The sequence below is a fragment of the Cuculus canorus genome, chromosome 6 (assembly GCF_017976375.1).
Source record: "Cuculus canorus isolate bCucCan1 chromosome 6, bCucCan1.pri, whole genome shotgun sequence".
Classification (NCBI taxonomy): domain Eukaryota; kingdom Metazoa; phylum Chordata; class Aves; order Cuculiformes; family Cuculidae; genus Cuculus; species Cuculus canorus.
In genome coordinates, this window is record NC_071406.1 from 33,591,603 (window position 1) to 33,661,699 (window position 70,097).

General features: G+C 43.8%; 1 protein-coding gene and 1 long non-coding RNA gene across 2 annotated transcripts; both read right to left on the minus strand.

Annotated features, from left to right (window-relative positions):
- Positions 1-20,083: 20,083 nt before the first annotated feature.
- On the minus strand, positions 20,084-29,341 carry NABP1 (nucleic acid binding protein 1). The gene is made up of 6 exons (XM_054069354.1): positions 29,034-29,341; positions 28,761-28,899; positions 25,666-25,737; positions 24,228-24,300; positions 23,896-23,962; positions 20,084-22,441 (listed from the first exon to the last, which is right to left on the minus strand). The coding sequence occupies exons 1-6, from the start codon at positions 29,122-29,124 to the stop codon at positions 22,257-22,259; spliced, it is 627 nt and encodes a 208-aa protein (XP_053925329.1). The 5' UTR covers positions 29,125-29,341; the 3' UTR covers positions 20,084-22,256.
- Positions 29,342-29,481: 140 nt separating this feature from the next.
- Positions 29,482-54,697, minus strand: LOC128852597 (uncharacterized). The gene is made up of 3 exons (XR_008450575.1): positions 54,452-54,697; positions 52,764-54,360; positions 29,482-29,787 (listed from the first exon to the last, which is right to left on the minus strand). It is a non-coding gene; the product is annotated as an uncharacterized LOC128852597 (long non-coding RNA).
- Positions 54,698-70,097: the final 15,400 nt, after the last annotated feature.

Here is a 70,097-nt window from a genome sequence, read left to right on the forward strand (position 1 = left end):
ACTATGTCTGCTTATTTTCAAGCCAGTTGTGTCACACAGTGTAGCACCCTCGTGCTTTCAGGCCAATTTTATTTAACAAAAGCAGGCTGATTACAAGACTGGGAGCTTGAGCCCTAAGGAGAATAGCAACTACCATGAGACTCCCTAGTAAAAGAACTGAACTATGAAGTGCAGGGGTCTTTAAACATGGACGTTGTATTTCATATATTTGCCATTTACCTGTCTGTGCAGGAAGCTTTTGCCTGGTTTCTTCCCTCAGGTGGCAGGCAGTTGAGCTTTCTATCTGAGAACTGAATTTGCAGTTTCCAGGTGTATTTCAAAAGGAATTTGAAAGGTCCTCTGCTTGTCTGCAGGTATTTCAATCCCATCACTCAGTCAGGAACTGAACAGCTGCTACATTAAAGGGAAAGCCCACGTGTCAGAAGCAGAAAAGATGAAGATGTTACGAGCAGACCGGAGCAAAAGGCAGCATATGATTAAGTTATGAGAATGCAATTAGGGGTGTAAGAGCATTGGAATGCCCTAGCAGATACTTTCTTTTGAGGCTTCCACCTTGGGAAGGCAAGAGGCTCTGCTGCAAACACGTGCAGGATCTATATCAGCTCTTCTTTGTCACAGATCCTTGCTAACTTCCAGGGCTTGTGCAAGGAGATGGGCTAAAGCAGGACATGTTGAAGGAAACTGGTGCTACTGTGCTTGTGTCAAATTAAATCTGAAGCACAATTAAGTAATAGGCAGGACTGACTTTTACAGCACTTGGTGAAAGGTATTGAGTCTGTGGTAGCCCATCCCGATGCATTCTGGTCTACTGTTAAATTGCCCCAGTTACACCTTCCCAGGTGAGGATTTTTAGCTTGCAGTAGGACTGCAGACAGGCAGGAGAAATGGGATGCACAAAAGCACTTAAGGCAAGAGTGGAAAGAAGGGATAAGGCAGCAACTGATGGACCAAGGAAATGCTGCTGGACTGTGGGATGCAAGAATGTGAATGTGGGCAGAACAAAAGAACATTATTTCAAAAAGAAGGGAAGGACAGGAGCAGCAGAGCCAGAGATAACAGGAGTCAGCAGGGGAAAGAGCTCAGGGCAGGCAGGAGCAGGACACTGCCACTGAAAAGTTTAATTGACAAAGAGTGATGCTGGGTGTTAGCAAATGTGGGAAAAGATGGTGAAGTCAAAGCCTCTCTCTCGAGGCTGTTCTGAGGAAGGTCAGGGTTTGTTTTGTGAATTTGGTGTGGGCGCAGGGATAAGAAATACTTTTTAAAATCCTTGAGCTGCTTCGAGGTCTTTTGAGTTAACTCTGGTTGACTTAATTCATTATTTGCATGTAATTAGTTTTTTCTGCTAGGCGGTCATATTTGCCATTTTGAGTCTAATTAATCATTAAGGCACCTGGAGCCTTTGTACCGACATTTGGGAAATTCCATATATAAAGGCAAGTTTGCTTTGGTTTGTGTCTTTGTTGAAAACAGGCTTGCTAGCCAGGGACAGAGCCAACACCGCCTTAACGCTGCATGCTTATAACAGTCAAACTTTGACTATCAGGAATAATAAGCATTTCAAAAAAATTAAAAAGTAAGCATTTCAAGCATGTAGTTCTAAGTCAAACTCTACATTCAGAATATCTTTCACTGCAATAACTGAGCTATTTGGTGTAGAAACAGATTTTTCAAAGCCAAATACACACAAAGGGTGTAAGGAAGGGAGTAAAAATACTTCCCTCTCTTATTCCCTCTCTTATGTGCTTAACCAAGGACCAAAGTTAGGTGCCTACTCAGCCAGTTGTAGCCAGTGAGATTCAGCATCATCAGGGTCAACTGTCCTAACATTTAGGACAGCAAACAGACCCTGGGGAATGCCACAGCTCCAGGGCTGATGGCAGGGTAGAAAACCTGGGGCTACAGGTTCAGTTCTGCCATTTTTACAGGGAGCAAAATGTAATATCTGCTAAAACCAGGTGTTCCCAAGGGGCCGGGATGGAGAGGGCATAAAGTGAAGGAGGAGGAGGTGCTTTGAACCCAGCTGGACTCAGCCCATCAGAGACCTTGAGGAGAGACCTCGAGGAAAGACCTCACAATGCCCTTCCTGAACTCTTGGCAATTCATGAAGTGTTTTGAATAAATATGCATTGGACATCTGGGCAGCCAACAGGAATGAAAAGGGTAACATTGATAACAGAAAGGTCTGTGAATTTCAACTCACAATAAAAACCTAAACCCTTCCTGAGTGAATCAGATGGAGGGAATGAGGTACATTTCTCCCTAACAGTGATTTACTAGAGCTACACGTCGTATTTTTGCCTTAACCATTAAAGTAATGGTTTTGATTGACAGGAGCTCACTTTTAATTAGCCAGATCACCAAGGCACAACATCAGCATTTTTTAAAGCATCTGAAAAAGCAGCCTACTTCTGCAAGAAAAGCTTATTTCCATTTGAAGATTAAAGGTTCCAGACAGCAGCAATATGTTTCTATCTGCCATTTCAAAAGGAAGACTTGAAAACATCAGTCTGTACTGCATGAGAGATTAAAAGATACACAGAGATAACTCACAACCAGTCCTGCTTCTCATCGGTCTTTCTTCCTTAATACTGTCCAGCAACAGCCTTTAACAACACCACAGCCACATTAATCAAGAATTATTAGCAAAAGTTGTTAATGCAGCATTTTCACCCATCCATCTCAAATGAGCTCTGCATTTCACTGGAGGCTGCCATCATCTCTGACTTCACCAGAGGGAGAATGGCATGCCATTAAGTGAGGTGACCCATCCTGTTTGACAGAGAGTGGAGCATGTCAGGTTGGAGCAGGATGGCGAGGTCTGCTCCTCCACTGCAGTGACCAGCGATCACCACAGCTTTTTCCTGCAGCTTGACTTAAACAGCAGCAGGAGAAAGCCATCACCCTGTTCAAAACTGCAGCGTGAGGAGAGGCAGCCAGGAAGGAGGGAGAATGAATGCAGAGATATGAGAGCATGATCTGCCTTAACTTTGCTCTTCCATCTTATCTGGCAAAGACCTTGATTAATCCACAAATGTAGTAAAGTGACAACATAGCAGAAAAGCTATCTGAACCCTGTTATCTCACCTACTTCTATCTCCAGAGGCATTCTTGTTGTTTGAGACATTTTTAACCAAGCAACATTTCCCTGAAGCATACTGCTTTTCCAGAAAATCTTTCAGCTTGAACATACACTGCGTTCAATTAAAGCTGCTTGGGAAGGTGTGCAGGGAGGCTGGACAAGGTGCTGGCAGGCGCATGCACACACCAGGGGTTTGCAGGTCAGTGCCACAGTGAACTGAGACAGGGACCTGAATACCCAATAATGGCACCTAATACCTTTACACATCAGGACAAGCAGAAGCAAAATGTGCACTGCATTGAGAAGACATATGCTATTTTTACACCCAAACTAGATGTTTTCATTTTGATGAAAATGATCCAAAATAATTTTTTTTAGTTTCAGTATGAAACAGACACAGTTAAAAACCTTGAAAGCTGCCGCAAAGAGAAATCATCATTCCCTGGACAGCTGTGAGCAGGATGACTGCCAGCTACAGGGCAAGGAAACAAACGCTTTCAGAAAATATTCCTGCAGATAGACTGCACCGCTTAGCGTTTCCCTTTCATAGACTTCGTAGTCTCTTTACATTAAACACTGAATGGCCTGAGCATGCTATTGGGTGGACCTGCAAGCAGCTATCCATAGGGATCTGTTTTGAAGAAAAAGCTAAACCAGATAGTACCATATGATACATTTAGGCTCCAAACCCCCACATTTAACCACTGCAAACACTAGAACACAGCTCTTCTGGCAGTGGAAGTCTCATACTCCTGCAAACAACTCCGCCTTTCTGATTTATACCAGATTTCCCAGATCTGAAACTTAACCATTTACAAACCTTTCAGGACACATTTACAGTCTGATAGTAAACTATGCAACTGCACATCCAGTGTGCAAGAACTTGTTAGACATCCAGCTTTGATTTAGATCCTTTTATAGTTTTTCCACCGTCATAGCAGCTTTAGCTGACACCAGGGCCTTTGTAACTTCTGCTCAACGTCAGCAAGGTTATCGTTTTCCATCACAATCACTTAATGCTTTGCAGAACATGGAGACTAACAGTCCAATTGCTTTGCTGTCCTCCCTGCTGCAGCCTTCTTCTCCAGGAACTCAATTTTCTGTTCATAAGGCCCACTCCTCTCAGCTGCAGTAGCCAGGTTGTGCGGCGAGGCAAGGGGGAGACCCCAGAGCAGACCAAGGGCTCCCACTAAGCCAGTCAATACCCTTGGGAGTTCACTGGTGTCTGGCCTGTTCCTCTGCTGCAAGACCTGTCTAAACGTCATCTAACAGGCACAACCCTGAGCACCTATGGAAGTAACACTCACAACATGACACTGCCTCTGCTCTTTTGGTACTGCCCAGGCTATTGAGAGTGGTTATATTTAAAATTCAGCTTTTCCTTACAGCTGGCAGAGTGTTCAGCTTTTCCTTCTCCAATCCCACTATCAGCCTAACGTGCATATTGCAATCCTTGAAAAAGGGCTCCAGCTTTCCAGAAACTGTAGCAAACTTGCACCACCTATCGACACGTCAGAGACAGTGGTTTAGGGCCAGAAACCCGAAACACCAATTCAGCTCACTCCTTAGCGTGGAAACTCATCATTGTACTTCCAGCATCTTACATTATAATATGCCTCAAAAAACAGTGTTTGATTTTAGCACCTGTTTGGCAGACACCAGGGTGCACCTGACCTGACTATCTTCTACCCTCCTACATGTCCACCCATCCCAGCATGATGGGTGAGGCTGGCTGGAGGCCCCGGGGTGGCTGAGGTGTGCTGCTGACCCTTCCTGAGTGACTGTGCTTTGCAGAGGAGGACCTGTGCCTCCTCACTTCTGGCTTGGGCATTTCTGGATTCCTTGTCACACAGAGCCCTGAACACAGAGAACTTTCTCGGCTTGAAATTATCTTTCTTTCTCTTTCCTGTGTGTTTCAAGAACTCAAAAGACAATGTCTTCTCCAATTTAATTTATTCTTTCCATACAGTTTATTCCTATCCCAAAGGAATGTCCATCGCTTGCATAGGTCACAGACTTCCCAGGCACTTCCACACCATTGAGCCTTTTCTGCACACTTCACAACGGGCACTCAGACATCAGTATAATCAGAAATACTATGTTATATAAAACTTTCTCCCAGCATCACCTGTCCCTTGTGTGCAGCAGAGAGCTATGGATACTTGGAGAGGCTGTCCCAGGTGGTGACTTCTTTGAATACCAGTTACAGCTGTGAGTGCTGAACATGATGGAGAATCAGCAAAACGCCTGCCAAAGACCAAAGAATGCTATTTCTTCCTCACCTTTGACTGCCACTCACTACCCTCAGGCCATGGTCTCCGCAGAGGAGGCATCTTGATGACCCTGAGGACACAACGGCCTCTCAAAGTGCAGAGCTGTTATGACCAAGATGTGTATCAGCCTTGCCCCTCACAAGGGTGCTGGGAAGCTCTTCTTTTGCTTTTCCCCAGAGCAGGAAAGGTGTCAAATGCTCTCAGACAAGAGCTCAAAAGGAATACAGAGTTTCTGATTAGGCTCTTCCCAGATGATTTAGCTGCTATTTAGCATGGCCCACACGTTTTGACCACAGAAATAGTGTATTAATTCCCCTGTAATGTGCTGAGCTTCCTGCTGTGGATATTGTGGATTTGCTTCATATTACAACAACTTTAACTTGCAGGCTTCAGCATTACCAGCACACATTACACTGCTACTCCTTCAAAGCTGTGTACTCACTGAGGAAAGCTGATTGTATTCCCACTTTCCCCGTTCTGCCTGGCCCATGCTCCACTTTCTACCTGCTCTGAATTTTTACCAAGACTCAAATCAAGGCAACGGTGTTAGCATTTTCAAACAAAGTCCAGGTGTTTGTGATCCTCAGGAATTCATGTAATTTTCTTGAGAAAGGGACACAGGGGAAAGCGCTGCCACCTGAACACCCAGGATTTGTACAGCACCTCCCCATTCCTTGTAAGGAACCTGTGTCTTAGACACACACATGAGGTTGCAACCCTCTCAAATTTTAAGTCAGATCGGTTCCACTGAAGATAAAGAAATAGAGCAAAGAACCACCAGGCAAGAATTTGCCAAAACAACTATAAAATACACAGTGCAGAGTGGAAAGACAAGCTGCTGGTTTTCCCTGTCGGTGGTGACCAACACTGTCCACCTTCTGCAGTTAACAGGGCTCTTTTCAGCCCTCACCAGGACTTATCCTTCTCTCCCACCCCTGCAGCATGAGTCTGCTTTGATCTCCTTCCCTACAACCCCTTCGGCTTCCAAGTCTTTTCTAACCTAATTAGCAGTATACTGAAACACACATAGCTGATGGAAGCTAAATACATACATGGGCACTGCTGCCATCAGCTCAGCCTGTGGGCTTACAGATGGAAGGACTCAGCTCAAAACCTCTGACTTGGAGAAAGCTCTGGTCACAGGTACCACATCTGGAGCCACTCCAGAAGTGATGGAGAAGGCGAGTGTCACAAGACATGCACAGCAAACCTCAGAGACAACCAGAGAGAGGCCCCGGGTTGGGTTCAGATGGGGAAACGTGGTGGTTCAGACTTGGAACATGATGGTGCTGTTTCAGAAATGCTTCAGTGGCTTCAACTGAGTTGCCTCAAGCTCAGAAATTCTACCTTTCAGGGTACTTTGATGCTTAGCAATTAGGTGGAGCTTCCTTCCCTAATCGAAATAACACACAAATCATTCTAGAGCAATCAACAGCTGGGGAAACAACATTGATTTGATAAAATTTAGGAGCTTGGAACTTAAAAGTTTAGCTTCAAATGATATTAAGGTGTAAAACTGCTTCAAGTGTGTATCAAATAGGAGGCAGTTTGCTTGAGAAAGCCCGAAGTACAATTCCATTCTACTCAGTGCAATGTCCAGCTGCTGATAATGGCCTTTAAGATAACAGAGACTATTTCAGTGTTTATGTTACATTGATGCATCACTTGCAGTGACAACACAAAGGATTAAAAATTTGGAAACTTTCTGGCAGTTTTCAAAGACAGGTGGGATAGGTCCACTTTCACAACAGAGCGTGTTCAAATAAATGGATAAATAAAACTCTATTTCAACCTTACTGGCCTAATCTACTATGATAGGAATCCATCAAATCTTTGAGGGACCCCAAGCAGCTTACTTGTATGTTATATGCTTTCACCCAGACTACTTTACTCAGAACTTGGAAGATAAATTGGTGGCATCCAGAGGCCAATTTATTTCTCTTTGCAAAGGATTCAGCTTCATACCAGCTTTGATGCTCAGTTTAACATAGCAGAGCACTGCCAAATGACAGCAATCTCCAAGCACAGGTAAGAATCCCATGCCAAGAAAATACAGCAGTTATTTCTTCAACAGTTTTTAACAAACACATCTTAGCTTTTCAGCTTATCTATTAATATTACCCAGTCAATTGCTCAATATAAGCTCTACAGCTTGAAAGGTCTCTCAGATTTGAGATATTTTAATCAATTTTCTTCCAACTCTTTTTTTGATATTTGGAAAAAAATACACTGTCTTTCTTCATATATTATATATCAGCAGTTAATTGCAGAATAACCTACTGTAGCCTAGAAAACAGTATTGTTGCTGTTGACTATTTCTAGAGTGTTCCTTGTCCAGGACACTCCCTGGACTGTGACAAAGCAAGCACCAGAGAACTGCAGTGATCCAGAAAGTGCTCACCAACTCACATGAGGGCCAGATTCTCATCTTTATTACAATATTATTTCTTTCCAAAAATTATGTATGAGACAAGTCTTTTGATATTCAATAACCTGTTTACGGGAAATGACTTTACACAAAACATCAAATGACTTGACAGCAAATTGAATTTAAAATATGATTTTTTAAAATGCTCATGAAATTCATATTGCTTTAAATATAAATTAGCAACAGTGCCAGAAGGGATGAACATATTTCACTGCTTGACTGCAGACAATTTAAATGTACAGTTCTACCTACGTTCCCTGTATTCATTGTACTTTTCTATGAAGGGCTGACAGAGCCTTCTTAGCTGCTCTGCTGCCCAGTTCACACGCGTTTCCTGGGAATGTCAGGAGGTGAAGGGGTGAAAGAAGCCTTTGGACAGGCACACTACTGTACCAGTGCCAAACCAAACCTGGCTATCCTGGATCTGCAGGATCCCAAAAGAAAACCAACAACTGCATGAGATGAGGGGTATCATTTTGCTTTCCCAGCCAGCTTGTCACCTTGGTACCAAGCACACTAGCTGCACTACTGAACATGCATGCATCCAGATTAAAAGAGAAAATACATCCTTACATCCTCTGATCAAGGTTCACGCTATAGTATTTTCCCTTACTGAAAGCCATCTTGTGCATCCTGGTTAAATTCCAGCTCTAATAATTACATTCTTCCCACAGAAATTCTTCCCACACCTTTAAATGGAGTCAATATTCTTTATTTTCTGCCAATAAGTCTTCTGTACTTTTAAATATTTGCTGCCTGCTACCCTGAAGTGAAGCTGAAGTGATACATGCAAATTAATTTGGAAAGTCAACTTCAGGATCTTTCCACAATTAATGAATTCGTATAGAAAACAATAATAATACAGATTTAATAGTTCATACTACTCAGATAGTCACCTTAATAATCACACTCCCACAGATGAACAGGCTTGCATGAAATTATATCTAAAATCTCACTTAAAATTTGAATTTAGCCTCTTACATAAGCAATAACTTTCCTTTTGCTTCCCATGTATGCAACTAAATGCCTCTGGACTTCCTATCTTTGCTGTGGAGGCAAACCACAAGGCCGCCAACACAACCAACCAAGATGCAACGACCAACATAACTCATCTCCACAGCTCAAACTCACATACTTGAGAAAGAGTCCTCAAAATCCCAGTATCTGCACCACTGTGTGCTACCTCTTGTTTCACCCAAACTACAAAATATTTAAAACCATGGTAAAGTGCCACAGATGTGCAAAGTTTAAGAGAGCTTCAACAGGGAGCAACAACTAAAATAAACCTCTCTGCATAAAATCAGCTCTGTGTATTTTTCCACCCTCTATTAAATTACAGCATTCTCAAATTATTTGAAGAGAAGCCCTGTCTAAAATGTGAGTTGCTGTATTTCTGTATTTCATCAGCTACCAGAGATGACTCAGGGTTGCAAGTACTGAAATAAAATGAACATCCTGTTCCAGTTTCTTTAACTAAATTCTCTCCCTCAAATAGCATCAACAAGTGACTCAGTACAATGTCATAACAAACAGTACTTTTGCTACAGCAATGTAGTTGGCAAACAGAAACTCTCACAAATAAATCAGTCTCTTTTTACTGTCACTGCTAATCAAAATATCTTCATTTTGTCTTGGGGGGGGGAGGAAATAAAGTATAATAACCAGATGGCAAGCAAACAATGTTATTTCCATAATAAGTGGGAAAACTATTTGTCTGCATTTGGATGAACCAAATAAATAATGTTTTGGACTATATATGGCTTCAAGTTGTCACACCAGTGCTATAGTGAGAGTGCATTGCTCTTTGATCTCACTGAGACCAGCAAAAGGGACATCCTTTTCTTTTTCAGATGTGGTTAAAATATCCTAACTACTAATGCCACTCGGATGAGGGAGAAGAGCATTTATGGCACAGCAGTACCAGCCTGCTCTAGAGTAGAATCATCTGTGCAGTCAATTAGCATCATTTGGGGGCTGGTCACAAACTGTACCTGTACACTGTTCTAGAAATTTTAATGCACTAGATAGCTACAGTGCATCTCTCCCAGTTGCCCAGTTCCAAGCAGTGACTTCATTGCCGCATCACTGCTACCAAAGCATCAATATCTCATCAATTGCAGTCTGTACTGCAATTTTCTTATGTTTGGAAATCCTATTGGAACACTCAAAGTCTCTTCTCAAATGGCACTCTCTACTCCTGAGCAGTTGACCAAGTTACCACACATTACGTTTCGCATTATACCTGGAAAAAAAAACCAAAACAAAACACAACCTACATCACTGCAATATCCAGTTCTTGGCAAATAATTCTGGATGAAAAGGTGTGCCATTTGGTGAACCTATTTATTTACATCAAACAAAACTCTCACAAAAATAAGGTCCTTCTCAGCTGTAGCTAACTCAATAATCAGGTGTGGCTAAATTAATTCATTATGAACTGGAAATTACATGGGATAATATCATGTTCTAATACAGAAAAATTATGTCCAGCTTTTTTTGTGGGTTTGTGGCAATTTCCTTAGAGGGGACCATGCTTTATAAAAACTATGGATTCAAACAAAATAGCAATTTTAATTCTTTACTGTGAGAGGCGAATATAAAAACAGTTCTCAGAAGCCCAGGAAACCAACCTTGCTGTTTCTTTGGCTGCTCTCTTCCAAACGTCATGTAGTTATTTTGGAGCTTGGATTTTCACTGAGTAGTAGTAGCCCCAGGAGCCATGTGCTGCCCAAGCCCAGCGAGGAGGGCAGCGACAGCCCTTCAGGAGAGCCCAGTACGTCCGCCAAGACAGGGCTTTACTAGCACAGAGGTGAGACATGGGCAACCAGCATTATGTGGCACAGTGTGGTCACAGGGCTATTTTCTCATCAGGAGCACCACTAGCAAGGTGGCACGGCTGTGGCTGGATCAGCAGAAGTGGAGGTTTCCCTTCTTGCTGCAGACTAGGAGAATCAAAACAATTAGCTTCTATTCCCCTTCTCTACAGCCCTTAATAACCTCCTTACGAACCCCACCACAGATCACCTTCAGCTATTGCCTATCAATTCAGTTCCAGATCTGCACAGTGTACTTATGTTATACATACAAAATTCAAGCAATACAGAAACCCTCCCATTATTTAAAACCTTGTTTCACCCTGACAAACAAAAGCAACATCTGTACCGGTTCCCCATTTGACCTGCTAGATTTTTCAACATTACAGTTTCACCACACGAGGCAGAATGCACAGCAGTCTCCCTCAAAAATTAAACAGGCAGCAGGCTGTTGCATTTCACTACAAAACAAAAATTAAAGTAATAGCAATGAAAACTGAGGGCAGATTTTGCAGAGAATGATGCCAGGTTTGCAGGTTTTGGTGAATGTGATTGCTTTCATTATTGTCAGTGGTGACCTATACTATGTGCCAGAAGGAAGCCCCAGAGATTCACAACATGTTTCTACACCTAGAGTCATGCGGTGGTGGTTCAGGCATTCCCATGGATAAGCATTTGGATTTCAACCCTCTCTTGTCAAGTTAAGAAACAAAGTTGTAGTCTTCCAAATAGTTTTACAGTTACTTCATATTTAACTTGCAGCCTAGCCAATCAGGATACTCTTGGTCATCTTTAATACACTTATTTATGTGGGGCAGATATGCCCATATCAAAGCAAAGGCAGTATTTGCAGAATGCCTTCTTAAATCACAAAAAAAGTTATTTGCTTTTAAAGTGATTTTAAAACATTTAGTAGAACCATAGAATCATAGAATAGTTAGGGTTGGAAGGGACCTTAAAGAACATCTAGTCCCAACCCCCCTGCCATGGCCAGGGACATCCCACTGGATCAGGCTGCCCAAAGCTCCATCCAACCTGGCTTTGAACACATCCAGGGATGGGGCAGCCACAACTTCCCTGGGCAACCTGTGCCAGTGTCTCACGAGTCTCATGGTGAAGAAATTCTTCCTAATGTCTAGTCTAAATCTGCTCCTCTCCAGTTTGTACCTGTTCCCTCTCATCCTATCACCACAAGCCTTTATGAATAATCCCTCTCTAGCTTTCTTGTAGGCCCCTTTCTACAATGATGCTACTGAAGTTAGGTGTTTTCCTAAGCGACTGTCAAAAGGCAGATGCATGGAAACATGTATTTTTACCTTGCAAGTGGAACCCCCATGAAGTGGGCTTCATGCTGCCAGGGCAGTTAGCAACTGGGATGTCACTCTCTCACCCAAGACTGCCACATCAAGTGCACAGTCCAGTGTTTCAATACTTCAAAGGTTTCAAGCTCTTCTAGAGTGGTATTTGAAGTCCTAAATGCTGCTGCCAGCCCAACATGCTATTTCTGACCACCCATCCAACTGCCCACACCTGGGGGAGCCCAGGAATGGCTCCCTACTCTGCTGAAGAGTCCTGCTTTTAATGGGTTTCTTCAACAGTCCCTTCTGTCACTGCTGAGTAGATTAAAAAAATAATAACAATAAAAAAGATCAAAGTAGGATTAATTACAGTTATAAATAACAGCTGACCTTCCAGCAGTTAGGCCAGACATCATGCCTTCTGAAAGAGCCAGTCCTGCAGGTGCTAGAGACAGTTATGATGCTGTAGCTCTTTTCCAATAAGTTACTCTTCCCCCATCTACCGGTGTGCAGTTTGACTTATTTTATGAATCACTGCCTCAAACAGAATCAAAACAACCCAAACCACTCTCGTTTTCCATTTGCAAGACTCAGTGCTTTTTTAGAAAGCAGAAAAACATTTGTTTTGGTGGTAGAGAGAGAGCAGACTTCATTTTCTCCAGTACTAATCCTACATCCTTGTATACAGAAATATAAATCTAGATACTAGAGGTAGCCAGAGAGCAAAACTTGCCCACTCTAATTTAATTGTTTTATAGCACAGATTAGAAAAAGATCTCTGTAAAATGGGTTGAGCTAGCCTGGAGTTAAAACAAGAGACTGACATCTCCATTTCCCAGCAGAGAGTCCTGGTCTCCTGGGCACAGTAGGGAGGAAGGACAGCAGGCAACGTGACCCACTGCCTCCACCCTGGCCACATGCTGCCTTCACTCCATGGGATTCACAGTAGGTACCATGCAAATATCCAGAACCCTCTAACTACTCGGCAGCAGAGCACTACATGGTTTTCTGGACAGAAACAGCCACTACTGTGAGCCACAAGTCCAGCAGCCACTTTTCCCCCCTTCACTTCTCCTCCCTCACTTCCCTTAAAAATTGGTGTAGCAATAGGTATTTCCAAGCCCAATCAGCCTGGCGAGACAGACTCTGAACTTTGGTATTTAGAAATACTCCAGTCTTGGATTGAGCAGGTACTTTTCTTCATCCACATCTTGGCATCTTGTTGAAATAGACTTCACTAGACACTTAGTAAAGTTGTAAAGAAATCAGCTGGTTAATTCCAGAGAGTGCAGTTTTTACAGTTTTCCTTTCTGGGATTTTCTGGAAACACACACACAAAAAAATTTAATGTGTATCATTTTGTCCTACCATACCATTAGTTTTATTTCCAAATCCATATTCTGAGAAGAAAACAAAGTCTCGGTATCTCTTCTGCATTAGACCACAAACCTTGCAGCACAGAGGGGCAAAAGGACCTACTACGTTACAAAAAGAAGTGTATCAGCAGCATTACAATCCCACTTGCAATCCAAAGCCACAAAGACATTACCATCTCTGCCAAGAGGACATTTTGTCACTAAAATGGCTGCTACTGTGGGTCCAGATTGACCACATGTCAATAGAGAACATATAACAGATGCCTATTTGGGTCTTAGCTGCAGTCTTGTAGCAGGGACAGTGACAGGCAGTGCCAAGAAGCTCCTGTGGGGCTGATGAGGGGGCAGATGATCTTAGGACTGGGCAAGGTGCTGAGCCCACAAAGCTGACACAGGACAGAAGGAAGAGAGACTTGAGATCTTGAAAGCCCTTGAAGGTGGCATTGTGACAGAGAGCAGACCCTCTGGAGCCACAGGAGTTTGGACAAGCCACAAAGCAAGTCTGGAGGACTTGCAAAGGAAGGTGAAATTCACCTATAATTTTATTTCAGTGGAAGACAGGAGAGCAAGATGATTTTGAAGGAAGAAAGGGAGGTACTGCTCTGTGGAAACAGTGCGTATGCATAAGCATAGTTATTTTAGTGTCCCCCTTTTAGTAGGATTAGGTACTGTTTAGACAGCCTGAACAGCAGACCCTTCCAAGGCCAAGGAGCCAACAACAAACACTTATGCTACCCTTGCCCCTCCAAAATACTCATTAAAGGGGTACTCCACACTTCTCCCTCAGTGTCCTGCACCCTACCTCCCAGTGCAAGGCATGATCGTGACATTCAAGACATCCAGTTCCACACAGGGCCTACCTGCCAGCTGTCAGAGACACAGAGCTACCCCAGCAAGTGTGCAGAGTTTAGCAAAGCAGTTTGCTAAATTATACAAAGGGAATAATTTGCAATGTAATGATGTGTTTGCATTCTGAATATCTGATTTCCTGTTCAACAAATAACCTAAACACTCCCAACCAAACGAATTGTAGACAAGACTTAAAACGTTTGGAGAAAAGCACTCATCCAGAAAATTAAGGTCAATACGGAACAGATGGTGCCTCTGAAAAATGCGGCTTACACATTTATCTTTATGTAAAATAAAAATCTTTTAAAAACCACCGGCTGTTTGGTGACAGTCCTACTTGAAATATTGAATCTCGCACTCCATGGATAATAAAGCAGCACTAAAAAATTACTTCAAAATACTAAATCTAAATAAAGTTCTCTCAACTACTGTGCAATAAGATTTTTGTGAGCATGTAAATACATATCAATAAAAGGTAGATTCAATCGCTTCCGTAACCACTATAAATATTGCAAGTGCTCTCCCCATTTCCATAAATATGACCCATGACTCCCAAGTGAAAAGCTTTTTCATTTGCAGCCGTCAGGAAAAAAATGATCCTTTCTTCTTTATCAAAGTCTTCTCAAAGGCTGAATTTGAAGCCCAGCCACAGGGAGTTGTGAACAACTTGTTACGATGATGCATGAAATGCCTTCTCCAGCCTCAGAGGATTTGATCAATTCAATTGCAGGAGAATTGCTGTTATCCTGGAGGGCAGGCAATGTCATATCCACTTGGGTAGGGCAACAGAGGCTCTAATTGGCCAGCAAATTACTTCGGTCATACAGAAATGAGCCAGAACAAGCAGAAATAATAAGAGACAGACCTGTCAAACACCTAATGAGTAATAACATGTCAGAGACAAAACAGAATTATATTAAAGAAGTTGAGTATTGGCATAAGCCATGGTGCAAGGTGAGAAACAGGCAGGGGAAGGCTTGGCAGGACAGCAGGTCAGCCCCCTCTATGGCTGCTAGTAAAGGCTTCCTAGAGCAGTTAAAAAGAGGGCAGTCAGAGAAAACACAGAGCAAGAAAACAGCAAGCAAGTTCAGGGCCAGAGTGAACCAAACACGTTTGGACGGAGAGGAAACATTTTGCAGTACGTAAACCTACAGTCCCAGGGAGAGCTCCTCCCATGCATCACCAGCAGAGCACCCTGCAGCCAGCCAGAGCCCTCTGACAGGGCATTACTTCTGATCACAGGCTATGCACATCACCCAAATCGCTGCACACATCAGCCTTAAGTTAATTCCTACGTGGCCACATTCATGCCTGGACTGAAGAAGTAGCCTGTGATAACAACTGTGGCTCACCAGCTTCAGACACCAAAACAGCCAGGGCCACAAAAGGATGTATTTGCTCATAACACCCAAAAAAATAAAAATTAGCCCAGTGAGAATAGACTGCTGAAGCACATCCACAAAAAAAGCAAGGTAATTACACACCTACTACCAGCTTTTGTCTGATGGCCACCAAAAATCCAATAAGAGCACCTTTTTTCCAATGTGGCTTCCAGGCATTTGCATCTACTAGAAAGTCCCATACTTATGTAACTCATTCCTTCAGCTACAACACTGATGGAAGTTGCACAGGCAGCTTCTGCAAATCCCAATTTGCCAAAAAAGCTGCAGGAAGCTTATTGCAGCAATTTTCCCAAGTTGATTCATCCTTTTTATTGGCTTCATGATACTGACTGACTGATGTTTCTGATCCAACTTCCTCTAGAAATTACTTATGATTCCCTGCACCACTGGGAAAAATAAGCTCAGCAAGAACATTTAGACTCACTGTCCCTAGCAATGGGCCTGACAGCAGTAAAGCACAGACAAAATGAAACTAGATTGTGTGTACTGGCAAAAGGCTTTCCAGAGTGGCTTTTGCATTGGGGTTTCTTGCTTCAAGGTCATCCCAAACCACATCACATCTGGTAAGCAGCAGTACAAGAAAAGCTCACCAGAGTCTTACAAATAGTAGAGAGTAGACCAAGTTCTTTTTCCCTCACTATCTAAGGCTTTTTAAAACTAAATTAATCTTTTGTATTTCTTTTAAGAGAAGATGGAGTTGATTTTTTTGGTCCTATTGCATAGTCAAGCACTACTGCTGCACATAGAAATGTCTATCTGCATCACGGCTCCACTCCCTATTTCTAAAAATAAAATATTAAATATATCATATTAATTTGTTCCTCTAGCACCTGGCATTTAAAGTTATTTCTTGGCAACTTCTGTTCTTGGCATTTAAATATTTTTCATATTCCGCTGAAGTCTATTGGTTATCCTTCTCTGCCTCGCTAATAATTTGGTTGATGGCACGCAGGTGGGGTTCTTATAATTAAAAATCCCATTTACAAAGTTTGCATTAGGTGATCTGAAAAATAGAGCACTCCATTCAAAGGTTAAATATAAGTAGGCTGCAGAGCTCCATGAAAATATTGCATAATTTAGAGATAAAAATAGTTTTGCTTTATTCAAGCTAGACAGGATAGGTAGATTTTTACTGCAATCAGCCTAAACCTCATCTCCAAGTTACGTGCTCAAGTTGATTACAGAAAATTAAATTTAGTATTAATCAACCTAGGAATGAGGAAATTACAAAAATTAAAATAATACATAAATCATGGAAAATAATGGTGGAAACAGCTACAGGAGATCATTTAATGCATTTTCCTACTTGTCTCACACCAGAATCAACTCCTGCCTCCCCAAGTCAATCCTGACAGGTATTTGTCCATCTGTTCTAAAAATTTAGCCACCACACAGGTACCAGAATGCATCAGCCAGAGCCCTCCAGGGCACCACCAGCCTTCTGCTACAGACCCTCTTCTGGCATCCTCCATTGATCCTGATTTGGATGTCCCTCTGCCCCTGCCCTCATGGGAACATGAGGCAGGATGTGACCAGAGCAGAAGCACCAGCCCCTAAGACCAGTAGCTGATGGCTGCACTTCCCACCCACCAAGATGTGTGGGTTTTGTTTTTCTTCGGTAAAAAAACCCCAAACAAACAAAAAACCTTCATCAAGCTTCACCTGCTGTCTGCAGAAGACCTGATCAAATCATGCCTGAATTCAGTGGTATCTCCTGGCCACCCCCACAGGGTGTACGGCAGAGCTGGGCAAGTGTGCTCCAAATTTCCCAAATAGTCCTCAAGTACTTTGCAAGACCATTTCACTCTCTGGCCATGAACCTGAAGAAAGCTTGGCAGAGGGCTCTGCTTATACACTACTACACTCCTGCAGAGTCTCAGTTAACGAGATTAAAAGCTGGTCTTTTGTATTCCAATTTATCTAACACATACCAGCTAGTCAGCCCTGCAGTGACTGCACTGTTTCAAGTTCTCCACTCCGCAAAGCAGATACTATCCCATTGAAACCTGTACAGTATGGAAGCATTTAGTTCTAAAGGTACATGTACAGCACAAGAATTTTCTTTACTGAGCTAAATACTGATGTTTTACTCCTTCTATAGTATTGCTTCCTGGGAAATGTAAGAATCCAGGCAGTCTTTATCAGCTGGGGGTGAGGGAGGACAGATGTAGATAAAGCTCTTGTATCTGCACTGCTTTCTTCCCAAGAAAAATCAGCAATTTAGAGAAATTAAAAAGCCAAATGAAGTCCTTAAGTCATCCCCTTAGTCACTTCCAAACTTTTTTAATCCCTTTGAACACCCTTTGTAGTTTAGTCAACAGCTTATTTTTTTCCATCCCAATTAAAAGATGCCACGTATGTTTATACGTGTTATACACACACACAAATGCCCATCACAGAATAGATTAAAAAGCATAATCCTTATAAAAAGCCATAACATTTTCCAATTCTGTGGAATCAAAAGTAAAGGAAGTAGTAGCATGGTTAAGGCTGAAGCCAGAAATTCATTTCTGAATGAATTCCTGAAAGGCTTTGCTGAAAAATTCAGTCTAAGTTCTCAGGCAACTGCCCCTGGTTGTGCCTTCCAGTGGGAACACAACAGCTTTGTTTTGTTAGCTTTAATTGAAGCCATGTCCCCTTTCAGTGGTTCCCCCTTCAGCCAGCTCCAGTCTTCCTAATTACGCAGGAGCAAAGAAAAGCACTCAGCAAAGAAGCTGTTAACTCAGCCAGGTAGAGAGGCTACAGCTAGTGGAGAACCCACGCTTGGGGAATACTCCAGGCCACTCTAAGCAGGGTGCACAGCCCAGGCTGGCCAGGGGTCCCCTGCGATGCAGACACTCCCTGGCAGCGAGGACCAAGTGCACCCATCACACAGTGTGGGGGGAGCATCCAGCTCAGGCACATCTATCGTTTGCTTTACTGCATTCCTTAGCAGAGCCAGGACAAGGAATCACAGCCCTGCAGCCTCCTCGGTAACAGGGGCTGGGCTAAGGGGAAAACTCCCCAAGTTTTCAAGAGCCAGCTCAAGAGCTACAGGGATAAAGCAGTTCTCCTACCTGGACACCCTCAAAAGCACAGCCAGTGACCGCACCAGGCAGTGCACGGTATCACTTGGATCAAGAGTAAACACTAGGTCTGAAAGGGCACATCTGTGGACATATGAAAGGAGCCCAGGAAACTTCCCCAGATACACGCAAAACCTCAGAGGTTTTATGAATTCCTAGTCCTAACAATGCACTTCGGGAGCTACTGAACACTGTTCTTACAGAACACAAAAAGACCCTTTGCTCTGGGGCTATGAACAGCAGACAACCATAGCATTGCCAGGTCATTAGAAAAACACTAGCATTAACATATTAAAAAAAACAAAAACAAAAAAACACACCAAAAAAACGCTCCATCAGGCTGCAGGGAACAGCATTTTCCTACTAAACATTCCCCTGTACCCAGAGAAGTGCACTCACTCAGAACATGGCCAACATGCACTCAACAATGCAGATATAGGAAAGTCTGCAGTAGCTCCACACATGCTGCAGAGCGCCTTTGTAGAAATCAGGTGATGCTGAAGAGCAGCAGTTTCAGGTTAAGGCCAAAGCTAATTAATTGAGTTGTGAAAGTAGGGATTATCTCATATGCTTTGGTCCAGCACTGGTTCTTGGGAAACCATCCCATTTTCATTATGGACACAAGTGCATGACTCTACCATACATTTCATGGTACAGGATTCTTGGGATCAAGGTGAAAGATAAATGCTGAAGATGAACATAAGGAAAAAATGGAGGGCTACAGCAGACATACAGCAAAACACTCTCTACTGCCACACTGCTAATCTGCCATCAGTCCTTTTGCCAGGGTGTGTGAGATGTGTTGTGGGGTGATGAAAGCTGGGTGTCTTGTGACTCAGTGTTACCAGGATTACTCAGGTGTACTTTAGCACCATGCAGTTTGTTTCTGGACACATGAATACCTTGCAGAGGTTTTTTTTTTCCTTTGGCAATCTGCATCACCCAGAATGAGACTGTCCTAGCAGCAGCCTTACCTTCTAATATCTTGGAAAGACACCTGTAAAGAGATTCCCTAATGACTTAAACCTCTGAGCACCCATGAATTGCCTTATAGTGTCAGAGTAACTCATGACAGTTGCTTATTTACATAGACAAATGCATCTCTGTCTCTGTACATCAAGGTGATAAACATCCAAACAGATGTAAGGCAGGCTCCCAGATTCCTCTGCAAGCTGAGAACTCACTATCTTGACACTGATACTTCTGAAGGAAACAACTTTCTTGCTTTAGGTTCACTGGAAGATCAGAAGACCTTGAAAAATTACTATGATTATATATTAAGTCCATGTGACTTTTCAGGGCACAGATTTTCCCCTGCAAAGAAGTAAAAATTCATTAATAAGCTGGAATAGAGTCACATAAGAACCAGGGAGACAGGAATGCTACTAACCTTGAAAACATGGAGACCAGCCTCTTGTATTTTTCTTCCCAACTGCAAATCAATCATCCATTTGACAGCAAGCTTTTCATCTTATACCACTTAGCAGTAATCATTTCACTTCTTATTTGGAGTTTGTGAACAAGTATTCCATTTATTAGCTTCATAAAATCTCAAATGCATAGAGCTACAAAAGTTAGGCACCTCAGCACACACTAACACAGGGTTCCCAACTATTTCAACCTTCTTTATGCTGTAGAGAAGCCAAGACCACCAGGATTTGAGACCCATGGTGGACATACCCCAATGAGTATATCCCCAGCATTCCATCACTTGCACTGTTCACTTGCTGCCTTTACAGCTTTTACTGAAAAGCACAGCCCCGGCACTATACCTGCATCTCATTTACCTCTGGAATATGTCACATGCTTCACAGGTTTAGAAGTCCTTTTGGCTTCCTTCTCAACAAGCCTATCAGATGCCTTAATGCAACACTGCACAACAGGTTGCCTATGCATCTAGACTATACATGACTTTAAATAACTAAGTGATTTTAAGTCCCTGAGTCATATACCACCTCCTTACACTAATTCTCCAAAGTCATCCCATGCTTTCTGGTTCACCAGTTAGTACTGTTCTTCCATAACAGCACCCATGGGTGATCTTGTGAGGCACACCACCCTCTTGTGTCCAAGATGAGTTTCACTAGTTCCACCTGGAAGCAGCTACTGGGGCAGCACTTGACCAGACCAGATGCAAACAGCCCTCAGGTGTCTGGACACAGGACTCTAAACCTCCTTTCAGAGGTCTGCTCTTGCTGTTCCTTGCATGTAAAAGAAAGCCCAGTATTTCAGACTAAGCATGGAACTCCTACCAATCAGAAGCAATTTTCAAAAAATCATCATGATGGGAGTACCAGAAGCTAAGTATCAAATGTAAATAACATGTAAACATTAGTGACACAGTAGTAGATTCAATTAACATGAACAACCACAAAAGACAACTCACAATTCGGAAATAGCCTTTTGTCATGTAGTCATTATGGCTTGACAGAAAGAAAAGTTAGATTTGTTTTTGAAATGGTTAGTGCAATTTTTTATTTGAGAGGTCAACTATAAGGAGAGTTAAACAGTTGAATCCAGTATGACACCTCAGCTTCCAAGCCGTTTTTGAACCTGATCTGAAATATGGCACTGGACTCTTATCTAGAGTCAAGGCATTTGTGATCTCAGAAATAAAACCACAACTGGTTTTCCCCCAAGAGATGGCCGTGAGGGGGTTTAAGTTTCTTATGGGATAATTCATATTTCACATAAAACAGAAGAAGGATAGCTTAGCAGCTTAACAGCATCAGAAGTGCAGGTATGTGCTTGGCCGGTACCTCTGCAATCCATACATACAGCTTCATCTAATATGTAATTCATTTGGAGAAGTGAATGAAGGAAGAAGTAGGCAGCCTCATTGAAGAGATGCATAATGCAGCATTTGAAAACAGCTCTTTCCTAGAAATCAGAGTCCCACAAAGTAACCTTGGGCTTTCACACAAGGAGTGGCTACAGTGTATTCCCCAATACTGTCTGAATTTAGATCTTCCTCTCCTGCTATTTCATGCAAAGCAAGAATGAACAGCCAAGCTTTTATCCAAATCTAAAATCACCATCACTTTCCTTGACAGTGATAATGGCATTTATGAAGAATTTAAGTAGTGTACACCTTTCTGGAATCAGAAGTCAAGCATCAAGACACTCACCATGTCTTCAACTTTTATCCAAGTTACCCATCTTCTGATATAGGAGAGACCACTAGGTGCTGACACCACCATTTCCTTATACTTATTGCTTTTACAAGCTATATTAATTCCTAGTTCATGACAGCATCTTTGCTCTTCCCCTTCATTTCTCTTCCAATACGAAGAACTCCCACTAACCACAATGGAAGTCAACGTATGTGCACACAGGACATAAATGACCTTTTAAGGCTATATGGTTGACCAACAGAAACAAATATACATACATGTAACTAAAATTTTCTTCCATTTAGCAACAGGTACCAAGTTTTGAGACTTCAACCTATTACACCTTCTCCTCCTACCCCCTTAGTTTATGGGGAAGACTCACTGTGCTTCCCTAAGCAAAACAAGAAATAGACCACATCAAGTTTGCTCCATAGACCAAAAGGTAAAAAAAACCACAATAAAGGACAAACTGGTTCACAGTTGACTATAAATAAAAGTGCAATAAGTGTTCAAGTAGAGTGTAGAGTTTAAGCAAGCTGTACAACCACATTTGGCATAGTCATCTTTTAAAGGCTCTGCGTGGGTCCCTCCCATTACTGACAACAGGAAGAGGCTGAACGCTACTAGCTGGTGCTGGATTTACAGGTCCTCGTCCATTGCCTCTCCCACTACCTGCATAAGAGTGGCCATGATTATATGTAAATGGAAGTCCACTTGATTCAGGTCCAGTTTGTAAACCATTTCCTGAAAAGACAGAAAAAAGGTTATCACAAATTCTAAAGATTGAAATCATTGCTCCCTTACATAAGTTTATCAAGGGGGAACACCTGGAGTTTGCAGCAATCAGCAAACCGTTGGTACCAGAAGTAAAAGCCCTCTGGCACTTCAAGGCCCCAGACCACAGCTTACCTTCCCCACCTCCAAGAAGAAACAAGCAGAAGAAAAGCAGGCTACACAAAGCTACTTGCATCACTCCCCACTATCAGACACACAGAACCAGAAAGCTGCCTTGTGAAGCCCACAGAAGCAACTCAGCTAGCACTAAGTTCTCATGAACTTGAGCCTCATAAGCATCACTGTTCGTGTTTTGCTAGTAGGAAGAGGGAAAGAGCTGAAAAGGCAGAATGACAACAGGAAGTATGGGGAGAGAAGAGACAAAAGGAAATCACTGCATTTAAAGACCATACAAGAAACAAAGAGAAAAAAGTTTCAGAAAATATGCACTAGTTCAGTGAAACCAAAGCTGTCCACCACCCAAAGCAGGGACACTTAGCAAGTATCTACACACTAACAGGGCTGAAAGCCCACTTAGCTCTGGCACTGAGGAAACACTGCCCTTGATGCACTGCCCTTCTTTGCTCAGAAGCATTTAATTTTTAAAGAACAGAAATAAGTGACATGAAAATCATGTTACTAAAGAGGAAGCAGACCACCACTGAATTGAAGCAACAGAGATTTAACAGCAAGTTACGGATCAGCATGCTGTCATCTACCAACACAGCTTAACTATACAAGAGCAGGTACTGAGTCTGAGCATCAGATAAGCAGGCCATAACTAAGGTTTCCTCCCAGCTTACACCCATTGAAGTCTTTAAATCATTTTCTTAAGTTTCCATGTTTAAATACACCACAAAATGATCCAGGCAGGTCAAATACTGGAATTCAGTACTACTGCTGCTGTTTTGGGGAGCTAGCAAGGCCAGGCTGGATGGGGCCTTGAGCAGCCTGGTCTAGTGGAAGGTGTCCCTGCCGATGGCAGGGGTGTTGGAACTGGAATTTAAAGTCCCTTCCAACCCAAACCATTCTACAATTCTAACCTGGCAGGAAAGCCAAAGTGACTGACAAGGTTAAAGTACATCATTTTGAAAATCACGGTCTCTGGCAGTTTAAGAAAAACAGAATTTCAAGTCATGTAAAAAAAAAAAAATCTCTGAATGCACCAAAACAACTCAGGATTATTCAAGTTCCTTTACATGATACAGGAACCTTGAATATTCTGATCTCTTCCACTTCTAGGGAAGCAAAACTGGAACTGTTATTCAGAAAGTGTTCATGCTTATGTGCTCACAGGTTCAGGCCCCAGTCTCAAAGACTCTTTACAGCACTTTTGCCCCAGAGTGGAGGGCCCTTAGCAAGATAAATTTCTTTTTTATTCCCATTAAGTATTTCTCACCCTTTCACAGAATGAAAGAACTTACCCAGTGGCCCAAAAGTACAAGAACCCATATTACTTGATGCAGAACTATTATTCTGTTCCCCCTGTGCCTTAATACAAAAAAAAAAAAAAAAGAAGAAAAGACATGGATCAGAGAGAGAAATTTAACATTTTTTACAGAAAGGGGCTTACTTTTTTCCCCATGTTCTTTATAGTGACTCAACACTGAATTTATCTGCTACTCCCATTATTAGCTTATTTTTATATATCACTTCAAGTCTTTTTCCAGAAGAATCACATCTGATGACAGCCTAGTATGAAGTATTCAGAACAAAGAGTACTTTATGCCAGAAGCCTCAGACAAGTTTAACATACCAGTTTGTTCTGCCCAATGTGTTCCGAGTTGGGCTCACTGAAGTTTGGCACTTCTGAGTATACCATGCAGAACCTGGGGAGAAATTATGATTATGAGGAAGTTCTACGGACATTTTTTAATAGAGTTCAACTCCACAACTTGAAGAATTTATGTTCTTATCATATGCCATCACCTAGAAATAACTAATCCAGACCCCATTGTACCCAAAGGTATTACAATGCTCTTTGATCCTTCTGATGAAGCCGTCACATCTTGCCAGCGAGGGCGTTTCAGTCAAGCAGAGACAAGTACACATTTATTCTATGAAGTAAAATGGCCTAAACAAAACAAAAGGTGATGAAACTTCTCCCTTTGCCTCTCTTCCAGCTGCACAATCTTGTCCAGCACCCACTCACAAGGTCACCTGAGGCACAGTCACCCAGCCTGCTCCCAGACTGTGACTGCATTGATCTCTAGGGAAGCCTTAAACACTCCTACACAATACCATTTTACAGAGTGGCCATTAACGTAATGGCATAGAGCAGTCCAAAACAGGGAATGAAATTCAAAACATCCTTTTCCACTCAAAAGGGCTAAGGAAGAATAGGCCCATAAACTCACCACATAGAAATTATGGCAGAGGGGAAGAAAGATTTAGACTTGCTAAGCAGAGTGGAGCTCCCACCTCCTGCTGGGACACACCATCTAGATGAGGACTTACTCTCCAGCATGGTGGAGAGTAAACCCCCAGATGACACTTCTGAGGCACCAAAGAATCTGCAGATCATCCCTCCAATTCCAGCTGAGCACTGGGCATTTTTTAACGATCCAGGAGAGGTGGCCATCCTACAGCCCCACTTCCCTGATGATTACAAGGTCCCCCACTGTACATCGTGCAACAGCGGAAATACCATTTTGGTTAGAAAATGCTGCTGTTTTTCCTGTTCTTTGTCAGGTATGTTACTCACACTTGTTCTTAGCCAGAGGGAGTTGCCGCCTCAGTTTGTGGGCAGTTAAAAGAAGGTTTAATGACGCTTGCTTCTGTTTAGATGATTCATTGCAACTACCTTCATCTTCCTTCCTTGCACTGCTTGTCTCTCAAGCACAATACACACGAGGCTTCCACCAAAATAAAGTGGTTATTCAAGCTGAGGCCTAGATAAGCTATGCTTGTCATTTACACAAATCTGTCCCCTGTCCCAAGTAAAACCCAAAGCTGTGCCACGAGGAGGCCAATTTTCCTCAATATGCCTAGAATCCAGAGAGGATCAGAGCTCATTACCACGACAGCACATAAAACACCCACACCAGTTGCCTGTACTGCACCTATCCATGACCAATCAACAGGCTTTTGCTGCCCTAGCTTCTATTTACTAAGAGCCACCTCATCTTATACTTACCATGGCTCCCCACTAAGAACACGACATAACACTGCAAGTATAAACACACAATACTTACTCCCCAATTTTATGCAGCTCGCCTCCTCGTCCTGTGTAAAGCGTCAGGCATCCTTTCCACAGGGATGCATACCTGCCAAAAGGAAAAAGCAAAGTGTCTCTTAACAAATGAGAAATACCATTGTTGAAAAAGAAAGCAGAAACATGCTATCTTCCACGACTGAATATATATTATATATCAACATGAATGGACTAAAAAAGTTTCCAGGGACCCCAACTTTACCATGCTAAAGTTTTATAGAGGCACATTTTACTTCTAGCAAAAGCTAATGGAAGCTCACCTGACTCCTTTCACAATTCCAGGAAAGCAAACAATTATTTTGAGATTGGATGCTCTTGCTCTGGCTGGAGCAGCCCTTATGACTGTTCCTACAGATGAAAGGCACCTTGCCAGAAGTAGTATCTGTGATATCATTCACTGACAACTCTCAGGTCTTCTTTCAGCAGGAGCCAAGAAGAGTTACCTTTGTTCACTGGAGAATGTAAATGCTGCTACTGAATATGTATCATAGAAAATGCTTTGCTTCTTTAGCATAGATCCTTACCAGATATGTTTAAAGACACAAGTCTGGCCATCACGTTCCAAGTGGCATACAGAAATGCAATGTAATCACTTCTTGATTGCAGAAACATTCACTTACAAGATGGCGTGAGTGCACTCTGGTCTTTATGGTGGCACTTGACTTCAAGCACTGGAATCTGAGTTATGCAAAATTTCCTGTATAATTGTTCCTTTCAGTGAGGGACATCATTTACATGATGAAAATAATGAAAATACAGACCAGAAACCCAGGTGCAGCACAAGAGGGTTAACGAGAACATGTGTGTCATCTATTAAAGGAACAGGGAGTCCCAGCAACTGCACTCTTGGGAGTGAGAGGTATCGGGACAAGTCACCACTTCCTTATGCTCGGGGTCTGTATCAGGAACACAGGTAACAGACCTTCCTCTTGTCCTCTGCCTTATCTGCTGAGACAGGGAGCCATCCAGCCACAAACAGCGCCTCAAAGGCGCCAGGGAGGAGTCAGATTGGCAGGACAGGACCATAACCCCAATGTAACAATAACCTGTACTTCAGGATCAGCAGTAAAGCACAGTACCTACAGTTACAGAGCGAGCCTCAGGAGTCTTCCATCCAGAAGCAGGACTAATGTTCCTCACTTCATAATGCTACCTTTCACTTGAAAGGCTCCCTCCATGCTTCACCTTTAATAACCAGCTAGTTGGACAGTCTTGGGGCAGAGCATGAATGAAAAGAGTTACCAAATAATTTAAATCAAGCATATATTCACTAGGACAAGACCCAGCAAATCATAGGACCGATAAAACCCAGCATGAAGTTATTCCAGGCATGCAAACAAATATTTGTCTAAGAAAGAGCGAGCTATAAAGCACTAAATTCCAGAATGAACTTCCAATTTAGAAATATTAACTGTAGCAGCTTCCCATAAACAGGTTAATCAGCACATCTGTTTTTGCAGAGGAATGCACCTACAGCTTGAAATTCAGCAGAAAAAGGGGACATTTAAATGTGGGATCTAGCTAAGCTCTTCTGCTTTTAAAGGTGAGCATTCTGCACTGAAAAGTCAGATTAGCCTACAGAGCTTAAATTTACCTGCCTTGCAATGGCTCACACTCTCAAATTAATCCTGTTTGAGTGAGGTATAAAATTGTGTTTGGAGAACCTTGTATGCCAGCACGAGGGTGTTTTTCTTAAGATGAGAGTCAAACCAGAATGTATTCAGCTTTTGCCATTTCACCCTGTAAGCAGTCCCAAGTGAGCACACAATTCATGTAAACGAAGGCATGACTTAGCCACCCACCAGGAATAGTGACGTCAACTCGTAAATGTAATTCATACAAGCTAACTCCCTTTCTGACATGAAGGGATGCAATGACCCCTCCCATTTGTTGCACTGAAACATCAGAGCAGCTACAGTAAGCCAGTCACAGAGCAGAGTACAGTAATAGCGCTAAACAGTATCACTATTAATTTATTTCAATGTCATTTGCACAGAGGGCTTTGTACTGGCCCAGAGCCATGGTTTAGTTCCACCCACCTCAGCATCCCAGCACTCCGCGTGCTCTCCAAGCAAGCAGGCTTCCCCAGAATCACCTCTGCCGAGAGGCAGTCCATTTCATATGTAAAGGACATTTGCATAGGAGGAAGCAGCTGCAGTTTTGGTGGCAAGAGTCATTGGATTTCACTCTAAACCCAAGAATTACATTCAAATGAGCAACTTAGAAGCAGCTCAGTCAGCAGCTCCACCAAGTAACCTTTTGCATACTTTTTCATAAAAACAACTTTAAAAGGACCCTATATCCGCTGTAGTTCCACCATCTCCTGAAATATGATAGGCCAAAGAATCAATGCAATGCGTTTCTAAGTGTAACCTAACGGGCACCAAGAACTCAAATGAAAGTGACTTATCACTTTGCTACTGACAATTTAAGTAAAATGGAAAAGGATTTTTAACTTGAAACTAGTTATTCATTCTAATAGCAAGTGTAGAGGGCCTTTTAAAAAAAAAATTATACTGGTTCTGAGATAAAATAACTGTATCTAAGCACACTAACATGCTCTACACTGTAGTCCTAATATGAATTTTTATAGTGAATTTGAAGCTTCTCCTCTGCCTGTCATTTCTGTTAAACCCACTTCAATGAAAAGCAACTTTTCTGCATGAAACGCATTAATCATTCCCTCCTTCCATTAAGGATCTGACTACTAGAGTCAAGAACTAGCTGTAAAAAATAACATGCTTTTGACTTCTCTGCTTGACTTACAGACCAGGACTGACTACTACATTCCCCCTCCCACGTGGCCCAAACCAATTTTTCTAATTTTCCTAAGAAGCCTTTTTTAAAGCCAAACAAGACTCCTGCCCACCACCTCCTCATTAAAAACGCAAGTCCTTCCTAGCTATCTATGAGACTACGCTCCTGCCAGGCACGTTCTGGGCCGGGAAAGGTGGTTAAATTACGCAGCAGATCTGAGGTGCTGCTTCAGCAGCAGGGAGGCAGCGCACAGGCGGCCCGCGGTGTCCTCCTCGCGCCTCCACCTGGGTGACAAAGGGCTCGCGGCCCCGTACGCACCCTTTGGTCAGGCGGATGATGTCCCCCGGCTGGATGAGGCCGCCGATCTCGTCCCACACGGAGATGGTGATGCTGCCCGTCTTGTCGGCCACCTTGCAGGACCTCACCTCGTGCCCGTCCTTCGTCTTGGTGACGCGGCCTGCAGGGAGAAGCGCAGCTCAGAGGGGAGGGAAAGGAAGAGGGGGGGGGACACGGCCCCGCCACTCCCCACCCCCCCCCGGGACACGCGTGGGCGGCCCGGCGGCGGGGCGTGCTGTGCCGGGCGCCACTTACCGATCTCCAGCACAATAAAGATGACATTTAAGTTTTTCAGTCCAGGTTTTATGTCTTTTATGAGGTGGTACGTGTCGCTCGCCGCGCTCATGCTGCGGGGGGTAGGGCTGGCGGGGCGGGCCGAGCCCGCATCCCGCGGGGAAGCGGCAGCAGCGCGGGGCCCGGCGGGGGGAGGGGGGCACTGTCAGCCCTCACAAGGGACTGGGGACACGAGCACCGAGGGGCTGCGCGACGTCCGTGCAGCTCTCCCAACCCCTACCGCCCCGTCTCCCCACCTACAACCACCAGCCCACGCCCCCCTCTTCTGCGCCGGCTGGCACTGAGGAACACATGTGCGCCGCGCTCCGATTTATAGCAACCGGGGGGGGGGGGGGGAAAGCGGGGAGGCGGTACCGAATGGAACCGTCCGGAGTACACGCGGAGCGCCGGGACTGGGCAAGAGGCGGGCGCGAGCCGTGGCCGTGCGCTGATTGGGCCGCGTCGCCGCCATCTTCTCCCCCCAAGGGCGCGGCCAGGTCGGGCCGGGCGTGCTTGTTTCGGGGATGCCCCACCGGGTGACCAGCATCGCCCGGGGTTGCTCAGTCGTTCTGTTTCACCCGTAGAAGCAGGCCTGCAGCGGCCCGAGCGTGGCCAGCGGGACAGAGGGGCGTTAGGAAGCGATTCACCTCGTCCCCGCGCCATCTTAAATCCCGGTCGGGGTCCCGTCATAGAGATTTCCTGGAAAGCGATTCGCCAGCAGCTCCGGCCTCCTTTTCTGAGGGGAGAAAACCCACACATATAGGAGAACTATGCATGCGTTGGGACACCAGCTGGGGAGGACTGCGGGGCTGCCCGGGGGAAGCCCAATTGTGGCTGGCACCAGGCAGAAATTGGACTCATAATGAGACCAAAAATGTCAGCAAATGGAACTCTCAGACTCGTTTTGGAGTTTTAGAAAGCGAGCATCCTTTCTCAGCCTGGGCAACACTTTCTCCATTGATCGTGTGCAGCGAGAAAAGCGATGATTACAGAATGTATTGCCCACTTGCAGGCATATGGGTAGATTCTTGCAGAAATCTTAGGCATATTCTGTTACTTTCCAAGGACTGATTTTAATGTTATGAAACTTAATAACAGTCAAAACTTGGGCTGGTTTGGAGCAGCTCCAGCGCTCTGCTTGACCTTGCCTTTGAGATAGGAAGAAAACTCCAAACAGAGGTAATCACAGAAGAAGACATTTGTTCAGCACAGATCATACTGAACGCAAGATGTTATCGTCTTCATAGCATGAGCAGTGTCTGGAAAAACACCACTTTAAAGAAAATATGCTATCAGAGGGACATTGTGTCTGACTTTCAAAGAACACAATTACCTAGATGAAATTTTACTCTAGCTTAATTCAAAATAGTCCACTTCTGGTAATAGTAACTACTTCTTGTATGGATAGAATCATAGTATCATTTGGGCTGGATGAGACCTTAAAAATCATCAGTTCCAACACCCCTGCCATGGGCAGGGACACTTCCCACCATACCAAGCTGCCCAAGGGCCCATCCAGGATGGCATTGAACACCTCCAGGGATGGGGCAGCCATATCTTCCGCAGGCAACCAGTGCCTCACCACCACCATGGCTGGTGTGGGGCTGAAGGGAGGAGCAGGAGGCAGAGGTAGATGCTGCATGGCACCCCCTGGCTCTGCAGGGCTGCACCACATCATCAGGCTCCTGAAACCAACTGTTAAGTGGACATAGGGAAAGTCTAGGGTTATGTAATACCAGACTTTGAAACTAAAAAGGCCATCAAAGCACCCTAAACTGCCAGGAGCCACCTGCAGAACAACAGGAGAAGGGCAGCTTTGAGGGGAAAGACAGCCTTTTCTGAGGTGGTGGACCAACAAACAACAAGTGCCTTGTGACATTTTTGGTTGGAAGGTTCTGAGGAAAGAGCTCCCTGCCACAGAACAGCCCCAAGACATGCAGATGGTGCTGTACATGCAGATGGTGCTGTACATGCAGATGGTGCTGTAATTCAGCTTTCCCCCTCAGGAAAGGTAGCAGAGCAGTGTATGTGCACTTTGCTTCTCTTTTTCAGATCCAGATGTAGCTGGCTGGGCTTTTCTATTTCTGTAAGCAGAAATCCATGGATGAAAGCAGTTGTGAAATCCTTGGCTGTGCATTCTGCCACACTGGAGCTCTGGTCCAACAAATGTTGTGCAATGCTTATCTGTAGGCAGTGGAGCAGCCCTGCTAGGTGCAACTTGGTGTTTGTAATAAAACATGCTGGTTGCAGGAATCTCAGAGGAAAGCAACATGAGCCACAGGAGAATTTGCTTAAAGCCCCAAAAAGCTCAAATCCTCCAATTGGTGCAGCTGGTGAGGGAGGTCAGGGGTAGGAGTGACAGACCCACTCAGTGGTCTCATTCCTGACAGGCTCTGTAACTTTAATTTGGTAACACTGAAACCTTCAGAGTGACCAACTGTACCTCTGTTAAATGGCTTTAATGTGGTCACTTGGGACAGAGTTAAAACTCCAGGAATGACTGTGTGCCTGGCAAAAGCTGGACAAAAATGCTTTTATCTATAAAACTGGTAATGATGGGGCTTTTCTGCCTTCCTCTCCACCTTTAGTCTGCCTCACTTCTTTAGAGCATTTGAGAAGGAGTAATTTTGTATCCTGTGTTTTTAGTACTAAGCAGAGTACTACCCTGTCCTGGCTCCTTCATTGGGCGCTACCAAAAGAGAACATGACTGGGTACTGAAGCATCTGGAACAGGACTGCCAAAGGCATTATGCTGCTCTGCCTCATGAACAACAACTCTATGGAAAATCTCCACAATCAGTCCCAGCTCTCTGACTTGGTAGGAGAGAAAAAAAGAGAAGGTGGATCATACTGCAAATCCCATTGGAGAGCTGAGGAGAATCCTTCATTTTGCAAGAAAAAAACAGTTAAAAGGAGTATACATAGCAAGTCTTGGGCAGTGAAATCATGAAGGTGATTAGCTCAAAAGCAGAAAACAGTGAGAAGCACTTCACCAATGATATGCTTCTAATTGTGTGTCACTGGTAAGAAAGTTTAAAGCAAACATCTGTCTAGGAAGGCATGTGTCAGTGTAATACAGCAGCTGGGAAAGGTGCAAAGGATCCTAGATCTGGGCTACCAAGCCACCTTGCTGTCATAGCCAGTATACTTGCAAATAGGCGGTAAGTCTACCTTTGCGTCAGCGAGTATGACTTCTCTGCAACACATCATGCCCAGGCTGCCTGATGCTCATTGGCTAGCATCGAGCCACCAGCAGGGAGTGCAACGACCAGTAGTGAGCACAGAAGGAGGTGGATTTATTTTACACTAAGGTTAAGTTTAAAGCTGGTAGGAGGGGGTTTACACTAGAAGTGACAACACAGCAGGGCCCAAGCAGACCAGGAGAGTTCAAGAACACATTGATGACAATTCCCTGGCACAGATGATGGAGGAGCTAAGGGAAGGGTGCTCTCCTGGACCTCATACTTACAAAGAAGGAAGAACTTTTTGGGGACGTGAAGACAGGGTTAGCACTGGGTGCAATGATTGTGAGATGGTGGAGTTCGGGATCCTAAGAGAGGAGTGTGGGGCAAAATGCAGGGCCAAAACTCTGATTTTGAAGAGTAGACTTTGGCTTCTTCAGAGATCTGCTTGCAATATGATCCTGGAGATGAGGCGTCCAGAAGATCTGGCTGGCTTTCAGAGATCACCTCCTCCTAGCTCGGGGAAGGTTCATCCCAACAAGTAAGAAATCAAGCAACGGTGGTGAGAGGAAAGCAAACTGTTTTCAGGAGTTCTGACTGACAGGATAAGAGGCACAAACTGAAACACATCAGATTGCATCTGAACGCAAGGAAGTTTTTTTTTTGTCTTGTGAGGGTGCTCAAAAACTGGAGGAAGTTGTCCAGAGAGGTAAGTGAAGTCTTCTTCCTTGGAGATATTTGAAACCCAGCTGAACACCATCCTTGGCAAACTGCTCTAGCTCACCCTGCTTGATGGAGGTTGGACTAGGTGATCACAAGAGGTCCTAGCCAACTTCATCGATTCCATGATTGTGTGAAATATTTCATATTTGCCATCTCAAATGCAAAAAGAGACACAGAGCTCCAGAAAGATTGATGTGTGGAGTAGGAAGGCAAAGTCACAAACACCCTTTGTATCCATGAGGGGCTAGGACTGTGCTGGGAAGACAGAGCTGGTCATCCTCTCTGTTACTATTGGAGAGATACACGTTCCAGATTTATTTTAAGACAGTATGTACAGTGTCTGTTCTGCCACTGATGAACAATTTTGCTCTGCTTTGCAGAGACATTTAAAATCTTGCTCATATTTTTTTTAATTTTCATTCCAATTTCCGTCCCCTGAGAGTGCCCTTAGTATTATCCAGCAGTGACTGAAAGATGCCTATTGGCTGTGAAGGTGACCTGAAAAGCAAAGCAGTTTTTGTCTCCCCTACCTTTTTCTAATGTATAAAGAAATTAGAATTATAATTCATTTTTTTTTTTCTACTTCAGAATCATAAGGCTATCAAGTCACAGGTGTGGGTGATAGAACCACCAGCTTTCTGACCTCCTAACTGGAGGCATAGTCAGTCTTCCACAACCAGGAGGAGCCCAGAAGTCTGATGCAGGTGTATCTTCAGCCACAAGAGCTTCCAGAAACCAACAAACACCCTGCCTGTAACAACAGATAGGCAGATAGGCCTAAAAAGAAACCTGAAAGACGTGACAGCAATATGCAATGGAAAAAGAGAGGAGGGAGATGCATTGTCAGTGTTTAGGGTTCCTGCAATAACCTGTTCTTAAAATATATTATTGAGCACTAACTGCATGAGTAGGTCACGCTGAGGGATAGCACCAAAACTTTGCTTGTGCAGTTCACAGAAGTGACAGGGAGCGTGTCAGATAAACATGTGACTGCAGCCAAAGCAGGAGCCTTCCTATCACTAAGGGAGTTAGATGTCTGTGTGCCACTCGCTCAGTGTCTTACTACACCAGCCAAATTTAGCCTGCATTGAATGTCTACAGCAGGGGTTCCAGTGATGAAGTTAAATCTGTTTCCAAGCTCATTTGCTTGCTGCAGAATATTTTTCTTCTGTGTGCAAGGTATAAGTGTTTGTACGCTGAGACTCATGTGGAGGTTTCAGTCCAAAGAAAATCAGGGTCGAGTTGTTAAAAGAGTTCTCAGCAGTCGCAAGCTGGCAAAAATCCCATGCATCTCAGCAGGGATTTCACACTCTGGCTGTAATGGAGTTACGCCAGAAGAGACATTGGTCCAAACTACCCTTTTTCTGTCAGTTGCTCAATATTCAGTGCTACTGGTTTCACAGAGTAGACCTTACTGGAAGAAATCTGCTGGCAAGAGCAAGAACTGATGTTTAATATTGTACACAGAGATTAAAAAGGTACAGAAGTCTGCAAATGCCACCTTTAACTAAGCCTTACCCCAGGCCATTGCCATACATCTGACAAGGTCCTAAATTAAGCTACAGGTTCAGTCATTTTGTTTTGGTTTTTTTTAACATTGATGATGCTTATCTCCCTGATGACACTTCAGTGCCCATATAACAAGCTGGCAGCCAGTCTGGCATTCTGGAGACCCCAGGAAACAGTGAGTTGGTGCTTTCAGCCTCCCAAGCACACCATATTCAGCCATTGGGGTCAGGATTTCCCAAAAGAAATAATTAATGACTCCAGAGGAAGCCACACAGGCTTCAGAGGAACTTCAGCCACCAAAAGTCAGTGGGACAGATGCAGTGGGGAATCCTCACTCGATTGGACTTCAGGGTAGTTCCATGTGTTTGGTCCTGCTCCTTGCTTAGGAACACAGATTTGAGCTAGTTTCTGCCCCCTTGCCTCAGTGTACCTGCATGAGTCCTGAAGCAGGAAAGACAGTCAGGTGTCCGATGCCAGGATTTCAGGCAGCTTTCTCTGCCTACCTGCGAGACGCAGTGCCAGGGCACTGTAATGTACCATAGGGAAGAAAAATTGCATAGTAAACATTCCGAATTTGCAGCATAGTTTCCAAAGGAGCTCCATGGATGTCTTGCAGCACTAACATAGCCTTTTCTTCTTGGGCTCCATACATTTTAGCAGATATTTTCATGTGGGGACTCAGTCTTGCGAGGTGTTTATGGAACTTCTTTACTTCCCTCTTTCAATTAATCCCACACACATCAGTAGATGACTCAACTGAAGTTCCTGATGTGGGACAATTCTAGGGCATGGAGCTCTGCATTGCCTTTCCCCCAATGAGTAGAGTCACTTGTTTCACATACAGTGGGTCAGCGCAGGACAGTCAGCACTGGAGGTTGTCTGAAGTGGCTCAGAAACCCTTAAAATACCAGCAAGGCAAGCCCTTCCCTATCAGTTTTAGACACACGGGAGGCAGCATTTCAAAAGGCTTTGCAAATACCTTCTCCTCTTGCCAGCCCCATCTCTGCCAGAGCTGATTCCTATAGGCTAGTCCTTGGGTTTGTCCAATGACACTCTCCATGGCAGCAACACAAGCTCTTAAAGATAATGAGGATCTTTTAACTCTTCCCACACCAGAAAGGGTTTTTCTTCTCACCTCTTCTCCAGTGCCTGGAGGAGGTATGCAGATAGACCACATCAGTCTGTCTGCCATCTGGCTCCACAGAGGCTGGTGGGCTGGGTGTTCAGTGTTGGTCTTGCATCATCTAATGCTGACCTTCAAAATGAAAATAGGGGATTTATGTCCATGAAGGAGGTGTTGAATTTGGTTTGGATTTATTTTCTTTATAACGAGGATTTGGATTTCTTTTCTATGTTCTTTTTTTTTTTTCTTTTCTGTAGCAGCATCTGCTTTTTCCAGGAAGTTTGTTGGTGGAATATGGACTTCTTAAACAATATGGACTTCTATCTTTCTCACATTTTAATAAGCAACAGGATGTGTTAAAGACAGCAAACACCTGGTCATCCTGCAGGTCTGTTCCCTATGCATAGGATCCCTATGCATAGTTTAGTTCACACTGCCACAGGGCTGGATGAAGATGTGACGACCCCCACCCTGCCCCAGGTAGTCATCACCCCTCCTCCCTGCCCTCCCAGCACTTTGCCATGGGTGACCCCTGCATTCTTGTTAGACAGACACAGTTCTTTAACAAGTCAGAAGTGGCTGCAACACCTGGTGGAAGAAGGGAGGTGCGGTACTGGGATGAGTAACTGTGGGAATATTAGCCCTACCCTCCGTGCTGTGCAAACAATGCAGCCGTGTTGCTGGTGATGTGGCTTATAGCTGGTATCTGCAGAAGAGTATGTAGACACAGTCTCAGTTGTTTAGCTCTGTGTTAACAGTGGAAAAAACAAAGCCTAGAAGGACTAAACAAATCTCATTGTGGCAAAGTGCTTCATAAATTACTAATTCAGCCTCCTGCAGACTAATAGGGAATCAGGCTGTTTACCTCAGAGTACGACAGATTTTTCTTTTTTGCCTTCTCCCTGTGGCACCTGTAGATATATTCTGATATACAAAGCTTTGTCAGTGACTAATGAGTACCAACAGTTGGTGCAGTTTTCCATAGGCTGCAAATTGTCACTGCTATTTTCGACATTGGGAAAAGACCTAAGAACCATCCAACTGGGCCAGAAAGGGTCAGCAGATAAAAAAAATGTTCTTTCAGAACATCAAGCTTGCTGCTGTAACACATTTCAAGTGCTACTGGCAATATGAAGAGGTTTTATATCACAGCTTTTGCCTTTCTACATCCATTTTCTGACCATATTTAAAAAATCTACATTCCTGTCCAGAAGGGATAGTGAAGGAAACTGTTCCTTCTGAAAGCCACTGATGTATGTGAAATCAAGTGAGTGCTCCAAGTGGTCCTTTCTGATTAATATCTCTCAGGAGATGCTACTTGAAACAAACCAGGCTATAGTTTGGGATGTTTTAAAACAGAAAAAGAAAAAAAAAAAAAAGAAAGCCAAACTCATAGTGATAATGTGTTTGTAGGAACCATTTTACTACATTGTTGCCCAGTGTTGTGTGTGGGAGAGAATGGAAAAACAGAGTACAGTGGCGACTTAGTAGAGCTTCCGATCTCTTAGACTGACATGTCATGCAGGAACACAGGTTCCTGGATATTCCTGAATAATCCAGACAGGGCAGCTCACAATACGACCGTCCACACTGCGAGTTTCTTGGAAATAGGTGTTGCACTTTGAATTCAGACTCAACTTAGAGACATGCACAACAGAGCACATGCTCTGGCATTACACAAGCAGAGACACCAACGTCGACAGAGATGTCTAGCTCCTTATGATCCCACAGAAACCCCAGGCATGAAAGCTGTGCAACAAGCTATCGGGTTACCAGTCACATCATCAGCGCAAACCAGCCGGTGATCATTCCCTCCTGGCATCTCACGCCTACCAGCAGGTTAACCTTTAGAGGCCTGATTTAGTTCTCACTGCAGTCCCTGGGAGCTCCTCCAGGAAGGCAATGGCAGTGAAGCAGGCACCAGGTAGTCAAAGGGGATTTTACCCTCACTTAACCCCAAACTTACCAGCTGTCTCAGTGAATGCAGCTTAACTTTAGGAAAGAAGAGATTCATTCCTTACTGACACTGCTGGGGAGATGGTTATCCCAAGGCATCAGATGCCTCCTCTACTTATTTAAGGAAGTTTGAAACTTGTTTCTCTTTTTCTCTCACATCTCTGGAATGATTAGACTAACTGTGGAGCAAGTGTTGTCAATGACAACAGTGAAAAAAAGGGATGTTCCTGAAGTGACAACCACCTGAAGGCAACTCATAAAGACTCCAGGTGGTGGTTAACTGGCAGAGCCTTGCTGGGCAGATGGCTGTGAGCCTAGAGTATGGTTCTTGCTATGTTGATTTACTTCATGTGATGAAGGCTTTAGTGTAATCAAGGTCTTTCATCTCTTAGGCTTGTCTATACCTTCAGTGTGAAAGATTAAAGCCAATACAGGTTTATTATCAAAGTTTCATCATACTGCTTCTACAGCAGTATTTTAGATCTTGCTGGCTTCTCTGACTTTTCCTGTATCAGGAGGAAATTTTTCTATTTCATATACTGTTAAAATATTTTTGGCTAACCTAAAAGAAAATCCTACAAAAACAACCCACTTATCTGATACCTGTGTGATATTTCCCATTGGATAGAATCCAGGCATACTATCTGTGGTATATTAACTTAACCTCTTGAACTGATTGTAAAATAGTGGATATTATATTTGTCTAACTGATGAGAGATACTAAGAAAGGTGTGCACCTTCTCAGCTTGGGACGTGCTGTATTAGGAAGCAGAACCTGTATTTCCACAGTTGTATTGCAGTGTTTGCCATTTCTTTCCAAAGGAAGCAAACAGCAAACTATCAAAATGATGTCACCATTGACTTAAGTAGCAGCAGTACTTCATTCGCTGGTGCAAAGTATTTCCTTGTGGTATCCTTGAAGCATTTTACAGGTCTGGATAAGGTCTCAGCTTCTCCTTTCCATATGGGCTTACACTTGGAGAGTCTGACTGAGAAGGTACTTACTGGGACATCCATTTGTCCACAAGGTGCCTTACATTGTGTCCAGTTTGTTTACCTTCTGTAGGATCATTAAGAGACACATCATCCACTTGTTGTCTATCCCGTCGTCGTTTACTCATCTGTCCCTTCTGACTGAGCTTTGGCTGCTGTGGTTCAGAGTTGAGACATACGAACACCTCAATAACATGGTTCAATAATTCCCTAATTAAGTTAGATCTTGATTGTCATCAGATGCTACATAAAAGATACGTAAACACAGACGTGAATATTTTGGGGTTCGGATTTCCCATATTCAGGCTTATTTTTATCTTGTGATACCATGAATTCTTAAAACATTCATATAAGCTGGGCTTTAACCAGACGTTAATTTCAGAAGCTTGATGGCACCTTTCTGGTTTTGAAGGCCAGCCCTATATTAGACTACAACAAAACTCTGCAACGCACACATGCTATTTTAAGAAAAACTTCTTGTGACATTTATTAGCCTAGCTACCAAGGTCAAATCACAGCCAGTCCAGCATACTAGAGAGATGTGTGCCTTATAGTCCCAGCCCATCTGCAATGCCCAGGGACCATTAAGCAATGCCAAGGATACATTGCTGAGATCAAGGGGTTTTAGCCTGTGAGAAACCTTTCAGCAGAGCCTCTGCCATGGCTGCCCAACCGCAGGAAATTCAGGAAACTCGAGTGAATAGAGCCATTCCTGCAGTTCCCCCCAGCCTCTCAAAACCTGCAGAGCAAGGGAGCTCCCTCTTCTGATGGCCTTTCTGCAAGCCTGCAGAACCACCTTGTCGTCTCCCTGCTGTTTATTTTTCCAAAATGCATCTGTGCCAACATGACTGGCCTTGTTTTCTGGCCAGATAAGAAGAAATGGCTTTTCCTACCACAATGTGTTCACTTTCCTAGAGTTACTACTGTGACAGCTACATACATTTATCCCAACCAATATTGCCATATTTCCGAACAGGAGTATCTGTTAATTCTGAGGAAGAGAAAAAAAGAAAAATCCTGCTATTAAACATTCCAGGTTCTTTCTCTTTATTAAAATTTTTATCATCCACGTTCACTGAATTTGATGGTCACTACCCTACATACATCTCAGCTTCGCTGAGCTCCCAAATTAGAAGGTAGTGGAGCAACACATAATTAGCAATAGGTGTCACCTGTTTTCAGCCAAATGATGTGCCAGGAAAGGGTGCAGATAGTTCATGTGGAGCATATGTCACAAAAGCCACTCCGTGCTGGCACAATGGCTACAAAGGCTCATTTCTGGGAGAGCTCATCAGGCACAGTTTACCCAACACCTCAGCAGAGAAGTGGAAGAATGATGCAGGGACACCATTTCAATAGCCCCCTGCTGATTTCATGGAGTTGATTTGGCATGGAAGTATCTGGTGTGCAAATTGGAGACCAGGTTAAGGGCTTTGTAAATAGCCCAGGCTTTCTATCAAGCATCGTTCCCTTCATCCCAATAGCAAGAGGTATAACAGTGGCAGGAACCCCATTGCTAAAGGTGCACCAAGCAACTGGAATCAGCAGTGGTGGCTAGTGTGAAATACTTGCTTTCTTTCATGTCAAGACCTAGGAGTGGGAAATACTCATTTATACCAAAGCATGAGTAGAATTACAGCAAACCAGTTTCAGGTCTGTGTGAGTTTACTCAAACTGCTTCCGTTTGTCAAATGGAATTTAAAAAAAAAACCAACACAACAGCTGATTATCGTTTAGCTTGGCCTTATCAGGTATCTATCCAGAGTACATCACAGGAACTACAGTTAAATTGCCCCCATTCTTCTAACATGGACCACATTCCCGCATTTAAATTTCCATCCCACTGTCTCAGCTCGTCAATAACAGGGACTTATGGTTTTCCTGGCTAGGACACAGCACAGGAGATGCTACCCTGCTGGAAATCTGAGCCACGAAGAAGAATCAAGAACATGGAACATCCAAGCCATGGTTCCCATTGGCACTGCTACTGCTCAGGCAGGGGGCTTCTCTGCCAGGCTGACCTGGCAAACATGGCTTAGGTGTTCAGAGTCATGAGCCTTTTCAGAAAGGAAAATTACCATCATTGTCCCTCTCCTGGGGAAAAATAAGTATGAAATAACCGGAGTTCTCCGTGGGACAAAATTTTGGTCATCAGCTCTGTTGCCCCAAGCCCAGAGCTCCTGGCCCTGCCTGGAAGTCATCAGGGTGCAAAGGCTGCCCTGCATGCACCCTGCCAGAACTGAAAGGGACAGGCATCAGCAAAAAGTGGGGTAAAACCAAAAATGCAAAACACAGTCTGACACTGAATGTCAGAACACCAACGGTGAAGCTTCCCCACGCTTCCTTATCAAGACTGACAATTTTACATGAACACATGAACACTGTGGGTGCTCAGCCCCACAGCTCCCCTGGGACTGCCTCCCTCCACCCTGCACACAGCTGTGCTAGGTGGCCAAGCACACAGCTGAGGCCAACTCCCAAAGGTTTAATTCTACTCAAGGAAGTGTCATTCATTTGAAGAAACAGTCACTAGACACGAGGTAGTTTCCACAGCCAGTAATTTGGACATCGAAAGGGCACTTCTCTTGCCAAGATGCAGCAGCTCCTGACAGACAGAGCTCCCAGCTCTCCTGCATCCCACCGTTGCCATGGCAGCATGGAGGATGTGCACCTTAGTGCTTATTAGGCTCCAAGAAGCATTTCCCATGAGAATCAGGCTGCGCAGTCACAGGCACAGAACTGTTAAACTGTCACAGTATAAAAATTAGCAGTAGCCTCAATTACACAGAACTCAAAAAGCTGGGAAAGTGCTCATTGTCATTGTGCATGAGCTGTCCCTATTTAAGACCTTATCGCCTGACTTTTAAAACACTCCAGTAAGCAGTGTCTGCTATGTGGCAACATCAGGTAAACAGACATCCTTTGACACTGGATTTGACAAAGAAGCCCTCTTCCCTTTCCACCCCTGTTGCAGAAATTCCTTTAATATTTACCCCACACATAGTGTTTATTCTGCAGTCAGAAAGGAAATTAATCTGCTGTGCCTGTGCTAGTGATCCCCTGGAATTGCCAGCAGCAAATATAAACTCCAACGTGACCTCCTGGATCCATAAAGCCCATTGCCCTGGATCACACTCTGCTGTTTTAGTTTTTTAGCATTCCACAGATACCAAAAGTAATCTTCATTTACATTAAAGACAGGCAGGTCAAAGACACTCCACCAAAGCCAAGTGCACTACTTGCATGAGTAGGGCCTACTCACAGGAAAAGGATTAGGGGTAGAAATAGGGATTAAAAGATTGAAGCCTTTGGGCTGCAAGCATTGTCAGGCTTTGAATATGTAAACTGGTCACTGAAGCTGTAAGGCTCCCAGAATGATATTGCCCAGAGATCACAGCCCCTCCTAAGTTCCCCCAAGGTTACCCTGTGGGGTTTTGAAGTTTCCACCGTTCTGAAGAACACCCAAACCTAATTACAGCAGGGACTCAGTGCTGCCACAAGCACAGAATCTTCTGAAAATGTCTTCATGCTCTAATATTGCAGAAGCGTCTCAGTGAAGCTGAGCAGCAAGTGCAGGCTCTGGCTTCCAGCAGAGCAGTGTATTGAGGAGCAAGGTGGTGACAGGAAGTGGTAAAGCACCCACGGCAGTGACCCTTTGAGGGCTGTCACAACACCCTGCACTAGAACAGAGTGTGCACCAGCTGGCTGGCATCTGGGTCTTCCAAAGCACAGGAGGAGTGCAAACTTTGACAAGGTCAGTTACAGGTTTAGGGTGTCACTATGTTAATTCAAGATGTCTGGAGCAGAGGAGGAACCCTGCGAGGTTGTGGCATGTCACACAGCCATTGCTTTGGGCCAGTGACTTGACTACAGCCCTGCATTCCACTTGTTATCTGTGGCACAGGGAAGAGGGATTTTGCCCAGATTGTGGCCCAAGAGTGTGAGACAAAGGGGCTCTGGTATCTCTCTTTCCTACTTTAAACTAAAAGCAAGTCTGCCTTTTACAATGCACCCTTGATCAGTGAACTCAGCAGTCCTCTGTGATGGCTCCAGCTCCGTCACATGCTCTGTAGTGGTCAGCATCACAGTACTGACATCTTTGGATACTAGGGGCTAGCTCTGGTTAGGGCTTCCCTGCATACATCACCTTGGGACCAGTTTCTTTCTAATCATACACAATGCACAGCTAGGGAGGATGACTAGTAGTCTGGTAACAACCACTGTGCAGACAGGAGTGGAATCTGTGGGGTGGGTAGGAGTGATGAGGAGAACATCATCACAGGGACAAAGCGGAGTCTTTTCCTAGCAGCCTCCAGTATTTCAAACCCCCACATATGTGCAAGCTGGTATTTCAATGCCTTCAGGTTGCTATGGACAACCAAAGATTTCTGAACTGTCTTAGAGAGCAGAGCCCTGTCACACCCTACACAGGAACAACACTTGGCATTTTTATTGCCAAGATGTCTATATCAGAAGGTAAGAAGTACTGTTATCTGCAACTGAAGATACTGAAGGTATGAGCAGTTCTAAATAAAAAACAGCCCCTCAGATAAATGCCACCCATTTAAATGCTCTATACCTGAAATCACCTCATCAAACATACAGCTCCTTCAGACAACCCACACAGCATCTGGGGCTGAAGCACAGGCAAACAATATGGAAGCAAGTCACTGAGATAGAACAGGCTCTAGAAAATGACAAGGGGATTATGGGAAGAAAGGTCCCTGGAGTGAAGTTTCCCAATGCTTGTAATGGCTGCAGCAAAACCGCACATTTATTTACAGAGCAGCCTGCTGAGCGAGTGTGATTTCCGAAGGTGTACACAGAGGAGAAAGACAGGGTGCAGAGCCACAATACCCCCTGTCCAGCCAGCTGGCACCTGCCCTGCACAGCACATCCTCTTCTTGCAAAGTTTCAGAAACCCAAATATTAAAAAAACCGCACGCCTGTAAGTTCTTTCTTTGGATCTTTCTTGTGAACATTAACATGGCATTATTAACGCTTGTGCCTTCTGGATGCAGGCAGTACTGTCACCTGCATTTCAGACAAGGGAAGCTAGGCAGACCAAAGTGATGTGACCTCTCCAACACCATGCAAGAGGGCCATGTTAGAGCTGCAGCAGACTTTGGTCTCCAGAGACAGCATTGCAGTTTCTTTCAGGACCAAGACAACTATGACATTTAGTAGCATAATCCTATTTTAAGCTGGTAAAAATATCTGGACAATCTGCAGTGTCACAGAAACTCACCCTCTCTAACCTGTTACCTTAGGCATAGAAATACACTTTCATTTGCTCTAAGATGAAAACTGTGATACGAAGTAATGCAGGATAGTTAATAAAATTAGTCTCTGAACCATTCTCTGGCTTCATACAGAGGATATGTCAAGGGAAAAGATCTAGGAGTAGATTTTACTCATCCTACTCCATCTATTCTCAGTGCATGCCCTCCTCTCCTTCAACAGATCTGCAAAGCAGCACCCAATTTATCTTCCCACCAACACAGACTCAGAGAGCACATCTCAATGAGTAATGGAGTTTTATACCCGAGGAGTTGGGTACATTTCTGCAGACAATGAGAAATCTGATTACCGCTAATATGGTAGTGACACAAATGTCAATGCTGTAAGGCAAGCAGTATTATTTTGAATCAAGGACGCCTTCCATCATTATTATTTTTGTTTGCTTCTTCCATTATAATAAGCTGTTGCTCTGTGTATTACCCAAATACTCCTGACTAAAACTATCTGGGGACAATTTAGTTTTTATGTAACACTTCATTAAGCAGGAGGCACCTTAAACAAAAAGGTGCTGTGTCTTCACATAGCCCTGTTATCATTTAAACACAATATTCCACATGAAAACTCTGATCAGCTGACTCCATTGCCTCAGTGATACCTATTCCATTGTTTTATCAAAGTCAAATAAAGTGGGAAGCAGGAATAATGGCTTTTTTTTTCTTTTTTACTCTGGAGAATTGCACCAGTCCAATCACCCCCATTGGCCAAAAGTTAAATGCAGCCTTGAGATCCCATCATTCAGCCAAACAACTGAGGGATTCTGATCTGCACGTGGGGATCTTTTGTTGCAAAGGGCCCAGGACAGCATAGGTGGAGGGCTTCAGTGGGTCAAGCTTTGTGTTTCCCTGGCCATCCCTTCACTTGGGAAGTAGACCATCATTCCCAGCTGGGCAAAAGCATAGCTGGGCTACTCTGCTGGGTTGTCTGGTGGGAGCAGTGGCTTAGTGGGGGGCTGAAAGGCTTTGCGTTCAAACACCTTTCCTGATTCTGAGCTTCCTTGGCCAGGCTGCCAGTTTTGGATTCAGTGCCTGACCTAGGCCTTACCTCCTGGCTCCCTTTCTGCACTCGTTCCTTCCTCTTCATTGGAGAGGTCTAGTGGTCTCCTGTGTAGGATGATAGCTTCAGCTGTTCTCTCTGTCTTCCTTTTCATGAGTGAATCTCATTTTGATGCTTTCTGATGGTGCCTCCAAACTCTATGGGCTCTTCCAAGCACTGCCTGCAAGCCCCATGTCTCAAATGGCATCCAGCTTGGTGTGTGAAAATGGGCCCCTGAAGAAACTCAGTTACCCTCACTGAGTAATCATTACATTTCTGTATCTTCATGAAGCAATTAGCTTAGCTTCTGACACAAAAGTTCCCATAAGGACTAGAGAAATAAGCAGGATGAGAGAAGTAGCAGTGTTTCTTGGGGCTAGGAAGAGAACTCTGGGTGGCATCCACGCAACCAGTAAAATCCATAAATTCAGCACCAAGGCTGCACAAGATATTATACCAAGCCTTGAAGCTGATTTATTTTCTATCCAGAAACAAGGGCAGAGTGGAGGGAAGAAGAATGGGAGGCAGAGAAGAGGCAAGCCTTATTGCCAAATGTCAAAGTTCGTGCATCATTTTGAACTTTATACCTGTCCTTCTGGAAACAAAAACACAGCCCAGTCAAAACAAACATAACAGAACTTACCTGGGAAAAGCCCAAAGTGGAAGTTGGCAAAATCAGAAAATAACTTCTAAGAACTAAAGAAAAAAAACACCTTCATACATTTTATTAATATGTTAAGAGTTGAAAGTCTGCAAAAGCATTTAGAATCATAGAATCATTTAGATTGGAAAGACCTTTAAGATCATCCAAACCTTAAGCTAATACTACCAAGCCGCCACTAAACCATGTCCCTAAGCACCATATCTACACATCCTTTAAATACCTCCAGGGATAGTGACTCAATCACCTCCCTGGGCAGCCTGTTCCAATGCCTGACAACACTTTTGATGAAGTAATTTTTCTTAATATCCAGTCTAAACCTCACCTGGTGCAACTTAAGGCCATTTCCTCTCATCCTATCACTTGTTACTGGGGAGAAGAGACCAACACCCACCTCACTATAACCTCCTTTCAGGCAGTTATAAAGAGTGACAAGGTCTGCCCTCAGCTTCCTTTTCTCCAGACTAAACAGCCCCAGTTCCCTCTGCTGCTTCTCATAAGACTAAGTGCTCCAGACCCTTCACCAGCTTTGTTGCTTTTCTCTGAACACGCTCCAGCACCTCAACATCTTTGTAGTGAGGGCCCCAAAACTGAACACAGTATTTGAGGTGTGGCCTCACCAGCACCAAGTACAGGGGAATGATCACTTCCCTGGTCCTGCTGGTCAAACATTTCTGATACAAGGCAGGATGCTGTTGGCCTTCTTGTCCACCTGGGCACACTGCTAGCTCATGTTCAGCCTCTGTCAACCAACAGCCCCCAGCTCCCTTTCCAGCAGCTTTCCAGCCACTCTTCCCTAAGCCTGTAGCATTGCATGGGGTTGTTGTGAATAAAGTGTGGGACTTGACACTTAGCCTTGCTGAACCCCTACAGCTGGCCTCAGCCCATCAATCCAGCCTGTCCAGATCCTTCTGTAGAGCCTTCCTACACTCAAGCACATCAACACTCCTGCCTAACTTGGTGTCCTCTGCAGACTTACTGAGGGTGTATTCGATCCCCTCATCCAGACCATTGGTAAAGACATGAAACTGAGCCCTGGGGAACATCACTTGTGATCAGCCACCAACTGGATTTACTTCCATTCCCCACAAATCTCTGGGCCTAGCCATCCATCCATCCATCCAGTTTTTAACCCAGCAAAGAGTATGCCCCGCCAAACCATGAGCAACCAGTTTCTTCAGGAGAATGCTATGGGAAGTGGTGTTAAAGGCTTTACTAAAGCCTAGGCAGACAATGCCTACAGCCCTTTCCTCATCCAATAAGCGGGTTTCATTGTCATAGGAGCAGGTCAGGTTAGTCAAGCAGAATCTGCCCTTCCTAAACCCATGCTGACTGGGCCTGATTACCTGGTTATCCTGTACATACTATATGATGACACTCAAGAAGATCTGCTCTGTAACCTTCCCTGGCACTGGCAGGCCTCTACTTCCCCAGATGCTTTTTCTGTCCCTTCTTGTAGATGGGCATCACATTTGCTAACTTCCAAAAAACTGGGACCTCCTCCATTAGCTAGGACTGCTGATAAATGATGGAAAATGGCTTACTGAGCACTTCTGCCAGTTCATTCAGTACTCTTGGGTGGATGGATCTCATCTGACTCCATAGAATGGTGTATGTCTTAGCAGTGTAGCAGATGACTTACAATTTCCCCTTGGATATGGAGGCTCCACTCTGCTCCCTGCCTGTCTTCCATCTCAGAGGACTGGGTAGCTGAAGAACAAGTGGTCTGACTATTAAAAAACTGAGTCAAAGGAGGAATTAAGTATCTCAGAGTTTTCCTCATCCTTTGTCACTATGTTTCCCCCCACATCCAGTAAAGGTTGAAGATTCTCCTTAGCTCTCTTTTTGCTGCTAATATAGTTATAGAAACATTTTTAATTGTCCTTTACAGCAGTAGTCAGATTAAGTTCTAGTTGGGCTTTGGCCCTCCTAACCTTCTACCTGCATAACCTTGCAACATCCTTATAGTCATTCTGAGTTTCCTGCCCCTTCTTCCAAAGGTCATAAGCTCTTTTTTTACCCTAAGTTCCAGCCAAAGCTGTCTGTTCAGCCAGGCCGGTGTGCTTCCCCACCAGCTCTGCTCACAGAGAGGTGGTGAGTGGAGAAAAGTATGATATAGAAAGCACTGCAAGGCAGCTAAACAGTCTCCTTGTCTCCGTTCTGCTGTAGGGTGCAATAGGGTGGCTTCTGCATCTGACCCACTCCTCAGGGCGATGGACCAAGGTACTGTCAGGAGTAGGGTGTGAAAGGAGAATGCATCAGCTTAATAATAAAACAAAAAAAATGTATTACAGGACTGGGGGGCTTTCATTGGAATGGTATTTCTTCTGCTGTTACTGAGTGGTATTATGCCTGAAAATTGGGACTGCCTTAGTTGAAAATAAAGCATGTCAGTAATGCGAAGCTAAACTGTTTGAACAAAGGAGTGGTTTCCTTGTGGTGAGGGTAAGTTTGGTTTAAAAATCTGTCCTTTTTTCTTCTTCAGATACTGTGACCTCTGACTTGTTGCATCTAGAAAGCATGTTACACCTTCTGGCCAGCGGTTACTTAGGTGGCCTTTTCTTTCTTCCTCAAGACCTATATATTCTCACAACCTGGTGTTACACCCTAGATTTCTTATTTAGTGACGACATCAAATTTAAGAGTCAAAATGAAGGAACTGAGTCGTAGACAAGAATGATTTGATACTACTTCAAGCTTAAGAGAGCGTAAATTCTTTAAATAAGGAATACAACCCAATAGTCTAGATAGTTTTATAGTCTACTCAAGTGCGCCCCAGCCATGGAAAGACAGAGGGCAGTTCTGCTCTTCACCACCTCCTCAGCATTACATGATTATGTTCTGACTCCCACAACATTAAAAAGAAGATTACAAAGATCACTATCCAAATGGCTGGTCGTTAAAGCAATCTATTAAACAATCAGAGACATGAGCTACAATTACATCAGTGAGTATAAAAATTGTATGGAAATGCCATCCATTTCATGCTGCAGGCTATGAAACAGGCAACTGCTGTGACAAAGGAAAACATTCCCTTCCCCATCACTGGAGATTTTAAAAACTGAGTTAGACGAACACCTGCCTGGTGAAGGTAAAACCAGTCATGCCCTGGGGCAAAGTGGTTGACTGGATGACTTTGAAAATGTTATCCAAGCCCTGTTTGCTGCAGTCATACATGTGCAATGTTTCACAACTGCAGCAGACTAGTCAGAAGTCAGTGTCTGCTGGCAAATGAGATCACTGTTGTTACGGCAGTAACCATGGTGATTTTCTTTTGATTTTCTTTTCTAAGAGACAGATGTGGTTTTTTTTCCTGAAACTGTAAATATGCTCAAATTACTTGTCTAAATGCCTGCCACTGCCAGCCTCTACAAATGCCCGGAAACAAAGAGTAGCAGCAGGGTTTGGTCCACGTGTGGGCAGTGGAGGTACACCCAGTACCCACACCTGAAATCGCCAGTGCTGCAGAGTTAGCACTGCTCCATCAAAACCTTCATCAAAACCTTTTTTTTTTTTTTTTAAAAAAAAAAAAGCCTCCAGTCATTTCCTCCCTCCAGATGTAATGCTCAAGTTTAAAAAATTGTATATTGAAAACTAACTGAAACAGCTGCAGAAATTGAGAAAAATAATAACCAAGGGAATTTAGGGTGCTAATTGGTAAGGCCAGGAGCAAGCTTAGTGTGAGACTGGAAATTGCCGTGCACCCTGTAAGATACATGGCTACCCTCTACAGTATATTATTGGACTGCATGTAGCTGGCATGTTCCTAAGTCATTAGGACTACTTTAAAATTTAAATTGTACTTTTAATTTATCCTCCCACGTACCAATACCATTTGAATCTAAGTGTGAAAGCATATCTATAACATTTGTCTTTCTTTACTTTAGATATTTCTCCATTGGTTCACATTTGCTTTCTCTAACAGAGAAATTAATGCTATTCTTCCTTCAGTAATTCCTAAAAAACCCTCTGCTGTACTTGTATTGCTGATAGGGACACTCTCTAACACTTCTGTTCCTCTAGTCCTTATTCCAGGAGTCATTACTTGGGATAAACTTCTTTTGAATCATCAAACTTAGCCTGATGGAGCTTTTATTCACCCAAGATACAGCAATAGTTTCGATAGCATGATGAGCATTAAATGCTCATCAGTAAGAGCAAAGGCTTTTTAAATTTGCCTTCACTTACGCAAGTGGGACTCAACACCTACCATCTCAGCACCGATTGACTGCAGAGGTCATCCTAAGCATATTGCTAGTGCGAGTCTGATGTTTTGTATGAATTTACCAATGCCTAGCTTTATGCCTTCTATCTCATTTTCACTGCCAAGTGTAAAACTTGAGGGATTCTTCTCCCTCTGTGAAAGTCTTCCACTGGGATTGATTTCTCTGTGCTGGGCACTTTTAGCAGCATCACAAACCCCTTTTCCCCAGTGCATTGTTTCCCATCCTATTATATTTATGTCTCTGCCAGTGCATTTGTTGAGAAAATTAACAACCCTTGGGGGCAGACACTTCTTATATTTTCTTCATACCCAAAATAATTGTACCTACTTATTTAAAACCTCAGTGACAGTATGATACAATAACCTGTGTGATTTATCTTTCAGTGAGCTTTAAAGAGAGCTACTGCCTCTTTGGACTTTGGACTCTATAGTCCATCATCAAATGCAGCCCCGTGCTCTGATGTTTGTAACATACTACAACAAGAAATTCGTCTTTGAATTACATTTATTCTCCCCTTATCTAGTTGATTTACTGGTTCCTCAAATATTTACTTCTGTATACTATCTTAATTGAACATTCCTCCTGCCTATATTTTCTTTCAGCACTTTCATGCTGTCTCCTCCATTTTCTGTGTACACCACGGTACCCAATTTTTTTCCCCATTTCTTTAAAAAAACAAGCTGAAAGATTTCAAGGACATCAAAAAACAGCTGGTTTCCACAGTGCATTTTTTCTTTCCCCCAAGGAAGGTCTGTCTTCTGAAGGCATAAGCAAAACATTTGTAGGAGGTACCAGCATGGTTAAGGAACCTGCATTAAGGCCCTTTGCCGTCATCTTCTCTACGTCCACTATTTTTCTGATAACTTTGCATACAAGGCAAAGCACCTATTAGTTGTGAGTTTGTTTGTATTTCCCGGTAGATGTGCCTGGAAACACGACTAAAACTGCACCAGTTTCTGGTCTATTCCTGCTGTTTTAGCTTGGAGCAACTCAACCATAATCAACATTCCACTGGTATAATGGAGATCAGCATCTCCGTGGCCCAACAAACTGCCCAAAGCAAGGTTTGAAACATGCAAAATCAAGACTTTTAGCCTTCCTGTGGTGTCAACAAAGTAATCATGGTTCCCACTGTATGGGGGAATCACAGACATACTGACTAAGTTTTTCTATGTATTCTCTATGTTTTTCTAGTAAGAGGTGAATATTGGATAGATATTGGAGTAGATATCGGAGTAAATTTGCACCTCTGAACAGTGAGGTAGACTGCTCCTGGTGTTGTTCCAGACGTGCCAGCACTGTCTTAATTACCCTTGGAGGACATTGGTAATTTTTTTAGACGAGGCTGCTGATTTCGAACCTCTGCCCTGTGGTGGAAGCTCTCTGCTGTGTGCAGTCTCTTGCAGGCTTGGGAAATGGGAAGAGACACAGCAGACTAGAACAGCAAAGACATAGTTTTTCCAGACAAACAGTGAAGCTTTGCTAGCTCCACCTCCCTGTCAGTTGGATCTGTACCTGTGAATGAATTAAAAGTTCTACTTATTTGATCTGTTGGGTGCTTTTTTTATTAAAGTCATGTAGCTGGAGTATGAGAACACTCATCACAAAGCAGACTAATGAACTAAAATTGTAAGTAAAGAATGTCAAGTGCTTGGAATAAAACAAAAAAAAGAAATGATAATAGGTTCTTCCTGAAAAACATCAAACAGAAAATTAAATTCTTAAATCCCTTAGAGAAGAGGCAGGCCTATGTCATTGGGCTGGTAAGACTCAATGGCAAGGACTAAGAACTTCACTTTATGGTCTCTCCTGCACCATACCAATCTCTCTGATAAAGTGGTATTTGTGGCAAGGATTTATACAAATTAATTCTGAACATTCCTTTGACTAGTTTAATGCTTTTTAATTTTCAGATCTTTGAGTGTGCCCTGTTTATCCTTAAAAAAGAAAATGGAAATGGAGCACCTGATTACCTCCTCACAATATTGCTCAGTGTGGCATGGCTAGTGATGACATTCCTTATTCTTCTCTAGTACCTTATAAAGTTTCCCAGGGCTACTAACACATTTGTAGCCCATTTTTGAAGCTGCATTTTCCAGTTAAAAGGGAGTTTAGCCCTTGAGAACAAAAGAAAATCTCAGGTTTTTGTTTCTTGCTGTGTGGCTGAAACAGAGCTATATCTTATCTTTTTTTTCCTTTTTTTTTAATTAGATCCAAAGAAGGTGACTAATAATGACCACTAATAGGAAAACTTTGCCTGAAGTTTCTAATAATATTCTATTACCTTATCTTTAAATTGTTTTTCATGGACACCTATAATTACGAATCCCTACAGCTTCATTTTATCTAGTACAGTAACATAATCAAAATCATCCTGCTCTAAACTCTCTATAGCAAATCCTCTGTTGAAAGCCCTTGTTCAACATCCTCCCTCATTTTCATTCTCTTTGCTACTGCTTATTATACTAAAGTCTGGCATCTGAAAATTGAACTGTAGCATTAACCATTTTTTTCAACAGACACCATACCTACTCCTTCTGGAAGTTACTGCTGTAAGTATATTTTAAAACATCAGGCTGCCTGCAGTGAAATGCTTTGCATTCCCAATGTGTTACTGTAAATACCATTATTATGAAGAAATTATTGACTTTGTTTAACGCACTGTTCAAATAGTCTGCAGAGATGTCTGTGGTGCCAGTGTCATTCCCATGCTTTAATTATAATTTTAATAATCCGTGATCTTCCATTTGCTTGTGCTATAAGCTAATTATTTTTTCTATCACAAAGCACTGGAATGATATCTTAGTATGAATAATTTTTATTATTAAATATACTCGCAGTTTACTCCTCATCACTTACTCAGCTAGATCTTCAGTTTCCAAAGCACATCCTAAAAATGCTCAAAACATCTGATTTCTGCCTCCCACCCTCTGCACCCAACCAGGACATTTGATGACTCATTTAGATTTGAACTTGCATTAGCAGAGGGTTAATTCAGGTACTTACCTACCAGGCAGAAGAACAATTCATGACACCCTGCAGCCAGGGTCCCACAGCTCTAGGGACTTCTGAAACCCTTTTCCTTGCCTTGTGGTCGATAATCTACATCAGCTGTTCTTCACAACTTGTGAAAGACTATAACAATTTCTCTCAGGTCTTCAATTCCCATGAGAGGGGAGACACAAGAGTGAGGAACCCAACCTCTCGTGATGTGTCTCTGCTTTTAACACTTCTCCAGTACTATCTTTGGCAGGCAGATTCTCCATACAGGAGAACTTGCTCTGCTCTGCTCTGCCACCTGGATACCCTGTAATCACGTAATGTGGCACAATAACTCCAGATGGGTGGTGAATCATACTTGTTTGGGGCAATGCTCATCTTTCATCACATAGCCAGCTCACCTTAGGCTGCAGCAGAGGAAAGAAGACTTATTGCAAAGGAGTAAGGCCCTACTAACTCTCTGAAGTCACTTCAACCCCACCAAAAGCTCTGCCAGGCGCTAGAGGCACTCTCACCCTGAGAGCAGGCACAGCAAGGCATTGTCCCCAGAGGCTCCCAGGTGACTGTCATTGCCTTGCAGCAGGTAGGGAGGCCTACCTCATTAATCAAGTTTATCTTAATATAAAGCTATATCTTTATTTGTGTTTCAATATCTAGGGATGCAAGTTGAAATAGTGAAGCCCCGTTAGCAACTACCTTCTGTGAAGAAGACCCTGTAGCAGCATACTGTATACACTTACAAACCACCAAACTGTGGAATGTAAAGAATAACAGAACACACTGATTTTTTTAGGATTTGCTGTATTAATTTATCAGGAGGTTCACCAACGTTTTGACAGAAACTGTTTTTTCCCTGAATATAAATATCAGGGTGCAGTCAACAGATCCCTCACAAACGCTGACTTAGGGGGCAGGTAGACATCCAATGAAGGTTCACTGCAAAGGCAAACTGAAGGGCTCTACAGCAGCTCTGGCTTGACATTTTGGACCTAAACATTCGAAGTGTGTGTACGTATGTGCCAGCACACAAACAGGTATGTGTTCATCTCTGATTTTGAAATACATTCAGGTAGATAGAAAATCAGTGTATGAAGAATATGCCTTAAGCTGGAATACTGAAAATCTGGAAAAGGGCTTGAAATGCCTCCTGCTAAACATAGCCATAGCTCTAGCAGAGACACAAAGACTCACAAGCCCTTGAGCAGATCTCAACTGTGCCACAGCAAACTATTTGGCAGGCTGCAGCTTGGCAAGAGAGGGCATGAAGGAAACCACTACTGATTTTAGGAAGTGATACCAGAGCTGCAGATCCCAATTGTCAGTCTGCTTGGCTGCTCAGCTCAGCTGCTCACTAGTATGAGAAGTTCCAGCTCACCTGCCCATGTTGCTCTGAGAAGTCAGAGGAAAAAATAACTCTCCACCTGATGTTCTTCATCAATCAGCTCCAGGGTTAAGGAAGTGCCACTTAGAACCAAAAAGAGGCTCAAGCTGTGATGCTGGATGCATTTTTTAAGAATCCCTAAGCATGGCAGGTACCTGGGTATCAGTTGATAGTTCATGTCCAGACATAGAAATGCAGCAAGTTTGCATTACTCTTCTGCTTCTGTAATATCAATGAGCAGGCGTTAAACATGCTATGAGGTCATTTGATATTGTGCTTTTCTGCTTTTAATTGGGGAATTTACATTTCTTACCTGTGTTTGAAGGGTTTCTCATTTTCCAGTGGGTGCACTGAACCTCTCTTGGCAGCCTGACACTGGAGAAGAGAGAAAGGAATTGCCCATCATGAGCTGGTTTCATGCAGAGATGGTGACCCAAAGCAGATCCACACAAAGGTTTTTCACTGTCTGCAGTCTGTGCCAGAGTTTTCCAGTGATGGATCAATCTTCCTATATGAACTGTGCCAAGATATTATACTTTCAAATAGATCTAAAATAATGTAAATATTACAGCAACAGTTAAGCACAAAAAGGGAGGATCGGAACAAGGTGAAAAGCTTCTCTGTATTAAAGAATTTTTCTTCCCATCAAGCTTTATTGGTCAGTAGCATTTGTGTTTTATATCCGACAGTAAATACAGTAGCCATTTCCAGAACAGGCATATCACTGATATAAATACACTGAGGCTAATATATTCACCAGAGGAAAACACACTCACCAAATACCTACAAGGAAAGCATTAAACTAGGCCTAAACACATTGGACATGTATTCATCTGTCTGACATCTGGACATGGGGAGCAGGCACCAGAACAGAGCTTTTTCTAACCTCCAAGCTTTCCTTGCAGAGGCTGTTCTGCAGCATTCCTTCCAAGTGATAATAAAGCTGAATCAGATGTGACTTACAGCAATGACTATTAGCTTCCTAACAGCCTGTCTATTCCTTTTAAAAGCCATCCAGAACAGTCATCTTTTTTGCCTCAGTGGAAGAATAATTAGCACCTAAACCATCAACCTGTATGCTGAAAGCTATGGTTGTGAGAACTGCAAGCTTGTCAACTCCCATTTCACACTACCCATCCGAAAAGATGAAATCATTCTTACTACATGGTCACAGTCATATAATGTTCTCAATTAGTTTGGCTTTTCTTGGTTATTTGCAAGGAACAGTCTGTGCCTCTTAACTGACACTAAGGTTAGAGTGGAAAGACACTGATCTAGAACAGCCATCTTCTCTGTCTTTTGCATCGTGTTTTGTTTTCTCCTTCTCCATTAAGTGCTAACGTTGCTCAGCTGGATTTATTTCTGTACAAAATGGTTAAGGCCTTAAAAATAATTTTACAAAAAGCAGCAGCAGCCAATGCTTACAAGTGATACCTCAGCCTCCTCTTTCCTCTTCAGTGTGACATGAATTAAAAGCCAACTTGGGCATACATGAAACCCTAACATTATTTCCCTAGCAGGAAAGGAGGAAACACTCACCTGGAACCAGTGCAGTACACAGGGTTTTGTGGGGATGGAGCAGAGGATCGCTGACCTTCTGTGTTTCGGTGCCCGCCTTCTGTATTTCTGTGCCCACTTTCTGTGTTTTGGTGCCCACCTTCTGTGTTTTGCCCACAGCAGCCCAATAGCATCGTCACAACACCCTCTCTTTGTCTGATAGGTGACAGCTGAGGAGACAACAATAAGCTCCTATTGGTGCTGCCAGAGTCACTTCATGTTGGCTCAGGTGAGAGGCATCACAGGACCTCTTTGACCACACTCCATGCAGTGGGCTAGCAGAGGGGTAGAGTAGGCAGGTACATCTGGAGCCACTATTTCTGCAGCTCTGCCCCGTGCTGTTCTTAGCCCCAGCACACTTAAGGGAGTGGACTCAGACTCAAGTCCTTGAGCCCTGTCTTTCATATAAGACTCTTCATAGCCTTGGGAAACAACAAACTAGTAAGAAATTTTATGCTTTAGAACTTGAATAGGGTTCAGCTGGCTGAAGACAGGCTTCAGAGCCTGCTCCAAAATCTATGAAGCTGGTGGTAATGCAGAGATTCCCCTTGACTTCAGAGGGATGAAGTCCCAAGGGAAGAGCAACCTGATCTGCTTGCTTCATGGTGCAGGCTGAGAGACAGAGCTATAGCTCAATTTCCTTTGGAACATTAAGTTACAAGCAAGTCCCCCAATGCTGCAGATGTTACGGAAAAGATGAACGTGAGAGCCACTTCTCCCAGCATTTTCTCTTGGTTAGCTTTTGCTGAAAGCTGCTGTTACAGGGAGCTGTCACCTTTGCTAACCTGATTTTGCCCAAGTGTTTGCACTTCAGAGTGACTTAATTTAGTTAACAAACAACTTACAAATGCACACAAAATCTTGGCATTTCGGAACATGCCCATGCTCATCTCTACTCTCCTTGCTGATATTTGCCCATTCCCCTCCTCCTACCCCCAGCCACTCCACTGCTATCAAAGTGTTCTTGTCACTCTTCTTTTTCTTTAGGCTCACAAACAAACAGCACCCTTTGTTGTTCCCCCTCCAGAATACCAGGGTTTAAAGGACAAACCACAGCACTGATAGAAATACCAAATTAGCAACAGCAAACGCCAAAATCCCTTCATACAGGAGTTTCCACAGGAAAGTCCAGGGACAAACCAGGGTTTTTCTTATCCCGCTCCCACCTTCCCAGGCTTTAGTAGCAGTGTTATTTTTGCAGTCCTCAACTGAGGCACTGGACCCTGAGCACTCTGGTGATCAGCACTGTTTTGAGGGTAGAGAACAGCAAAGTAGGAGATCACACACCATTGAGACACTGAAGCTGGGCAGGATGAGCACTTTTGTCATCCAGATTCTAACAATTATTTAATTGAAGGGGCTTTCCTTCCCTGCTGGGATGGGCTAAGGTACATACAGCCCATTTTGTTCAGCTGGTGTGTAGTACTCTATCAAAGTCATCATAATCTTCTTGCTCTGATGCCTCATGCTGCACAAGTGATAGGCTGTGCCTCCAAAATACACACAACAGAGGTTGGAAAAATGGTGTAAATTAACTCATTTCCTTTTTTTTAAAAAAAGAAATCTCTCATCTCTAAAAAAAACCCACGCTTTTCAGAGACTATTGTTCATGATCGCCTAACGTGTTACTTTTTCAGTAGGAGTTTGAAGAAGGTTGTCAGTCCACAGTTACCTTTTATTAAAATTCTATTGATCAATATGGGAATAACTACCCTTTATTGAATATGTACGTTATACATACCAATGAAATTAATCATAAATGAAAGGTCAGGGGCTTTTTTCTCCAGCTCTCACAATATCTTTTATCATACTCTTTAATACACAGTATGTGTGGTTTCCATTAAGGAAAAAATGGTTTGTTGACCGTGACAGGCTGTAATTAGACTGTAATATAAAGCAGGGCTACTGCAATGCTCTGTTCATACACTGTGCGTCACAACAGGATCTTGTTCTTGGTTGCCTGTTCCTTGTGCCTGCCCTAATAAGCACTATTAACAACAAGAGCATGTAAAAGCTTTTATCTTTGCATATATTATACAAAGTCAGCCTACAGGTTCCAGAAAAAGAAAGTAATATTACACTGACCATACCAAACACAAATGGAGGTAAGAAATTAGTTTCTCTGTGGTACTGAGTTTGGTCATTTGATCAGTGAATCCCAAAAGCATCACGGACAATTCAACCTGGATAAACATCAGACCTGTGTATAAATAAAAATAGTTTTGAAGATGGTCCATCACCAAGCTTCCAGTACTTTCAATAACTAGATAGAGCTCATTTTTTTTCCAGGGCTTGGAGTTAAACGCAGTTCCATGAGTCCATAGGTTAGTTCAGCTTGCAGAAAATGTGAGTCTGTTTTTATTTTAGCCAAACTGGCTTCTACTTTAATGCTGGACTGGCTCCAACTCCCCAAAAGTGTCGAAGATACAATCATCTGCCCTTCCAGATGCCCTTGAGGAACACTTCTACATGACAGGTGTTGTTAGAGTGCTACAGAAGATCTAAAGGACAGATTAGTACAGCATGTACCATGGAAAGGGCTAAAAAACAAATATCAGAGATACTGTGGAAGAATAGAAAGAGAAAACTGGATCACGGGAGAGCACACAGAAACCAAAACATAGTGGACTCATGAAAGACCTTGAGATTGAAAAGAAGTGTGACCTTGGTCATGCAGGAGTTCAAAGTCAGGAGAAAAGAGAAGGACATGCTGCTGAAGGCTCAACTTAGTTGCATCTTTTATGGACCAGAGCAAGACTTTTTGCAAACTAGGATGCAAGAAGGAAAGAGGCTGCAGCAACAGATACAGGAGACGCTGAAAGAGATCCTCAGGTGGAGGGAGAGAAAACAGACACAAGCACAATGGATGTTATCTTAGCAGGGCTATTCTGATCTCTTCGTAAGAGCTGTGAGGAAGCTGGCAAGGAAAGGACTCTGCTGGGCTCTTCACAGAGGCTAGGTAGGAGCCACGTGTCACCAGGGTGAAAGTTCTAGAAGGTCGTTTCCCATCTCTGGCTTTCTTTGCTTTCCTCTTTGAGCAGCTCCCATTCAGATGCTACAATAAAGCAGGTTTTTCATTTGCATTTTCCAAAACAGTCTGACGGGTTGTTTGCCTTTCTAAATTTCTTTCCTATGACCTTGGCTGGAGAAAGCCCACAAATTACTTCTGCTCTTTGAATTGACCACTCACTGGAAGCAACGAGAGGAACATTTCAGCAGTTCTTAGCCCATGCATGTCAGTGGCAGCTGCCTGATGTTTCCTTGATTTCAGCTCCAAGAACTCGGCCTTTCAAACAAGCCAGTTTGATCTGAAAAACCACAATATGAATAGGAAATAAAGCATTGAATGTGTCTAATTACTCTTCTGCTGCCATAACAATTAAGAGCAACAGTAAATGAACTGTGGGTTGTCACCCTTGCACCCTGTCTGCATCTCTCTTGCAGATGACACTAAGCTGGGAGGAAGTGTCGACCTGCTGGAGGGTAGGGAGGCTCTGCAAAGGGATCTGAACAGGCTGGACTGCTGGGCCGAGACCAATGGGATGAGGTTTAACAAGACCAAATGCCGGGTCCTGCACTTGGGGCACAACAACCCTATGCAGCGCTACAGACTGGGGGAAGAATGGCTGGAGAGCTGCACAGAAGAGAAGGACCTGGGGGTGCTGGTTGACAGCCGACTGAACATGAGCCAGCAGTGTGCCCAGGTGGCCAAGAAGGCCAATGGCATCTTGGCTTGTATCAGAAATGGGGTCACCAGCAGGTCCAGGGAGGTTATTCTCCCTCTGTACTCGGCACTGGTGAGACCGCACCTCGAATACTGTGTTCAGTTCTGGGCCCCTCACCACAAGAAGGATGTTGAGGCTCTGGAGCGTGTCCAGAGAAGAGCAACAAAGCTGGTGAGGGGGCTGGAGAACAAGTCTTATGAGGAGCGGCTGAGAGAGCTGGGGTTGTTTAGCCTTGAGAAGAGGAGGCTGAGGGGAGACCTTATTACTCTCTACAACTACCTGAAAGGAGGTTGTGGAGAGGAGGGAGCTGGCCTCTTCTCCCAAGTGACAGGGGACAGGACTAGAGGGAATGGCCTGAAGCTCCGTCAGGGGAGGTTCAGGTTGGATATCAGAAAAAAATTCTTCACAGTAAGAGTCATTGGGTACTGGAACAGGCTGCCCAGGGAGGTGGTCGAGTCGCCTTCCCTGGAGGTGTTTAAGGAACGGGTGGATGAAGTACTTAGGGATATGGTTTAGGGAGTGTTAGGAACGGTTGGACTCGATGATCCAATGGGTCCTTTCCAACCTTGTGTGATTCTGTGATTCTGTGATTTTCCTGAAGGGTTGATTTCACACTTACACAGGCACATGGCAAATGAGAAAACAAAGACTCCTATTTTTGTTTCAAAAGCAGACACTGCTTGTGAAATCCTGTGCAGCAGTTTGTTACAGCCTGTGTCACTGAAAATGCTGCCAAACATTCAAAAGAGACAAGCAAAGATCTACAGAAAACAATGCCAATCACCAGGCCTGGTATTTTCCATGGGAAATTAAGTGGAACATCCTTACTGAAGAGTAAACCTAAAATACTGTGAATATTGCTGTCTTACTGTGACCAAATTAACTTTTGTATGACTTAGAATAGATCTGACAACTCCATATGTGATCTGAAATGCCTCCATAGAATGCAAGACTCTCACTCACTTCCACGAAGTTTTTCTGTCTTACACAGCCTAAATGCAGGCAAGGTACAATGCTAATGAGAGAGGAGCTTAGTGAAGGGCTGAGGCTGCAAGTACAGAGGTCAGACATGAAAAAGCAAGCTGAGTGTCGTGGATGTAGAGCTTCATAGGCGGATGTACTAGATAGGTTTTCTACTAAAAACCTACTCTCTTTGTACAAGGAAATCTAAGTGGTTTCATTTCTCTGCTGCAAACAATTCACTTCCTCCTTCTTCTAGCAGAAGGAAGCTGTGGGGATTTTAGGCAGGAGAACATTAACCCCAGAGAGAGGCCACCTCTGAAATACACCTACATACACCAGTCATTCACGGCTTTCTCAGAAATGCTGGTTTGCTGCTTGACCTATTTCTGTCTTCAGCAAAGGAGGAGAAAAACAACCCACCATTGATTTTGCAAGTAGCTGTTCTGCAGAATAAACCAGACTAAACCCAGTGTTTATTTTGCTTCCCGGGGATCTGTCAGAGAGGTCACTGGAGATGTTACAGACACATAGAACAGGAGAAAAAGAGAACATGTTTTCAGTTCAAGAGGTTGGTGCTTTCTAAATCTACGCACCCACTCTGGATTTCTCCTTCCTACAAGAGTCTGATAGAAGAATATATCTTATAAAGGACAAAGACCTATGAATCATGAAGTGGCTTTGATTCCCCAAAGGACTCTTAAAGATTGATAAATAACGCAGGCTCCCAGCGTGAAACACAGCCATGAGCATCCTTTCTCAGCAACGCTCTTACTCTTTTCACAGCCCCTTCCCTTGCCTTTGCTGCTGCTTCAGCTCAGCTAGCTTTCATTTCTGCTGCCTTACAGGGATGAGTCCTCCCTTACCCCATCCTGCAGCAGCTAGGATGTCCTCCACTGGAAAACCCGCTCTTTGCTAGCTATTTAGAGAAAAGCTGCTCCCAAGACTCTGGGTAGGCAAATGAGCCAAAGTCTCCTGTGGCAGCAACGTTTTTGCCTGGCTGGAGGCTCTATGGAAATGCAAATGCTCAGCTGGGAGCAGGTGGGTTACATCTAACCTCTGCAGAGCCCTTGTACTGCAGAGCACTGGGTGCAGGTCTCCAGGGAGGTAGCGGCACAAGTGGGCTTAGGCGGGCAGAGGAACGCAGATGTCATTTCTTGAAGGTTCTAGTCAAAGGCTCTGACCTTTAATACTTGTTTCTGTAAAGGATAGAGGCAGAAAAGTGAAGGCTGTCTATAAGATGTAGTTTCCGAGATGGATGCAAATCTACTGGGAATTGTATTGGCATCAGGTATAAGTCATTAGGTTTAGCAAATGGAAACATTTAGGATCCATGCATTAACAGAGACTCACAGCACCAACTGAAGTTACCTTAGAAAGGAGAAAACAGGTGACATCTGCCCATGCCGAACAAAATGAAACAGGAAGCAGGAGGCAACACCATGACAACACCCATTTGCTGACTTTTTTTTTTTTTTTCCCAGAACAGGATAAATGCAAGAGCATGCAGGCTAGGTGAGAAGAGACATATTTACAGTGTTGTTCCCTATCCCTGACAGCAGCCACCTCGTAGAGACTAGGAAAGCACGTAGCAAAACTTCCCCAGAATATTTTATTTAATCATTTGAGGAACTGAAGCCTGTCTCTGAGATGTATGGTGGGGGCTGGAAATGCCAGTGTGCCCACACATCCTGTGCTAGGAAGTGTGGAAGTAAAACTCCCTTTGAGGCCTATCGGAGAGAAAAGGCTGAGGTTCACTGCTGCAACAAACCATTGTGTAAACAGGCACTACGGCAAGTGTAATCATCCCCCGACTCAGGGGGCACATCTCAGCAAACCTCCCAGCTATAGCTGATGCTGTCAAGCCCATGTCTCAGTGGGCAGGCACAGGAGACAGCCAGCAGGACACATCGTTCCCATGTCTACCTCAGGAAGCCCAGCCCACACACCAGTATCTCTCTGTCTAATGCCAAGAGAGCTTGGATGGAGGAAGAAAAAGATGATCAATTTGTGATGAAAGAGACTAAGTCAAGCATGCAAGCAAAATGGTGACAGGACAATCAACTGTTATTAATCAAGTTCTGGATAAAAGAGATGGGGAATCAGAAGCCCAGTGGACTCTTACCCGGCTCCTGCAATAATGCAGCCAGAATCTTTGAGTGTAATTAGGCAGAGCTGCCTATTTTTCAAGACAGGAATATGCAGCAACAATGCCTACGATCAGATGTCCCTGGAAAAGAGCAGGGAGAGGGGCTACAGCAAGCACCTGCACCGCCATGAAAGCACCAACAATGGCTTGCCATGCTCTCCTGACCACAGCCAGTGAGGACATCTGGCAGTCACAGCAACACAGGGAGAATCCACAATTTACCAGCATAGTAATTGAAGATTTTGTAATCCAGGGCCTGTTTCCGTGCCTGAGGATAAAATGCCTGATCAGTACCTTGCAATCAAGCCTGCAAGCCTGATGTATGAGATGTTTGATGCTCTGAGAGGTAGGAGGAATTTCAGAGCGGCCGGAGAAGGAGTAGTTTCTCTAATCAGAGTCTGCATCTGCCTATAAGGAGATGATGAAAGAACATCCAAGATGTAAAAAAAAAGGCAGCTGAGTGGGAAAGTCCATTTATTATAAGGGTAAACAGTATTTTCGAAGTAGGAAAATGCAGGGAAAAGAGACTCTCCCTCAAACAGAAGCTTTCTTAGAAACTGCAGCTATAAAATCTTTAAAGGAGTGATGCATCTCACCCAGCAATACATGGAACCTATGGAAAGGGATGCTGGAAGGAGAGACCTCACAGGCCATTTGTGCCATTGGCAGGTGCCTCCCTGTTGTAAAGCTGCTTGCACAGAATCCTACCTGGTTCAAGAAATAACTATGCAGGTAAATCAGTGGGTTTTTTTTTTTTAATTAGATTTATACCTCATGAAAAATTGACCATCATGCACACAAGACAAGTGTTTCTTCAATATTAAAGAAAAGAAAGGCAGAAAGGCATGAACCCGTGTCCTGTACACGCTTTGCCAGTGTGCACACTGAGAACTGCATTTTCTCCCTGCTGTGGCTAGATTTATCACCCCGGTTCACACTGTCGATCGCAGCTGTCAGTCCCAGAGATGTGCAGTGCTGTTCCACTACGAGTCTGACCGCACCTTATGGGAAGGTCTTGGTCAGTGTCTGCTTACTCACTGGCCCTCAGAGGCTCTCAGCTGCTGTCAATCCAACTTCATATAGTATATGTCACACAGGAAAATGACCTGACTGTATCAGTGGTCTAATTTTTCATTGCTGCTCTGCAACATACACAGGAAGCTACTCAAGGAACTGGTAAATGACCAGGATCCAAAGCATCTCTGGACTGCTACTGCCATATATCCTTTGTGACCAATCAGCCTGTCTTTGCACATGCCTGCATATACTGACCATAAGTGCAAACCGGATAAAAGACAGCGGAAACATACATGAGGGTCATGATGACAGACGCTTGGTTTAGGCCTTACTGTTTCCTTTTGCTACCACCGTTTCTGTTTTGACCCACAAAGGAGTGATCTACTGAAGAAAATAACCGTACTGTAGTATCTGGGAAGACAGAGGGACAAGCAGATTATGTGTTTGATTGTGATGGAATAGAGACATCAGAGAGATGTGGCCCTGGAAACATTACTGCACATAAGGCTGCACCTCCAAGAACACAGGTCAGTATTTTAGAAAATTCTCATCCTCTATATACATAACAAGTACACCTTGCCAGTCCTTTTCTTGGATGTTTTTCATCACTTTCCTAGGTGCATATTTGCTTCATCTAGGGTGACATTTGAGGCTTACAGCTATGCAGCTGGTTAATAGTTGAAGCGTGTTCCCTTCTTGGGCCTTCATGCCATAGTGACCAGCATGACTAGACTACCATGGGATGATGCAAATTCCAGCATAGATGGAGAAAACCTGGCAAGGATCATTAAACCTGCTGCCTCTAGATCAGGGGCCTGGACACAGATGCCCAGTTTAGCCTCACACCACAGAGAAGTGTGGGATTATCAGTCATGACCCATGGGCCAGATGTAGGAGATATGCCCAGATGTACTTCACAGTTAAGTAAGTGAAGCACAATGCGGGGGGGGGGGGGGGGGGGGGGGGGGGGCGGGGGGTTCTGCCCGGAAGACAGACTAGGGAGCTTTCACCCTTCGTGCCATAGGTGTTAGTCACCCCGCATACTCCTCCTTCCAAGTCACAGGCTCTTCTCACCCTCCCATGCCCAGGGCCCTCTCTACAACCTCATCGATCAACCAACTGTGATACTGATGTCAGTCAACAATGAGGAAGACGACCAATATCTTAAACTCTGCCAAGGTCGTTGCTAGTATTCCCATGTAAGGCAGAGGAACCCTGGAGACTCTTTGATGTCTGCATCCTATAGCAAAACCTATCTGGGAAGTGATAAGATGTGAAAGTTTTTACCAGTTGTTTCCGTAACTGCAGATAGCACCTGCCCAGTGCTATGGTTGCTTTTCCTCAAGAGCTCGCAAAGGCTCTGAGGCTATTTTGTCCCCTAGGAATGAAACTAAATCACTCCAAGCAGCTTCTTTTCTTGAGGTGCTACAAACAAACTGCAGGGGAAATGTTATCATTTGTAACAGATCGAGCCTGCAGGACTAAGCCTCAATTTAAACTTTAACATTTTAAAGGAATTTTGCCAGGTAGCCTGTAAATACAAGGTATGGCCAGCACAAGCAGATACAAATTGAGTGAAGATACATTGCTTGAAGTTATTTATTTGTGCATTTGACAGGTACTGATGAAACCTTGGCTCACTACTCCTCCATGCCCCTCCATGCATGCAGGACATTGAAGTAACTCCAAGGGAAAGAAGAGAATGCAGGCGTCATTACCATCTTAATGATTACAATGATGCCTCCCTCTCTGTCACACCTGTGTACCAACCAAGTATCCAGGAGGAATAAAACATTTACTATTTTAACAAACCAATTCTGCCTGATTCATACAACTGAAAGAGTTACAGCAGTCTCTAGGAGCCCAGAGATGCCATCATTGCACTCCTGCTTGCCATCCTGTTGTTACAACCTGCGCATCCAGGCTTGATGGACAGCAAAATGGGTTTTGAAGGCAATCTCCTCAAAAGAAGAAACTAACAAAATCAATCAATCAATCAAACAAACAAACTTTACATACATCTGCTCAGGTGTACATACAGACCAGCTTGGGAGAAGGAGGAAGATGTGCAAGTGAGGCTCTTGTCTGCTCAAAATTCAAAGCTTGTTGCTGAGGCAAAGGGCCTGTGTACCAGAGGCAGAGACAGCTCAAGCAGCAGCCAACCTCCCTGCTTTGCTCTCTGAGCACTGTGGCAGTGACTGAATGGCTGGGGCCAGCTCTGCATGAGGAGATCCTGCTCACGTTGGCCCCAGTCCCTGCACCTGGAACCACAGCCTGCAGGGCATCTGCTGGGCTCTGCAAATCACATGCTTCTAAGGGTCACAGGCTGGCCAAAACTGAACAAATTTAAGCCACGTCCCTAGGAGAAGCTGTCATTCCTCCAGATGCCAAAGCAGTCAGACTATCACAGCTTCTCAAATAATAGGTTTTTCCTCCCCTTCACTTGTCCACAAAAATGATACTTTCCTAAAATACGGATACTTTCATAAAATACTCAGCTATGCCTGGCACTAACCAGCTCAGGCCATACAGTGAAATCTTGCCAAAGTAACAACAAGCGGAGAGCAGGATCCATTTAAGTAGCTATCGACCTCTTAAGGGCTAATTGCCCTCTTAAGACAGAGCCACTAAATAGAAAAACAAAAGGAGACAACATCTTTATGCTTGCTGGGGACAAATCAGAACCTAAGGAAATGAAGACAACACAGATTGATGCTGTGCCCTACCTTGTGGGAGCTTAAAAATCAAAGCAAGGACTCAGAGAGGCCAACAGTTATCTTACCTTCAGCACACAAAGCAAGGTGTACTCAGAAAAGCGAGGATTTCTTCCTCCATCCCAGTTAAAAGAATCTAATCAAGAAAAACAGGAGGCCCATCCTAGAATTTCCTAGCTACACCTACTTGGATAAGTGTTCTTCACATCATGATTTATTTACCCATGCTCTGCCATCCAAACCAATTGTGCTACCCAGTACAGCCAGATGATGCTCAAGGGCTGTTGTACTGTAACAGGATGATCTTTAGGGGGATAATGACATGGAAAGATAGAAGGGGAGAAGCAGCAACATGAAAGAGTGACTGTCAGAGCCCAGAACAAGTTTTCAGACCTGGCACCTAGGAAAACATTAGTTCTAACATGAAATAAAATAGATCTTGAAATAAAATGGATCTAGAAATAAAAAGTAGAAAAAGTGGAAGCCCTCATCAGCAATCTTAGAGACTGGCTTTTCAGAGAAACCAGCTTTTAGCATCATGAACTCATCTGCCAGGTGGCATGTCTTCTTCAACTGAATCCTTACCACAGATGGGCTTTTAGCTGAATTTGTTCAAGAAAAAACCAACCCAAAACAGAAAAGACAAATCCAAACCCAAAACCACACACGCAGACTTATGGGTATGCATGCCAGAAAAATGGTCATAAAAGTCAGAGTCTTGTCATTTCATGTCTTCTTTAAAATAGAAGTTCTTTTATAATCCCATAAGCATAAGGAGGCAGGGAAATAATAGGTCTATACTAGAACAAAAGTTTGTTCATTCTTTTGCCTGTTTTAGTGGACGAGAGTGGCTGTTGAAAAACAAATAAAATGTTTGATCTTAGATACCTTCAAGACATTAATGGCAACAGTGGAGCATCAAGAGCCATATTGGCTGTGATACAGTTACAATTCCATAGGATCATGCCAAATATTTGCTGGAAGTTGCATTTTTGTTCACATTTTATTTCTTTTTACTCTTTAACAAAAGGAGGTACTGCAAGAGCTGGAGGAGGAGACAGACTGGTTGCACTCCAGTCCTCTCCAGGCTGTTCCCACAGTAAGCAAAGAGCTGTCATCCTTACCCATGTCCTTATTTAACGCTTCAATCATTCTTCACACTCCTTTGCAGGAGACGCCAGGGCTTTGAAACAGGTCTACCAGCAGGTGCGCTGGGACTCAAGCGCACTGTGAAGGAATACAAACACCAGCTAATTAAATCTATTGTTAAAACAATTTGTTTCTTGCTGGAGCTGAGTCATCTGAAAGTGTTTAAATGAGATAGGTTTCATTTCTGAGGGCAGACTGCCATCTTCACTCAGGAGCTCCTTACCCTCCTCACTTCTGTTATTTTAAAGTTCAGATCATCAGCAGAGAAAGGATTTATATTGAAATAATAATAAAATAAAAATCAAAGGCCTACACTCTGAGCTCTCCCTTAGTAAGAGTAGTGTTTGGTGGGAAAAATCCTTGATTTAGCTAGGCAGCATGAGCTCCTAGAACAAAGTGGTGAGCAGAGAGCTCTGCAGTGTATGAATCATAAAGGTCTACATCCAATGAACACATGCCCCCAAGAGGGCACTGTGATATTATACATATTTCATGGCTTGTGAGCAACAGGACACAGGCAAGCTGTCCGCACAGCCCAGGCTAGTGGGCCTGCCCTCCACACTCTGCAGAGACCAGGGGTATGTCTGGTTTCTACTTTCGATGGATTTATTCCTCTGAGGGAAAAACTCAGGCAAGAAAGCAGCAAAAAGCTTAATTTTCCGGAAAGCAAACTGAAAAAAATTGTAATGCAACGTTTTTCACTACTTGTGTGAGCAGATACATCTTTGCTGCCCACCAAAAGTGCCCATCTTTTTATCTCTGCATGTGATAAACATCATTTGCTTTGGCAGTTTTCCTGTAAGGGTCATGGCTAGTTTCTTCAAATCACACAAAAGCCTGTCCAGATAGATGTTGGGTGGAGAGGGCAGATGGAGTCTGTTCAGCAAACAGACCTTCACACTCTGTTAGCTGCCCCAGCCTTGTTCCCAAAGTACCTGCCTGCCTCCCTCTTTGATGTACGCATACCCACACCAACGATCTGGTCCAAGATTACCTTCTTCTGCCACTTAGAATTTGCTTTACTCTCTTCCAGACCTCAGTATAAAATTTCTCATCAGTCTTGACAGCTCTGACGCTTTTTGGTTTGCATTTCTAGCCAATTCTCTCCCTAACTCCAGCCCTGCCAGACCTTTGTACAGGACTTGCTTATCTAGGGCTAACCAGATCTGTGGGAGAAGGCATCTTAGGGGCTATTTGAGCACCTTTGGGCAGAGAAACTTATAAAATCGATCTCTGGCAACTTCCATTTAAAAGCATTTAAACATCTGTGCCATAGCCATGACACTTTGCCATCAACTTTCCAACTCTGTATGCTATAGGCTGTAATATCCTAATTACAGGTCAAGTTCTGCAGTACTTAATTGGACAAAAATTAATTACAATATGTGCCAGACAGCTAAATCTCTTTCTGAATGCATAATGTTCTATGATGAGGTTCTCCACAGGCAGGTGGGTAAATCAGTGTAAGGAAGAAATCTAAGTATAGTTCATTTGGGACAGTTAAACCACAAAACTCTTACCTGTTCTTCTAACTCAATTATATTGGATTTAAGTGTCGTATCTTTACATGGTAAAAAAAGCTTCTAATTTCCCTACTTTTCAATTGACCTTTGTCAGTATCCAATTCTACTTCCATTTCCACAAATCCCAAGATGCACTTGCTGTGGCTTTTGAAATCTTCTGCCTTACTAAAATCTCATGTGAATCCCCCTCCCTCCTGTTCAACAGCCAGCTCTGCCTATGGACAGAGATAAAAGGCACTCAAATAAGAAGCAATCTAGAGTTGAGTCACAGTAAGCAAGTCAATAGCCACGGTAGGCATTTAATCTTTCACCTATGAAAAAGGGACTGATGCTGAAGCAACAAGGAGAGCAGAGAAATGTTCTGTGGTCTTGGGAGATGTGCAGCACTGAGCCCCAGTTCCTACCATATCTTTCTTACTGGCTGCCCAGTGCTGAGAGGGTATCTCTGCAGGCTTGCTGGGCTCTTTTCCTAGTCTCAAGAAGAGGCAGAAGAGGGCAAGCTTCAATGCTTGTCTTGACCTGGCAACCTGTCAATCTTGCACAGCCCTTCCTCTTGGCTCGCAAGGATCTCCCTGCTAAGTGCACAAGAATCAGTCACTCAAAGATGACACCAAGTGTTTGCAGCACAGGTCAAGGAAGAAGGCGTCCCAACTTTCAGAAGGGAGAAGAAGGAGCCATCTGAACAAGATATAGGAAGATCAACACCTCCATCCAGGAAAGGGATATAGTGATCTCCAGAGGCTGAGCCCACCTCTGCTCCCAGCTCTCCCCCAGCCACACCTCATCCTGCTCTGCAGGCACCCCCAGTGCCAAAAAGGAAAAGCTTGCTGCCCTGCCAGCTGGTTTTCCTTAGCTGTGACATGACTTTCCACTTACCACAAGGACAGAAACATAGGAACCTTCTCGCCTTCTCCCTCCCTCTTTCCAAAATGGCTTTGGTGCAAAGCCTCTAAATGACAGACCTGCCAGGGAATCCCCCATGCTTTCTGAGCAACCAGCCTGCCAAACCCTGCTTAGTCCCTTTTGTCTCCCACTCTACTCTAAGTTTATTGCCTTCGGGTTTGAGATTCTTGGCAGGTGCAGCCCGGTGGTGCCAGCTGCAAAATTGTGTTTGCAAACCAGTCCACTAGCCCTTTCCATTCTTCATCTCCTTGGGCACTTACTG

Excerpts from the sequence above, each read along its gene's own strand:
- NABP1 (XM_054069354.1), bottom strand. The coding sequence starts at position 29,124 with ATGAGCGCGGCGAGCGACACGTACCACCTCATAAAAGACATAAAACCT. Across the intron at positions 28,900-29,033 it reads CTTTATTGTGCTGGAGATCG|GCCGCGTCACCAAGACGAAG; the intron begins GTAAGTGGCGCC and ends TTCTCCCTGCAG. Across the intron at positions 23,963-24,227 it reads ACATTGGGCAGAACAAACTG|GCACAGGGGGAACAGAATAA; the intron begins GTATGTTAAACT and ends TTTTGTATTAAG.